Source organism: Phaseolus vulgaris, chromosome 11 (genome assembly GCF_051622355.1).
Source record: "Phaseolus vulgaris cultivar YP4 chromosome 11, ASM5162235v1, whole genome shotgun sequence".
In the NCBI taxonomy this organism is placed as follows: domain Eukaryota; kingdom Viridiplantae; phylum Streptophyta; class Magnoliopsida; order Fabales; family Fabaceae; genus Phaseolus; species Phaseolus vulgaris.
The window spans coordinates 43101017-43173105 of NC_143508.1; the positions used below are offsets into that span (position 1 = coordinate 43101017).

The window sequence follows — 72089 nt, forward strand, 5'->3', positions numbered from 1 at the left end:
TTAAAAATAATAATTTGTTTAAATTAGATATTATTTTAAAAATTAAAAAAATTATTAATATTTAAATTAATTTATATTATTATTAAATAATTTTTAAATTAATATCTATTTAGTTATTAAAGATAAATAATTAGTTAAAATCTTAATAGATATTTAGAAAGTATTTATTAATAATATAAACTAATTTAGATATCAAATAATTTTTTAAGTATTTAGTTAATATAATAATTATTTTTTTATAGTTAAAAATTTAAAAATAAAAATATATATCCAAACAAATATCTATTTAGATAATTTTTTATAAATATTTCTAAAAAATAAATAAATGTGTTCTTTCAATCATAAACTAATAATAAACATATTCTAAAAATTAATATGAGTCTCTCACCAACTAAAGTTCTTTGCTTGAAAGAGAGGGAATGAGTATGAAATGTGATAGATACAAGGCTATGATATTAAATACTAACCTAAATAACCCCTCTCCTCTTTTGACCACGAGAAGTTCAAAAATAGGCCAAGACAAAAGCTAGGCGTGTAGCAAGACAGTGGAAATATAATACAAGTGTAATAAAATTCATTACTGTGAAATAGATTTGGCACAAGTATTTTTTTTAAAATATAAATATGTTTTCTAAATAATTTGTTATTATATGTACTTTATAGGTCTCTCTAAAATTTAAATATATTTTCAAAAAATTTATTAGTAATAATAGTGAATAAAACATCCATCTCTTAACATATAATCAAAATTAATTTTAATTATTAAATTTATTGGTTATATTTATCATTTATATTATCTTTCTTTTTGACGTCATTAATAATAAATTTAAAAATACCTTTTAAAATTTAGAAAACAAAATAATACAAATATTTTAGAGAATTATTTAAAATATTTAGAATTTTACAGACTAAGAAAACACATTCTGCCTAGCTTTTCCAAATTTATTTAGCTCAAATTTTACTATATTTAACAAAAATATAAGAAATATGTATTTTTATTTATCTATTTTTTTATAAAATTTACATTAAAATATATTTTTATTTAGCATATTTTTCATATTATAGTTTTTCATTAATCCAAACACAAGTGAAAAAAATTCACCACTTTCTTCCTTCCTATTGTACTCATCCAAGCAATATATTTGCTTCATTTTTTTTTCCTATTTCCTTCATTCTTATTTTATTCCTTTTTCCTATATTGTTGCTTTCTGCTTTACTTTGTTTAAAGGAAACATAAAGGAAGTTTTTTCTATGACACTACCCTTTCTACATACATTCACTTCACAATTCGTTTTCGTAATAAAATATTATAATAAAATAATAATTTATGAAATTGTTAGTTTGATATAAATAAATAAATAAAAATGTCAATGTATGAATACCCAAACATAAATGATAAGCCTCCAAAAACAAGTAGTACTTATATATCATAGGCCCATGCACGAACCCAAAGTCAATCCGCCATAGTTGATGCCCAAGATATGTTCAACAAACACAGTAACACATACAATTCCCTCAGTAAATGCACATATATTCAATCCAGTTATCACTGGAATCAATCACACTGCAATGACGATTTTCACTCTCGCACTTGGTATTTGCACCCTACTTTTTCTCCTTTCAAAAGCTTTCTCAACTGATACACTTACCCTCTCTCAATCTCTCCATGATGGCACCACCTTATCGTCCAAAGACGAAACTTTCGAACTGGGTTTCTTCTCCCTAAGAAACTCCACAAACCGTTACCTAGGAATCTGGTTCAAAAACATCCCAGTAAAAACCATTGTTTGGGTTGCAAACCGTGACCACCCTCTCAAAGACAACTCCACCAAGTTGACCATAACCAACGACGGAAACCTCCTCCTTCGCACCAACAACAGCACAGTTCACTGGTCAACAAACACAACAACAAAGCCTCTGAGACCACCCATTTTGCAACTCTTAAACACCGGGAACTTAATACTTCGCAACGATGATGACCACAGCAATAATGAAGAGAAGTTCTTGTGGCAAAGCTTTGACTACCCTTGTGACACATTGCTACCAGGAATGAAGCTTGGATGGAACAAAAAAACCGGTCTCAATCGAAGTATTACTGCGTGGAAGAACTGGGATGACCCTTCTGCTGGAAACTTCACATGGGGCATCACATTTGACAGCAACCCTGAAATGGTTCTTTGGAAGGGAACATCTAAGTACCATAGGAGTGGCCCTTGGAATGGTATCCGGTTCAGTGGTGCATTTGCTGGTTCAAATATGTTAACCACTCACCCTCTTTTCGTTTACGAATTGGTCAACAACAACGACGATGAAGTGTACTACTCATACAGATCCGTCAACAAGTCCCTGATCTCAATAGTTGTCATGAACCAAACCCTTTTCCGCCGCCAACGGATCATTTGGATCCCCGACAACGGAACTTGGAGGTTGTTCCAAACCGCTCCAAGAGATATCTGCGACACTTACAATCCATGTGGTTCTTATGCGAATTGCATGGTTGATTCATCACCTGTGTGCCAGTGTTTAGAAGGGTTTCAACCGAAGTCTTCAGAGACTGCGGACTTGTCACAAGGGTGTGTGAGAAGTGAACCGTGGAGGTGCAGGGTAGAGAGGAGAGATGGATTTAGAAAATTTGTTGGGTTGAAGTATCTGTTGGGAAAAACGGGTAATTTTCCCACTAAAACAAAACCCTAACAGAGCTACCCGACAAATAATATTGAATAAATAAAGCGGAATAATAAAAGAGATAAAGAGGAAAAACACACCCGAAAATTGTTAACGGAGTTCGGCCTGTTTAGCCTAATCTCCGAGCACAGCAAAAACAACTCCCTTTTATTATTATGAGAGAAGATATTACAAATTGGGATATATAACAGTGAAGGAGAAGAGTTTAATTTATAACCCTCAAACCTCCTTCCCAAACAATGAACCCACCGATGTGGGACTTGGGATTAAGCCAAAATCAACAAATCTCCACCTTGGCTTAATTTCAAGTCCCACCTAAAACAAATCTTCTCACAACATAACAAAAAACAAACTTTACAGTGCTTCAAATTTGCGCCTCCGGGCGCCAACTTCAAATGTGCAAAATATTAACCAAGTCTAAACAATATTCAAACTTGGCCCTTGTAACCACCTTGCCTTGTAGCAAACATCTTCTTTATTAGAAAATTCTTCTTTCTTTGCAAATACCCATTTGCACCCAATTGCCTTCTTACCTTTTGGTAATTGTGCCAACTTCCACGTCTTGTTCTTCTTCAAAGACTGCATCTCCTCTTCCATCGCACCCGCCCAATTACCACTTTCTGAACTCAGAATGGCTTTTGGGTAAGTGGATGGAATGTCATCAACAACTGGAAGTGCATAGGCAACCATATCCATGAAACGAGCAGGCTTCTGAATATCTCGTCTTTGTCTTCTAACTGCAATTGGCGCTGATTGTTGTTGAGATTCTTGGGTAGGAACCTCTTCCTCATCTGACTCTTCTTCTGCCATAGGAGAGTCACTTGTGGTATTTCGTGTTGGGATCACCACTGTCGGCTCAAACTCCACCTGCTTCCGAACACACTCCACCTGTTGTGGAGTACTATCAGCTCCTTCTGGATTTACCTTCTTTAACATGGCAGATTCATCAAAGGTAACATCCCTGCTGATAATCGTCTTCTTTGCCTCTAGACACCACAAACGGTATCCCTTCACTCCAGGACTAAAGCCCATGAAAAGAGCCTTCTTTGCCCGTGGATCCAACTTTGATTCAATCACATGATAATATGCAATAGAACCAAAAACATGCAAAGAATCATAATCAGTTGCAGGTTTTCCAGACCATACCTCTAACGGGGTTTTGCCATCTATAGCAGATGATGGCAAACGATTGACGAGATGTTGAGCGTATGTCACAGCCTCAGCCCAAAACTCTCTGCCTAACTCAGCATTAGACAACATACAACGAACTTTCTCCACAAGTGTCTTGTTCATACGCTCCGAAACCCCATTCTGCTGTGGTGTTTTTCTAACAGTGAAGTGCCGAACTATGCCACAATCTTGGCATACCTTCAGGAACGGATCACTCTTGTATTCTCCTCCATTATCTGTTCGGAGAACCTTAATCTTCCTTCCTGTCTGGTTTTCAACTTGAGCTTTCCACTTAAGGAAAATTCCAAGCACATCATTTTTGTTCTTCATAGTAAACACCCAAACTCTCCTGGAAAAATCATCAACAAAAGTGACAAAATAATGCCTACCTCCGATTGACGGAGTCTTGGCAGGTCCCCACACATCTGAATGCACATAATCCAGAATACCCTTGGTATTGTGAATTGCAGTGCCAAACTTCACTCTTCGTTGTTTTCCCAGAACACAATGCTCACAAAATTCAAGTTTGCAAGCCTTCGTACCTTTCAACAATCCTTGCTTGGTAAGAATTTGCAAGGATTTCTCTCCAGCATGTCCCAACCTCATATGCCACAACTTCGTTGCCTCAGCATCCTTCTTAGTGCTAGAAGTTGTTGCCGCTACTGTCCCCACCACTGTACTACCTTGGTAGTAATACAAATTGTTCTTCCTCACGCCTTTCAACATCACCAGTGCTCCTGAAGTTGCTTTAAGAATTCCATCTCGCATCGTCACAACTAGGCCTTTAGATTCTAAAGCCCCCAATGAGATGAGATTCTTCTTCAACTTTGGCACGTACCGTACATCCCGCAAAATTCTGGTGGATCCATCGTGATTCCGCAACTTGATTGAACCTATCCCGACTGTCTTACATGGATTATCATTACCCATGTAAACAACCCCGCCATCGAGTTCTTGAAAATCAAAGAACCATTCCCGAATGGGACACATATGATAGGTACAACCTGAATCCAATATCCACTCATCTGGATGCAATGATGCTGAAAGCGAGACAATCAACACATCACTTTTGCTTTCTGCAACATTTGCATCTTGCAGAGCCTTCCCTTCTTGATCCGAATTTGCCATTACAGACTCACAATATAATATTCAATATTACAAATAATTTCAAACAACCCAAGGCGAACCTTCGGCTCTTGATACCACTTGTTGGGAAAAACGGGTAATTTTCCCACTAAAACAAAACCCTAACAGAGCTACCCGACAAATAATATTGAATAAATAAAGCGGAATAATAAAAGAGATAAAGAGGAAAAACACACCCGAAAATTGTTAACGGAGTTCGGCCTGTTTAGCCTAATCTCCGAGCACAGCAAAAACAACTCCCTTTTATTATTATGAGAGAAGATATTACAAATTGGGATATATAACAGTGAAGGAGAAGAGTTTAATTTATAACCCTCAAACCTCCTTCCCAAACAATGAACCCACCGATGTGGGACTTGGGATTAAGCCAAAATCAACAGTATCCTGATACGACACATTCATGGGTTAATAGAAGCATGACACTCGATGAATGCAAGGTAAAGTGTTGGGAAAATTGTTCGTGCACGGCTTATGCAAACTTGGATATAAGAGGAGCAGGAAGTGGGTGTTCTATTTGGTTCGGTGATCTTATTGATTTGAAGGTTGTTTCACAAAGTGGGCAATATCTGTATATTCGAATGGCAGATTCAAGGACAGGTGAAATTAATACTCTGATCTTCATCTAATAACTTCTAATATTGTTAATTCTTTAATCTGCTAAATCGTAATTTTGTAACCTTTTTATCATTCATTTGGTGAATTTGATTCATCCCTCTTATAATTCGACATTCAATGTTTTAATAGAAACAACATACTGATATATATGACAATGCAGTGCAGTAGATTGTTAGGTCAGAAATTTCATTAAATATGTTGAAAGTGAAGTTAATAGATAAATGAAAGAAAGCACCATTGAAATGCCAGAAGAGGAAATAAGAAAATGAAAGGACTGAATTTGACAAACAAGGATAACTGCAGATCCTAAAGATGCCCACAAGAAGAAGGCATTGTTGCTGATAGGTACCACCGTGGCTCCTACTGTTCTTGTCATTCTATTGGCAATCTTATACTATTACAGGAGAAAAAGAAAGTATGAAGGTAAGTTTCTTCAATTGTATTATTTTACTAAACTTAAAATTAATTTCAAAAAATGGTTAGGGTGTGATATGAATTTTACTTTGAATTCGTTTACATGGTATACATACCTTTTTGTTTTTAGTGTGGTCTCAAAAGTGACATTAAATATCTCCTGAAAACTTTGATGATATTACAGAAAGTTCATTTATATTTCAAATAAAAAAAAGAAACACACTGACTCTGGTGTACTGATATGATTAATCTAGAAGAAAACGTGTCAGTAGTAAAGAATGATAAAGTTGTTGGACAAGAAGATAGTATGGAACTACCGTTGTTTGATTTTGCTACATTAGTTAATGCTACCAACAACTTCTCAACTGACAACAAACTTGGGCAAGGTGGGTTTGGGCCTGTATACAAGGTAAATAGCACCATATCATGTGTCTTATTTTTACAAATGAATTATTGGTGAACATGCCTACTGAAATAACTATTCATTTTGTCAAACTTTTTTCAAGGGTGTATTAGCAGATGGACAAGAAATTGCTGTTAAAAGGCTATCAAGGAGTTCAGGACAAGGATTAACAGAATTTAAGAATGAAGTTATATTGTGTGCCAAACTGCAACACCGAAATCTGGTTAAAGTTCTTGGTTGCTGCATTGAAGCAGAGGAGAAAATGCTTCTCTATGAATATATGCCCAACAGAAGTTTAGATTCATTTCTTTTTGGTCAGTATCCAATTCTTGAAAGACTTAAATTTCTTTAAAAAATCTTCACAAATGAAGACTAACACTAACATTGTAACCTTGACAGATTCAACTAAAAGTGAGGTTTTGGACTGGTCTAAGCGCTTTCATATCTTATGTGCAACTGCTCGTGGACTTCTTTATCTTCATCAGGATTCTAGATTAAGAATAATACATAGAGATTTAAAAGCAAGTAATATTTTATTGGACAACAACTTGAATCCTAAAATTTCAGATTTTGGGTTAGCAAGAATGTGTGGAGGTGATCAAATTGAAGGAAATACTAACAGGATTGTAGGAACATAGTAAGTACCATTGCTGATGTTCAGATCTTCTTACATGTAAATTTTAAACTAACTCTTGGTTTTTCTTATAGTGGATACATGGCACCTGAATATGTTATCCATGGATTATTCTCCACAAAATCTGATGTGTTTAGTTTTGGCATATTATTGCTGGAAATCATTAGTGGAAAAAAGAACAGAGAAGTTACCTACCCACACCATAGTCATAATCTTATTGGGCATGTAAGTAAGAAAAAAAAAATAACAGCTTCACTTTCATATATATTAAAGCAATACATAATAACTTATTTTTGATTTTGTAGACATGGAAGTTGTGGAAAGAAGGCACACCAGAAAAATTGATTGATAAGTGTTTGGAGGATGCATGCATCTTATCAGAAGCAGTACGTTCCATTCACATTGGTCTTCTATGCCTTCAACGTCAACCTAATGATCGACCAAACATGTCCTCTGTGGTTGTTATGTTAAGTAGTGATAATGAATTACCAGAACCAAAGGAACCTGGTTTCTTGATAGATAGGATCATGAATGAAGAGCAATCAGAATTTAGAAGCCAAACTTCTTCAACCAATGAAGTAACCATTTCAATCCTGAATGCTAGATAAGGAAAATGTTTATTTCTTGCACTTAGTTAACTATGTATGCTTTATTTCATATTTGTCACTTGTCATGGAGCTATAGTTTTTCAAAGTTTCAATCCCCAAAACTGTGGAATGTGTTACCATTTTTTAAGACAATTTGTTACATTCAAATGATTTAGTTTAGTTAAGGATTTTTTTTCTCTAACGGTTTGGAATTTTAGATTTCACGAGCAGCACAATTAATAAAAGAAATGATTCATATAATATCAAAGAATCAGCTACATGAGAGAATATTTAGGTGGAGGAGAAATCCCGTGGAGCACATAGTCGGGTCCTTTCATATATCAAAGTCAATAGTGTGATAGATTAAACCTGTTCAACAAGTTTGAGTTTATGTAATGTGAATTTGACCGAAAATGATGTTAAAATATTACGATTGCAGATGATTTCCATGATAGGTTTAAATTTTGTTACATAGCCTAGTGTTGAACATTGGTTAAATAGTAGATTTTGTAGATAAATTTTATCACCTATTAATGCATGATTTTATTTACACGGAAATCAACCTATTTATACAACATGAGAAAAATAGAAAACTTATCATTAATAAACTCAATAATAAAATATAGTGGAAATTCTTTGGTTTTGGAATATTGAGACTCAGGAAGTGATCCAAGATTTTCTTGATGATTTTTTTTTGTTTGGTTGTGCTATCTTGGGTTCTCTCCCTCTGTCTTCCCGTGCTCTTTCTCTGTGGTTTTTTGAGTTTTTCTGTTTTTATAATTTTTGCTGAACTTTCCTGGGTCACGCTCAAGCTCTTGATATCTACGTCCGTAAGTCACTTTCCTAAAAACCAAATCAAAAACGAAAACCACCTATATCATTGTTACTGCATCCACCACACGAAAACTAAAACGAAAATGTTTACATGAAAACACAACTCCATCGCGCCTAACAACAATACCTCGTCCTCCACTACCACAACCACTACGAGAAAATCATCAAATAGAAACCAATTTTTAGATACCAAAATAATTAGTTGCAATAGTAACTAAATTAGAGATCATTTTAGAAACTAAAAAAAAATTGGTTTATAAATTAGTTTCTACTATTGTTAAATAGTTTTTAAATTGGTATCTTATTAGCTACCAAGTTTTAAACTACCCATTATTTAGATTCTAAATTTAGTAACAAAAACCTTGGTTGCTAATTAAATGTCAATTTAGAAACCATTTAACAATTATAGAAACTAATTTATAAACCAAAAATTTATTTAATCTTTAAAATAGTCTCTAATTTAATATTATAACAACTAATTATTTTTTATTTATAAAATTAATTTCTTTTTTATGATTTTTTTTTCGTGAACATAATACTAAATCACCACCACCTCCATGACTTCACCATGACAAATGAGCTTCTCCGCATGTTCCTTTTTAAATAAAAGTTACAAAAGACTCTTTGAAATTTTGAAAAAGAGGTTCAAGTCACAAATGATCTGGTGGAGAAAGAATTAACCGCTGTTTTGGTTATCTCTAAATAAAAACCATTTTTGTTTCGGCTTTCTCTAAATTTTTTGGTTCTATTTTTTTTTTCTTTTGCACGGGCTTGGAGTTTGCGTGTCGGTTTAGAAAAAACTCTCTAAACAATACCTAGTCTATCTTGTCGGTTTAGAAGAGTGCAAAAGTCTAATATTATTTATTATATATTATTTAATATTCTTAAAGATTAAAGATAATATTACAATTTTGAAGTAAAGGGAATTTGAATCCAGGTTCACTAGTTTCTGGGTTCAGTGACTACATACCATACTACATACCATAACTAATATTATTATCAATAATAAAATTATTATTGATATTATTATAATTATTATTAGTTTTATTATTATTATTATTACTATTAATATTAATATTAAAAATATTATTTATATTATTAATATTATAATTATTAATATTATTATTATTAGTAGTGTACTGACCAGTGCTCGACTCTTGGTATTATTTTTGTATGCTTGGTTCTTTGTGGTAAAGAGAGGTCAGCTCGGTCGTTGGGTCTGGGTGAGACCTGAGCAGATGACTCTTTATCAGGATAGGTCCAAAGCGCGTGGTAGGGTCGTTAGAGTAATTTTATATATATCCGCTTATAGATATGTTAGGGGCGGTGAATATAATGTTGTTATTAATTTACATGTTTGTTGTGAGTGTGACAATATTGTCTGTTGCATGTTTCTGTTGCATATTTATTACACGTGGCTAGTTGCTATAACCCTATTAAAATAAAGAGATGCATTGGTTAAAGAAAGGGGTCTGCGGATGACACCTGAAGATCATTGGTGCCCGTGACAGGTGGTTTCTCTGTTAGAGATAAAAGATGAACGTACTTAGAATATTTTCAGTTAAGATTTGCTTATCTCCAGGGAGAATGATGACATGTTGCATGTGCGACAATAAAGCGATAGTAAGTCTCCAGGTAAAGGTTGTTATGTTTTTTATACACTTTTTTAACTGGTCACTTTTGGTGAGCCCTAACTGACTTGATCGTCGGAGTGTAATCAACAGGTAGGACATCTTCTGTCTCAATGGAGCCTTATTCTGGTGCGACAAGGAGGCAAAGACTCAGTTCCAGAAGAGGTAGATACAAAAGGGGGTATTCAACCTAAAGTCAACTGGCAACTCAGTCAACCGACAAGAACAAATAATATTATTATTATTGTTTTTATTATTATTATTATTATTATTATTATAATTATTAATAATAACATTATTAGAAATATTAATATTAATGTTAATGTTAATGTTAATTATAATAATAATAATAATTATTATTATAGAATTTACTAACAGAATTTATGGATGAATTTTAATTCGGGTCCAATTAGCGATGAATATTACCAATGTATAATATTAGTGTCAAATTATCAACATATTTTATCAATGAATATTCACATTCAAATTAATTTTTGAATTTTCAGATCCGTTGGTAATTGGATCTGTCGATAATAAAATATTGCCGAAAAACATAAATTTGTCCTTAATTTTACATCGGTAATAAGTAATTTTCTTGTAGTGTAGTTTCTTGTAATTTTGCTTTTCTTGAAGATATGAGGAGAGTTTTTGATGTTGGCTCATGGATTTTGGCTTTGGATATTCTAAGGGTCTTTGCATGGACCAAGATTTGTGTGCTTGCCACAATGAAACTCATTAAAGTGCAATCTTGGATGAGGATTCATGGGCTCCCCCTTAAATATTGGCAGTCGAAAGTCATCTTTTCCATAGCAAGAGAGATTAGTAACCCTCTTGTCCTTGATGATAGCACTATAAAGAAATCTAGAGGGTTTTTGACTAGAGTTATTATTGACATTAATATGATATATGATTTGCCTAACTAGATTTGGTTGAGAGATCAAATTTTTCTTTCATTGTTGATCTTGAGTATGAAAAAATTTGTCACCCTTTTGCACCTCTTGCAATATGATTGGTCATGATTTTTGTAACTGTAGAAGGAAAAAAATGGTATCAAGATTGATGTTATTCTAGGTAAAGAGGGTATTCCTGCAAAACTATTTTATGCCACCAAGATACAAAATGCTCCCAGCTCTAATGATCCTAAAGATTTGGCTATACCTAAAAAGTATAACCCATCTTTCTCTCAAGAAGTTGATACTCATGAAAAGGAAAAGGCTGACATCGATGTTGGTCAAGAAGTTGCTACAGAGGAGCCCTTGGTTTTTTCTATTGCTGCTAAAATGGGTTTTGATTCTGATATGCAGAATGATGAGTTCGCTCATATGCCTCCTTTGGATAGTGTTCATGAATCTAATAATCTTGATCTACACAAAGGAGATCTATATATCCCTAATAACTCTAATATCAACAGGTAATAAGAAAATTTCTCACAACTTTGAATACCCTAAAACAAAAGGAAAATAGTAGTTTTAGAAATAAAAATCTACAAGGATAGTGAAATCAACTTTCTCACTGAGGTTTAGTGTTGAGGAGGTCAATGATTAGCTTCATCGCCTTTGCTTAGGGCAGATCGCTATTTTAGCTTCACGATTTTAAGTTATGGGCACACCACTATTTCAGCTAAAAGTTTAGGGAAACTCAGATTTTGGGCAATGACTTAGGTTTCCAAAAAGAAACATAATGGCTCTGAATAATGGCACTGAAGATAACCTTTACAAATTTATTTTTTTATTAATAATTTATAAAATAATCTGTTTTTAACACATGTATGTAATAGATGTCTTCCTTTACATACGAATTAACTTATTGTTACATACAAATTTCAGCCTTCGAAAATGTTCTCATCCCAGCACACTAACTTTACATACGAATTCTTTCTACGTTTAAGTTAAACAAAATTTATTTAATGTTAGATATAAAATAATCAATACGCATAAGCAATTCACATAGGGATCTAATTCCGTATGTAACATCCGTATGTAACTCACGTATTGCTTATGGATTTAGATCCGTATGTAAATATCAATGGGTAATAAGAAAATTTCTTGTAGTGATAGTCCTTCCCAGAGTCCTGATGATTACCGTAGTCACCACAATGCAAAATGATGAGTTTTTTTATATGCCTCCTTTGGAAAGTGTTCATGAATCTAATCATCTTGATCTACACAAAGGAGATCTACATATCCCTAATAACTCTAATATCTTGGTTGAGAAGTCTCATACTAAGTCTGATGCTCTTCCATGGTGAAATAAGTTATTGATATTATTATTTTTGAGGATTATGGCAGATTCGAGATCTGGAAGTGGATAAAGAGGACTAAATCTTTCATATGATTGCCTCATGTAATTGTATAACAAATTGCAAAGGAGAGGAGACAGGTTGACGTGGATCCTTGTTAGTAAGGCGTCAGGCCCAAATGTTGTTATGTTTAGGAGCCATTTGAGACTCATAGCTCAACGCCATGTTTATATTGTCATTCCATCATGGGATGAGGTTGAAGTTACAAACAAGAATCTCATGTGGTGGGATATTTAGGTATATGAACATCCGTTCAACACCTTCTAAGTTCATTTTTTTTATTAACCTAGTTAATAAATTGATTACCGTTTAATATTTTATTTGTATAATAAAGTTTTTGACATTCCTAACTTGAGGTGGTGAGGAAGAAGATCTTATCTTTCATTTCCACAAGACGAAGAGACTTCAAGACTTTCTTTACACAAGAGTATGTGTTAAAAAGATAGGCCAAGTTAAAGAGCGGGTGAATTGAACTTTCACAAATTTTATAAAAAAATTAGATTAACATGAAATTCTTAAAAGATCAATTGATTAAAATATTAGCAAATGACCAATTAACTGATTAAAATTTTAATTGATTAACAAACTCACACAATCAATCAATTAAATTTATTTTGTCAAAATATCAACAAGTTAAATTCACAAAAACTCAAGAATCAAATGAAGATCACTATGCAAAACCTAAAAGAGAGATAGAAGGAAAATCACACAACAATTTTTATATTGTTTCACCCATCCTTAAGAGCTATCAAGTTTCCTAGTCACACTAGTTGAGATTCCACTAAGTAACAATATTTTACAATACAAGACAACCAAGAACACATCTCTTGAACCCTACAAGAGTGTTCTACAATCAAACAATTCAATACACAATAGAAATTAGAAACCCTATTTAAATTCACACAAAAGTATAAGAAAGATTTAGAATGAGAAAGAATACACCTAAGTTTTACTATAGAAGCATCAGGTTCTGGAAAAACTTAGAATAGGATCTCCACCAACACAAAAGTGATCGAAGAACACACAAATTTTCTCCAAGATTTAAAAGCTCAGTTTGTAATTATTTTCTTGTGCTTAGAAGGATTCAAAATCTATCCTTTTTTTTTTCTAAAATCAAAAGTTCTGAAAACTGATTTTTATACCTAAAAACAGTTTTACTTAAAACTGAAACTGTCAATTTCAACCGATTAAAACTTCATTTTAATTTGTTGATTTCACTTAAAGTGAAAACAATAAACTAATTCAAGTTTTCAATCTATTAAAACTAAATCCTTTGAAATACTTAAAGAATTTCAATCAGTTAAAATATTTACTTCAGCCTTAAAGACTTTAGTTAAGAATATTTTAACAGATTAAAGTACCAATTCAACCTATTAAAATTCTGTTAACATTATCAACAAGTTCTAAACAGTTTAAAACATTTTTAAAGCTTTCTTGGATCAATTAAGTTTGGAAAGAAACAAATACAAACTCATTACATCGAAATTAGATGTACACACACTAAGAAAAACTAGTCTTCATTCTTCATGTGATAATCAACTCCAAACTTCACATGGTTTTTTATGCATCAAATACAACTTAGTGCAATCTTTAATTCCAATATTATGTGTTTGGACAGTTTAAATATGAAAGTCCCTGTTTGAGGTGCCAATTTACTGACAAGGACTAGATGTGATTTTGTGTCAATCGGTTGGATTCCTCTTGACATGTTAGTTGTTAAACGAATCTTGTAATTACAAAAATATGTACTTATACTTTTTTGTAGTCTCATTTTCTTATTTGCATTGTAGGATAAAAGAATAGCAAAAGACCTTTTCTTTATTTTCTTTTCTATCTCTGGGATTAAACCTCTTATTCCTCCTAAGGTTTTCATGCTTCCTCAAAGTTCTCTTGAACTTGTTTGTAAGAAAGGAAAGTTCTTCATCATCTTTATGTTGAAGCTGGAGGAAGCTTCTTCCCTACCAAGGCTTGATGTGTGTTTGATGAAGAAAATAGCTTGAGTGCTTTGAAGATTGTAATAGGTTTTTAGATTCGTTTGTAATTAGGCTTGTAATTGTGTAAGGTTGCCTTTTGCTGTATAACCCATCCTAGATGCCTAACCAAGTCTAGATCAAGCACATGATGTGGTTAAATGGTTTTTGAAAAGCTTTTAAAAATGCTCTTAAAAGATTTAAATCAGTACAAAAATAAATCTGTTTTATGGAGAAAGAATCAGTTTATTTCTTCTCTGTTAAAAGGCTTTTCTAAAATTCTGTTAGGGCACCACAGGCAAAGCTTAGTTCGTTATTTCAGTTACGCTGAGCTGGCCTGTTTGCTATATTTTAATCTGTTTCTCTATGAAAGAACAGGTTTACTCTTTGGTCAGCTGAAAGGTTTTTCACAAGTTAGTTAGGGCACCAAAGGTACAACTCAGACAGTTATTTCAGTTAGCTGAGTTGGCGGTTTTCACAAAATAAATCTGTTAAGTTCAAAAATGAATCTGTTGTTTTCATAACTGCTTTTCAACTGTTTTTTGAAAAGAGGTTAGAAACTGTTTTCTATATAAAGAAAAGTCTCTCTCACATGAAAAGGAGCTGAGCAATTACATTTTTGACAGAGATCAAACAATTTCCATGTGAGAAGAAGGATTGAAAGATTTTTGAAAGGTTTTCCAAAGAGATTTTCAAGTGTGCTTGTTCTAAGAAACCTTTGATCTTGGTGAAGGTGTTGGTGCAGTTCTGCAGCAAATTGAACTACTGGTTTTGAGTTCTTGCATCTTCTTTTCAGGTGTAATCTTTCCTTTATTCTGGTTTGTAAAGGTATAAGTGTTAGTCACTCCTTGATAGGGTTTCTTGGAGTGCAAGGTGTGCTGAAATAGGGTTTTTCAGCATTGATTGTATTGTTCTTGTAGTGTTCAAGAACTGTTGTGTTTGTAAGTAATTGGTACTGTTTTAGTGGATTCCACCTTGGGGTAAGGTGAGACTGGACGTAGCTCTGTATGAATGAACCAGTATAAAAACTTGTGTGCCTTTTCTTCTCATCCCTGCACTCATTTCTGGTTTTGCTTAATTCTGTCAAGAACTAAATCTGTTCTTTTGAAATTGAATCTGTTAATTATGGGTTTAAGTAAGAACTGTTCTTCCTGATTTGTTAAAGCTTTCTAATCACAAACAAGGCAGTTGTATATGATGGTCTAAGTGATCTGTGAACAAACAGTCTATTCATTAAAATCTAAGAAAGAATCATTCTCCTTAGAACCTTGTGTTGAGTAAATTTGTTTGATTTCTAAGCATAGCTGTATCCTTCATCCTCATAATATTCAGCTGATCTGACTCTGTTATAATCTTCTATTAATCACAATTTTATATTGAACAAGTTCAAATTGTGCTAGACTGCTCTGAAGAATCAATCTGTTTCATGTAAAAACAATCTGTTCTTTTTGTCTCTGGTATACTGAAAATTGTGTGTTCTTGCAAGAATTTTATAAGCTCAATTCACCCCTCCCCTCTTGAACTTAGACACTAATAGACCCAACAATTGGTATCAAGAGCTATGGCTTGTATTTTGCTCAAGTGTATGCATGATGTCTGAGTTTAAAATGCCTTTTGCTGAAGGTGCGTCTATTAATAAACCTCCTATGTTTGGTGGTGTTAACTATGCTTTCTGGAAAATCAGGATGAAGATCTTTATGGAGTCTATTGACATGGGAATCTGGGATGCAGTGGTCAGTGGACCTTTTATACCTATGCTGGTTGTCAAAGATGAAACAATAAAGAAGCCTTGGTCTGAATGGAGTGAAACTGAGAAGAAGAAGGCCCAATATGACTCTTTAGCCAAGAATATCATTACCTCTGCACTGAACATGAATGAGTTCTTTAGAGTCTCTCAATGTAACTCAGCCAAAGAGATGTGGGATGTACTAGAGGTGACTCATGAAGGAACTAATGATGTGAAACGGGCAAGGAAGCACTCACTAATTCAGGAGTACGAGCTGTTCAAAATGCAATTAGAAGAAAGTATTGCAGATGTGCAGAAACGATTTACACACATTGTAAATCACCTCACTGGCTTCGGTAAAGTCTTTGACAAGGAAGAGCTTAACATAAAGGTACTAAAATGCCTTGATAGGAGCTGGCAGCCTAAGGTAACAGCAATCTCAGAATCCAGAGATTTATCCAAGATGTCCATTGCTGCACTTTTTGGAAAGCTGATAGAGCATGAAATAGAGCTGAAGAGATTGAAAGAACAAGAAACAGTGGAGAAGAAGGCCAAAGGAATTGCTTTGAAAACTACCATGGAACATGATACAAGTGAGGAAGAAGTTGATCCTGAACATGATGAGACCGTGAGTCTGCTCACCAGAAAATTCAGCAGGTTTCTTAGAAAGAAAAACCGTGACAGAACTCAGCAAAGAAAGAGGTATTCCAAACAACCTATTGATTCAAATTCTTCCAATTACACGTGCTTTGGATGTGGTAAACCAGGTCATATAAAAGCTGATTGTCCAAACAATCAAAATAAAGAAAAATCAGCAAGCAAGAAGAGTGACAAAGGCAAAGGTAGAAGAGCATACATCTCATGGGAAGATAATGATGTATCCTCATCTAGTAGTTCCTCAACTGAAAGTGAAGAAGAAAATATGTGCTTCATGGTGAATGATGAAGGATCCAACTCTGACTCAGTAAGTGATTTTTCCACTGATTCTGAAAACTATGATCAGCTGTTAATAGCTTTTAAGGACACACATGATGAAGCAAACAGGTTGGCTATAATGTGCAACAGATTGAATAGAATAAATAGGGTACTTGAACCTAAGGTAAAAGCTCTTGAAGAAGAATTGCACAAAGCGAAAACTGAATTGGTTAGCCTTGAATTAACATGTCTGCATGCATCAATTAAAACCTGTGATAATTGTAAGAAGCTGGAAAAACAAGTTGAATATTTGTTAAAAACGCTTTCAAATTTCACTAAAGGAAGAGAAAATCTTGAAACCTTATTAGGTTCACAGAATGATGTTTTCAATAAAAATGGTCTAGGATATAATCTTGGAATGAAAAGTAATGTGAAAAAGCTGTCCAGTTTCTTTGTTCCTTCCAAAACGGGTTTTTCCTCTTTTAGTGATTCAAAAACAATGCATACTGCAACATGTTTTTATTGTATGAAATCTGGTCATGTATCTAGAACATGTAAAGCTAGGAGGTACTTTGTTCCTAAAGGATTGGCCAAATGGCTTCCTAAGGAAAGGTCTTAATCATGTTGGACCCTACACTAAAGGGGTACCATATGTGCTAAATCTGTTTTGTTGCAGAAAAACAGCAGGAAAAACCAGTGGTACCTAGACAGTGGCTGCTCAAAGCACATGACTGGTGATGTGACTCAGTTCATAAATCTGAAACTCAAAGCTGAAGGGCATGTCACATATGGAGATAACAATAGAGGAAAAATTCTTGGAAGAGGAGATGTTGGTACTAAAGACTCAACCACTATTGAGAATGTCCTATATGTTGAAGGGCTAAAACATAGTCTTCTAAGCATTAGCCAGCTGTGTGACAAGGGGTACAAGGTCAATTTCGAAGCCAACACTTGTACAATTTCAAATGAAAATTCTGGTAAGGTGCTGTTCACTGGAAAAAGGGTAAACAACATCTATCTCTTAGACATTATAAAGAGTTGTTCTGAAAATGAGTGTTTGTTATCTAAAAATGATGAGTCATGCTTGTGGCATAGGAGGCTAGCTCATGTTCACACAAATCACTTGAATAAGCTAAGGTCTAAGGAACTTGTTTCTGGTTTACCAAACATAAAATTTCAAAATAAAAGATTGTGTGATGCTTGTGAAAAAGGGAAAACAGATTAGAACTACCTTTAAATCAAAAGATATGGTTTCTTCAAATAAAGCTTTGGATGTTTTGCATATGGACTTGTTTGGACCATCTAGGACTGCTAGCTTAGCTGGAAATTACTATGCTTCGGTGATTGTTGATGACTTTTCAAGATATACATGGACTTTGTTTCTTGCTTCTAAAAATGATGCATATAAAGCCTTTAAGAAACTAGCTAAGGTTCTGCATAATGAAAATGAAAATAGGATAAAACAGATTCGTAGTGATCATGGGGGAGAATTTCAAAATGCAAAGCTTGATAAATATTGTGAAAAACATGGGATCATACATAGTTATTCTGCTCCTAGGACACCACAACAAAATGGTGTTGTTGAAAGAAAGAATAGATCACTAGAAGAGTTAGCTAGGACTATGCTAAATGAATCTGGTTTACCTAAATACTTTTGGGCTGATGCTGTATACACTGCTTCTTATGTGCTTAACAGAACATTGATTAGACCAATTCTTAAGAAAACTCCCTATGAATTGTATAAAGGTAGGAAGCCTAGCATTAGTCATCTTAGGATGTTTGGCTGCAAATGCTTTGTTTTAAATAATGGTAAAAATAATCTGGGGAAATTTGATCCTAAATCAGATGAAGGAATTCATATTGGTTATGCTATAAATGGTCATGCTTATAGAGTGTATAACAAAAGATTGCTTGCAGTTGTAGAATCTATACATGTTGTGTTTGATGAAACAGATTTTTCTGTGCCCAAATCTGTTCTGGATGAACCTGGTATGGATGATTTAAGAACCATTTTGCAACAGAATCAATCTAGTGAGCTTGATGCAACTAATTCAAATTCTATCAAAGAATCTATTGTGAATGCAGGACTGCCTAAAGAATGGAAGACTCCAAGGGATCTCACTCTTGATAATGTAATTGGTAAAATTGAGAAAGGAGTTTCAACAAGGAATTCACTCAACAATTTCTGCAGAACAGTGGCTTTTGTGTCACAGATTGAGCCTAAAAGTCTGGAAGAAGCATTGCAAGACAGCAATTGGATAACAGCAATGCAGGAAGAGTTGAACCAGTTTGAATACAATGAAGTATGGACCTTGGTTCCAAGAAAGCATGAGATGAATATCATAGGAACCAAGTGGGTGTACAGTAACAAGATGGATGAACATGGAGCTATCACTAGAAATAAAGCAAGGCTGGTTGCTAAAGGTTATAACCAAGAAGAAGGGATTGATTTTGGTGAAACTTATGCACCAGTAGCACGTCTTGAAGCTATCAGATTACTTCTAGCATTTTCCAGCATACAAGGTTTCAAGCTGTTTCAAATGGATGTTAAGAGTGCATTTCTAAATGGCTACATCAATGAAGAGGTGTTTGTATCTCAGCCTCCAAGGTTTGAAGATCACAAAAATCCAGAACATGTGTACATGCTTAAGAAGGCCTTATATGGATTGAAGCAAGCACCTAGGCAATGGTATGAGAGACTCAGTGAGTTTCTGCTCTCTCAAAGGTATAACCGTGGCAATTCTGATAAAACTCTATTCATAAAGAAGAAAAGAGAAGATATTATCCTTGTACAAGTATATGTGGATGATATCATCTTTGGGGCCACAAATGAAGAAATGTGTGAAGCTTTTGTTGCTGCAATGAAGAGTGAATTTGAGATGTCAATGTTAGGGGAAATGAATTTCTTCCTTGGTTTACAAGTAAAACAACTCAAAGATGGAATTTTCATAAATCAAGCAAAGTATTGCAAGGAGTTGCTTAAGAAGTTTGATATGGATCAATGCAAAGCAATCAGCACTCCTATTTCAACAAGCTGCCAGCTGGATCAAAATTTGGCAGGAAAATCAGTGGATCAAACTAAGTACAGGGGTTTGATTGGTTCTTTACTATACTTAACTGCTAGCAGGCCTGATATTATGTTTGTTGTGTGCTTATGTGCTAGATATCAATCTGATCCAAAGGAATCACACTACAATGCAGCAAAGAGAATTTTGAAATACTTGCAAGGATCTAAAGATGTTGGATTATGGTATCCTAACAATGTATCTTTAAGCTTGACTGGTTTTTCAAATTCTGATTTTGCAGGTTGCAAAGTTGATAGGAAGAGCACAAGTGGGACTTGTCACATGCTTGGATCAAGTCTCATCTCTTGGCATTGCAAGAAGCAAGCTTGTGTTGTTCTCTCCACAGCAGAGGCAGAATACATAGCTGTTGGAAGTTGTTGTGCTCAAACCTTATGGCTAAGGCAACAGCTAAGTGATTTTGGAATTTTGTTAAACAAGATCCCTATAAACTGTGATAATACTAGTGCCATAAATCTGTCTAAGAATCCTGTCATGCACTCAAGGACTAAACATATTGAAATTAGACATCACTTTCTAAGAGAACATATAGCTAATGGAACTTGTGATATACAATTCATTGGTACTGAATTTCAACTAGCTAATCTATTCACTAAACCACTTGCTAAAGACAGGTTTTACTTTCTTCTAAATGAATTGGGTATTATTAGCTTAAATTGTCCTCTGCAGTGAAAATTTCAATCTGTTGTTTTATGACTTAACATGTTTTGTTCCCTGTTTCAGTAATCACAGCTATGACTAGGAAAGAGAAAGATTTACTTTTCTCTCTCTCACTTTATTGTTGACTGCTTTTACGGTTATTGACCAGCAGGTCTATGCCAATTAATGTGTGGGTATCCTAACTAATTGGATTTTGTGTAGATGCAACAGATTTGATGTGCCAAAATCAGGTTCCAAGATATTCTTACGTGAATCCACACCTGAACCTGCTGCACCATAGGAATAAAATCTGTAGCATATCTGAGAGATTTGATTTTCCTTCAAAATTCATAATTTACAAAATCTGATCAAATTGCCCTTCGTTAAAATCTGTGTTTTTCAAAATTTGGTTTAATGATTCTATATAAACCTAGCACAAATTAGCTTTTCTCTCACACCTTCTCACTTGTGCTATAAGCTCTCCAGGTTCACACTTGCTTCACCACAGGTTTCGTTTCTGTTTTGAGTGTTAATCTGAACTGCAATTTTTTTTCAGCTAGAATTGTTTATTAATAAACTGGTGCAGGTAAAAACAGATTGAGCATGGCATCCTCATCACACAGAAAAAAGAAATCCAAGGAGCAATCCAGCAGCAACCAAGGCATTCTGGAGAAATGGTTTGCTGGAGATTCTGAAGCAATGACAAGGTAACATCGTTTGTAGTAGCTTCATAGGTGTTCACAAGAGTAGACTTCTTTTGTCTTTGAAATTATTTCAATGTCATATTCTTACCTTTTATAGCTTTATCACCATCCTACAAAACATGTTCATAAATAATTAAAATACCTACCTGTTCTTCTAAGGCATAGCCTTTTGGTATTTAGATGCTCTCAATGACGTCTCCTAAGCTCTCCATTGTAGGGGAAATGTTCTTAGCACTTTGTCATTTATCTTGTATTGATTGATAGTAGTTTTAAGAGATCTCAAATTGTTAAGGATCACCTGAAATCGTGCAATCATTTCGACGATCACATTTTCTTCCATGGACAACAATTTGTATCGTCTTAACAATGCTATCTTCTTTCACTTGACCTCTTTGGATCCTTCATGTGATAACACAAGGGTCTCTCACATCTGTTTGACACTTGTCATGGAATGAACCTCATAAATATGGTCTTATAAAAGAGCACATATCAATATATCCATAGCTTTGACATTTAGCTAATATCTGCATCTTTGATCTTCAGTCCAAACATCTCATGGAAACAACTTACTAGCATCATCAAAAAGAGTAGGATGCCATTCTTAATGACTTCCAATAGATCTATATAGTTGAACTCCAAAAGGGAAATCATCCTCAACTTCCACAGTTCACATTTTTTTCCCTTGGCAAGGGTGGACGGTTAACAACCTGACCTTTAGAATTCACAGAGTCTACTAAGGATCATTTCCTCTTGTTCTGTAAAGAACTACCCATAGCGGTTAGCTCTAATACCAAATATTGGAACAATTGGCTTTAGAAGGGAAGTTGAATATAGCATGTAGACTCTTTTTAGTAATAAACTAAACTAGAGAGTCTAGAACAAACAAAGCAAATAACATAGCAAGGATTTATACTAGTTCACCACAAAACCTAGGCTACTTCAAGCTCTCCCTAAAGAAGACATCTTAAATGGTTTCACTAATCAAACAGTCTTGGTTACAATGAGTACACCAACCTCTCCAGGTTATCATGAGTACACAAACCTCTCTAGGTTACTTAATAAAATATTTCTTTTAACCATTGATGTTAAGTTCATTTCAAAACAGAATTTTATGTTAGTTAGAACAAATCTTTTATAGAAAAACACTTATATATTTTATCTAGAAATAAAAATATTGTAATGGTTTAATCATAACTTTAAGTAAAACATTAGATAGACCTGTAGTAAAACCATATATTGTCTATCGATTAGAATTATGTAAACTTATATTATTTTAATATTTATTTGTACATAAAAACATTTTGTAAGTATATATATAATGTTTTTATAGTATTTGTTATTACCAAAATCTCATATTACTTATATAAATAAGATTGTCTATTAGAGTCTTAGAACGTATAGAGATGACTAGATTGTTTAATATATCAACATAAGACTACAATTTAGTATTTTCAAAAGTATTTGAAATTTAACCTCCTCTATATCCAAGCCTCTTATCTTAGTTTTATGAAAATTTATCCTAAGACCTGACACCATTTCAAAGCACCTCAGTTTGCTTTTTATAACCAATACATTATAGATCTTCGTGTCACACAAGTAATATGTCATCAATAAACTATAATATATTAACTTTTGTCTCTTTTTCCCTCACCTTCACTCTTTTTACCATGTTTTTCTTTACTTCAGGTCTTACCATCCTTTCTAGCCTTTTCACAATTATCATAAATAGAAAAGGGCCAATAGGTCCCTATCTCAAGACCATCGTTGGTTTGAAATTATGGATGATTCCAAACATCCATGTGTCCATCTAATCCCATGACTGCAAAATCCTAGATTTTTTTTATCATGTTTAAGAGAAAGTCCTATTTAACTGAGTGATGGATTTTTTCATAGTCTACCTTAACTATTATGTTTTTCTTCTTTTTATATTTAACCTTTTTTACCACTTCATTTGCAACCAATATATTGTATAACAATCCTTTTCCCTTTAATAAATGTTGACTCAAAATATTATGGAGGGCACACTTTAATATATTGGACAACACTTAAAGATGTGATATAATATGTACATCCTACAAAAGATATTAGGTTATACTCATTTGGTGCAATGGGATTATCATTTTTGGGTTTTAGGTAAGGGTAGATAAAAAATCCAAATTGCCAAATCTAAATTATAATTATCCAAATCTATATTACTATTAAGTTCATTTAAATGTATTTATCTCAAATCCAAATCCAAATTTTTGGATTTTAAGTCCAATCCATTTAATTGTACATGGATTAGATATAGATTGGATATATTTTTGGATTATCCAAAATAGATTTTGGGTTGGATTTTGAGTTGGTACGGGCTCAGGTTGAGCCAAGTAAACACGATCCCAGGTTGAGCCAAGTCAACACGGTCCCAGGTTAAGCCAAGTTAGTACATGCCCAAGTCGAGCTAAGTCGACCCAAGCCAAGGACTAGCCGAGTCGACTCGGGCCTAGGTTGAGTCGAATCGGTCTAACTCAGATCGAGCCAAGATGACACGAGACCAGTTCCAACTGAGTTGACCCAGACTCAGTTCGAGCTTACTCAACCCGGGCCCAGATCGAGCCCAAGTCGAGCTGAGTCTACTCAAGCCTGGATTGAGACCAGTCGATTCGGGCCCATGTTGAGCCGAGACAACCCGAACCAAGTTTTAGTTGAGTTCGCCCGGACCCAGGTAGAAACGAGTTGGCCCATGCCCAGATCAAGCAGAGTTGACCCAACCCGGGCCCAGGTCGAGTTGAGTTAGCTTGGGACTAGGTCTAGTCAATCCAAGTCGAGACAAAGCAGAGTTAGCTAAGGTCCAGGTAGAACCGAATCAACCCAGTCAAAGGTCGAGCCGAGTCGACGATGGCCCATGTTGAACCGAGTTGGCCCAGGCCTGAGCCCATACTGACCCGAGTCAACCCAGACCCATGTCGAGTCTAGCCGGTCTGGGTCCATGTCAAGCCGAGTCAACCCGGGTCCAGATCGACCCGAGACAGCCCGAACCATGTCAAGCTAAGTGGGCATGGGGCTATGGCAACTCCTGCCAGCCTGGCCCATGTCGAGCCGAGTCGGCCTGGGCCTAGATCGAGCCGAGTTGGTTGGGGCCTAGGTCGAGTCGGTGATAAGTGTCATATTTCAGTAATATTTCATATTAAAATACAGACACTTATGAATATTAATTGATAAAATAACTACAATATAATTTCTAATTTATGAATTTAAAGTTTTTTACATATTTTGTGATTATAATTTGAATAAGAACGATTTATTCTCAAACTTGTGTTAATTTCAAGATTCTATAGAGGGATAGAGATGAAAGGGCAAAAGGAGAATAAACAAAGATAAAAGGAAAAGTTGAAAGGCTCCAACACTCGTCCAAGCCATAAACTCCTAGAAGATCTCGTCCAAACGAGCCCAATCTCGCCCAGGCGAGATCACTCCAAAGACGTCTAGGCCCAGGTCGAGCCAAGTCGAGCCAGATTCAGGTTGAACTGAGTCGACCCGAGTCCAAGACTAGTCGGGTCAGTCCTAGTCCAGGTCTAGTCGAGTCAATCCGGATCTAGGTCTAGCCAAGTTGATCCAAGTCTTGATTGAGTCGGCATGGGCACAGGTCGAACCAAGTCATTCCGTGTCTAGATCGAGATGAATTTAATATAATTGAAAAAGTTGATTTAATCTAAATTTAATAAATTTTAAATGGATTTAAAAAATCCAAATAAATTCAATCTAGTTAAAATGGATAAGAACTATTTTATTGGATTTGGATTTTATCTAGATTATATTTTAAAAATCTAATCCATGCCAACCCCTAAGTTCAGGGTTATGGAGTTCGTGTTAAACTCCCATTTCTTAAGAAAACTAAAATTAAAGATATCAAGGCTTGATGAAAAACTCTTTTTATGAAAAACAACTTCCTTAATCTATACCTCATTGATGTGCCCTAAATTGATTAGAGCACGAGTTATTAGTTAACGGTTTGTCTTAAATATCAAATACCCAAATCCTTCGCAAAATTACCGTGCTTTATGAGAGGTGAAAGAAAGCTAAAATTAATATATTAAGTGATAGAACAAAGACAGATATTCCTCTTCAAAAAAGCTTACGACTATTCTTCTAAATTGTTTATAGGTCGTCGCAATGCATATTAAGTCAAGTCAGTCACATCACACCACACACATTTAACCTCGTTGATATTGAAACACCTTCATGTCGTAGCCACAAAATATGCAATTAACTCTGTAGCAATAATTTACCAAAGCCATGGTCTGTTACACTTTTCTGTTTCTTTTTGCCGAGCTAATCATGCAGTTCCCTTCAATTTCGTCTGCAACTGATACCTTTAACGGGTCGCAGTCCCTTCCTGATGGCACAACCTTGGTGTCTAAAGATGGAACTTTTGAAATGGGTTTCTTCAGTCCAAGCAACAATAACACAACTACAAATCGCTACCTTGGAATATGGTACAAAAGTATCCCAGTTAGAACCGTTGTTTGGGTTGCCAACCGTGAAAACCCAGTTAAGGATAACTCCAGCAAGTTGAGTATAAGCACACAAGGAAAACTTGTGATCCTCAGCAAGAACAACACTCTTGTTTGGTCAGCAGACACGACAGAAGAAACAAAAGCACAGAGTCTATTTGTTCAGCTTTTGGACTCGGGGAACTTGGTACTAAGAGATGAGAAAGATTCAAATCCACTAAACTTCTTGTGGGAAAGCTTTGACTATCCTTGTGATACTTTTCTTCCAGGTATGAAGATTGGATGGAACCTTAAGAAGGGTCTTAGCTGGAGATTAACCGCGTGGAAGAACTGGGATGACCCTTCTCCAGGGAACTTCAGTTGGGGTATGGAGCCTGGTAACACTCGTGAACTGGTCATGTGGAAAGGTTCTAGTGAGTATTATAGAAGTGGCCCTTGGAATGGTGTTAGATTCAGTGGCAAATACACTCCCCGTTACAACTTAGAATTTAACTCCAGTCAAGATGAAGTGTATTATACATACAAGTTTGTCAGCAATTCATTTATTACAAGGGTTGTTTTGAACCAATCCCTTTATTCTCGACAACGCTATAATTGGATTAATGAGAACCAAACTTGGAGTCCTTATTCAGTGGTTCCTAGAGACAAATGTGACAACTACAATGTTTGTGGTCCCTATGGCAATTGTGTTGGGGATGAACCATTGCAATGCGAGTGTTTAATGGGATTCAAACCAAAATCAGTTCAAAATTATGAGGCATTGGATTCGAGTCAAGCATGTGTGATTAGTGAACCGTGGAGCTGTGGAGCAAAAGACAGAGGTTTTCAAAAATTTAGTGGGTTGAAATTGCCAGATACTACAAGGTCTTGGATTGATCCAAATTTGACACTTGAGAATTGCAAGGCTAAATGCTTGCAAAATTGTTCTTGCATTGCATATGCAAGCTTAGATATCAGAGATGGTAGTGGTTGTATCTTTTGGACTGAAGCTTTGGTTGATTTAAGGGTGGCTTCAGTCCCGGGGCTAGATCTATATATTCGCATTACTGCTTCGGAAACAGGTTTTGTTTTAAATTCTTTGTTGAATTTCCTTGATTTTTCTCCGTTCAAATTGGTTTTGGTTGTGATCATTGTTTCATTTCTTTGACTAACTATCCGTGAAGAAGAAAAGAGAGGCTATAAGAAATTGGTAGCAGTGCTGATTCCAGTTATTCTCCTAACTTTTGTGATTTTTTTCATATTCACATATAGTTATTGGCGGAAAAGAAAGCTTAGAGGTAAACTGTCATTACTTGACCTCCATTTATTACTGCAAGTACTTTTAACTAGTCAATCTGTTGCTTACACTGTATGACATTTCTGATTACATATCAGTATGATGATAGAGGAGCATGTGATAGATTTTTACTTTTAGATGATCAGAACATTCATATATATGATGAACTTGCATTGCGATAATTTCCTTGATAAGAAAGAACTTTTTGTTCTCATGTTTTATGATGTTAAACTAACTAGTTTACATGGGAGGAAACAGAGAAAACCTCAGAAGAAAATAAAAATGAAGACTGTGAAGCAGACTTAGAGCTTCCTTTCTTTGATTTTGCTACAATAGTTCGTGCCACCAGCGATTTCTCAAGTGAAAATATGCTTGGCCAAGGTGGTTTTGGACCTGTGTATAGGGTAAATAACCAAATATGCAACCTTTCTTTAACATGAACATACACAGGAGAAAAGTAGTCACCCATTTACTTTGTTCTTTGTTTCAATTATTGAATAACTTTGTTTTAACATTTTAGGGAACACTCGCAAATGGACAAGAGATCGCTGCCAAGAGGCTTTGTAGTAATACTGGACAAGGAATGAAAGAATTCAAAAATGAAGTTATATTGTGTGCCAAACTTCAGCATCGGAATCTTGTAAAGCTTCTTGGTTGTTCCATCCAAGGAGAGGAAAAAGTTTTGGTCTATGAATACATGCCTAATAAAAGCTTAGACTACTTTCTCTTTGGTATGTGCATCAGCAAGTTTTATTTAGATTAAAGAACTTCATTTGGTTGTTGTTTGGACTAACTCAACCAGAAAGCTTGGCAGATTCTTCCAAAAGAGGACTCCTAAACTGGTCAAAGAGGTTGAACATTATACATGGCATTGCTCGGGGACTACTATATCTTCATCAAGATTCTAGATTAAGAATCATTCATAGAGATATGAAAGCAAGTAATATCCTGTTGGACAATGAGTTGAATCCAAAAATTTCAGATTTTGGTATAGCACGAATGTTTGGTGGAAATCAAACAGAAGGAAGTACAAAACAAGTTGTTGGAACATAGTAAGTAAAGTTATAAGTTGTATTTAAATTGTCTTGAAATTGTATACATAAAACTAACTAGTTTATGCAATTTCATGAAGTGGATACATGGCACCAGAATATGCCATTAATGGACTGTTCTCTACCAAATCTGATGTATACAGCTTTGGAGTATTACTACTAGAGATAGTAAGTGGGAAGAAAAATGGAGGAATTCTGTTTCCAGATCATGGACTTAATTTATTAGGACATGTAAGACAAAGAGCATAAGTTTGCTTTATTTTCCCATTACAAATTTGAAGGACCTTAACTGTATTTTCAATGTTGTAGGCTTGGAGATTGTGGAAAGAGGAGACTCCTATGCAATTAGTTGATACTTCTTTGGGTGACACCTTTACCATATCAGAAGCATTACGGTGCATTCATGTTGGTCTTCTATGTGTGCAATTACATCCAGATAATAGGCCAAACATGGCATCAGTGATTTTTTTGTTGAGCAGTGAAAATATTTTGCCACAACCAAAAAGGAACCAGGTTTTCTTATTGGAAGGATGAAAACTGGTGGCGAATGTTCACCTAGCAATGCAATTAAGATTTCCACTACTGAATTAACTATAACCCAGCTGCAGGCTAGGTAGAGAAATTCTTTAGTATGGTTTGGTGTCATGTAAGAGCAGTTTTTTATTTACTCAATTGTCTCCATAAGTTAAAGTTTATTTTTTTATAGCAGTGTAGCGCATTATGTTTCCTACAAAACTTCATATATATACTTTGTTGATATAATGGTTAAAGTAATGTACTACATACTTCCTTGACAAATTAAGGCTTCTTCCCTTACCATCATATTTTTATTGAAGATTAGTCTAAATTTGAGTTGAAAGTCGGAATTAAGTACTTTTATTTATTTATATATATATATATATATATTATGTTTGAGATCGTATATCGAATTTTATATAAGAATATTTCATAGTTCATAAGTGTAAATCTCATCTTATAAGTCGGTTTTATAAAATTGAGTTAGGCTTAAAGTTCACTTCTTAATATGTTATCAAAATCATTTAAAGTCTATCCTAGCGAGTATTTGTTGGGTTTATCATGTCACAGACCGCTATAAGACTATCCATAATATATAGTCTCACGCACGAGTTGGAGGGTATCGACTTGAGAAGGTGTGTTGGAGGTCTCACATCGACCATATATTGTTTCGGTAAGTTCAATAATCTCATCTTTGTTTAGTAACCGAGGTTAAGGGTAATTTAAATATATTTTTCTCTCTTTAACTCTATGATATGTATTTTAATATCATCTCAACTATATGTAAATTTAAAATATTTTATTTTTTAAAATTTTATAATTTATCGTCCTGACCCAATTAAAATAAATTATTAAATGTTCAATAGACTAAACAAATCAAAATAAATGATAAAGAATTTTGACTATAAGCTAAAGTCTTTGGAATATTTATTTAGAAATAGTTAAGACTTTTCATATATAAATATTATGAAAACGAAATATTCAAAATTTTGAAAAAGATCAGTATAGGATAAATCAACGCTATAGTAATTTGGGTCGGTTACCCCAAATTTGGGGTTGTCTAAGAAATTTTGAAGTCAACCAAACTGGCATAAAAGTAAATTGCATAAAAATTTAAATTTTATTCTTATTTAATTAGTTTTTAAAAATTAAATTACTCTGAAATAAAATTATTTAAAACTAAAGAACCGTAACATTTAAGATTGAAAAATATGTTTTGAAATATTTTTTTATTGTTAAAATTCAGCAAGATATCAAGTTACGTAATGATACCTAATATAAAATTTTTTAAAAAAAAAGTTTTAAAATACATCTATTAATAATAATTCAAACAATTGACATTAGTGAATTTTTTTATCTCAAGGAATTTTTTTATGATAAACTCTGGTTTAAATTAAGGAATATGGAGATCAATAGCATAACAATCGCAACAATAGAGGTGGATTAATATTTTGGAATTCTCAAGGGAAGACTATAGAGAGGCATGAGGTTGAAAATGAACCCGAGTGTAGGTTTAAAAAAGCATTAGTTTGCATTGAATGTAATTCGAATGATGTAAAATAGCAGCTTATTTTACATTTATATTTGTCCCAACAGCGTTAAAATAATTGTTTTAAATAGCAAAAACGTAGGGTGATAGTAGATTGAATTGTCTAAAATTCAATTTAAATCCAATAAAATAGATTAGGTCTAAAATTCATATTTATTTTAATTAGATCTAATTGATTTATATTTTTTCAATTCAATTTAAATTAAATAAATTGGATCAATCCAATTTATTGGCATGGTTCCGATTTGATATGGATTTAATGTTTTGGTCTAATATGAGTCCAATTTGACTTGGTCTAGTTTGTCTTGACCTCGTAAAAGCCTGACCCGACAAGAATCCGACTTAACCTACGCTTTGTTCGACTTGGTCTCAGCTAGACTTAAGTAGTCCTTGTCCTAACCAGACTCGTACTAACCTGGATCCAACCCAACTTGATTGAATGTAGGGTATGGCTGACTCGGTTCAACTTAAGCTCATACTGACTTAAGTAGACCAAACATGGGATAGATCCAACTCTGCTTAACACTACCCCAACCTGATGTAGGCTAATATTTAAGCCCAACGAGTCTAACTCAACCTAGATATACACAAACTCAACACGACTTGGCCCAGTTTGACCTAGTGTTGTTGAACTCAGTTCGACCCTAACCTAGCCCAACTTGCTTGAATGTGGGCTTTCCTCGACTAGGATCAACGTAGGTTTTGGCTGAATGATAACTTTTTACGGCATGTGCACTGCGTTGTGAGAAGTAATAATGTGTCCCTAAGGACGGATATCGAACCCGCAAGAAACAATTGAATAATCAAGTAAAATATATGTTAATATAAAACAAAATAATAAAAGTGTTGAAAGTTGTTGTGATGACGATGATTAATTAGAAAACAAGTCAAAGAATTTGTTGTTTCAAGTTAGAAAAATAGGGATTTGGTTTCATCTTTCTCCTCTTTTGTATTTTTTATTAGCGTGGTAACATTATGTTCTTTGATTGATATTGATGCCCATATAAAATTCATTTATATCGATTCCTCGCATATAAAATTATCAAAGATGTTTCCTAAATATCGATTCCTCGCATATTTATAAAAATAACTTAGTATTCAAATCAGAAGTTGATAGCAATTAGCATTTCAAGTCTATTCCTAGCACTCAAACATGTTAAGTATTATTGATTAATATTAGGTTAGAACCCTAAAAATACTTTCCAGTCAAATTTAAGATTCTAGATCAATAATTAGAAGAAAAACAATAATACCGATAATCAATCAAGAACAAAATATTATATTCAAATATCACCTCAATACATAAGAATTTGAACAAATTACTCTCAATGCCAAAGGGTAGAAGTAGCCACTCATGATGACTATTACACGCGAGGATGGCATGAAAAAAAGATTCAAAATGTTTCTCCATGACAGGTGTCGCCTCTAATGTTTCTCACACCTTCTATTATCTCAATTGGGTTACAAGTCACTGAATGGTGTTTTCCTCTCAATCTTGCACACTAGGGTTGTGTCCCAAGCTTCCTATTTAACCTAATTTGCTTAGGCTTAAGTGACTTCTCGTTTGGGCGCTAATGGGCTCGTTTGGACGAGTAAAACGTAAAAAGGTCCAACGTTCCTGGCACTATCTCACTAAACAACATATAGCTCGCTTGAGCGAGCTCCCCTAGTGGTGAGATGACTCTTTTGCATGTTTGGGAAGCTTTGGTGAGTGTTGATGCATTCCAACTTTCTCTTTTTAGCTTTATATATTTTCCTTCTGCCCAATTATCTCCATTCTTAGATTATGAAATTAACACAAATTTGGAATAAATCGTTCTTATTTAAATTAAAATCACAAGTTATGTAAAAACGTATAAATTCATAAATTATGGTTTATTTTATACTTATTTTAGCAATTAATACTCACAAGTGCGTATATTTTTATATAAAATATTACTAAAATTTGGCACTTATCACCGACTTAACTTGACTTGACAGTGAATCGACATGACCAAGATTTGATATTGTTGAAGATGGTTGCTGCCCCTTCAAGATTGTGTTTGATGAAGACCTATATGTTGTGTTTGATGAAGATTTTTATGTACATTTCATGTATTTTTGCTTTGCTTTAAGTATGTCTTAGTTAGTACTTAGAGGTTGTCTAAAAGTGGGCTTTTTGCTGAGTAACTCACCTCATAACCACTGGCCATGTGATAAGAACAAGCATAAGTTTTCTTAAACTGTTTTTCACATGTTTTACACAAAAAACACGTTTACTGCATAAAAATAAATCTGTTCTTTTCAAAATAAACAGATTCATTTTTTACACTGATCCCTTGGCTAAGTCTTGTAAAAATTAGATTTTGTGCATCAGGTATTTTGACTAAGTCTTCTTCTTTTCAAAACGACTGAGTTTCAAATAGTTAAACTTTCTCTGTTTTCGTTTTGAAAAATAAATCTGTTCATCTGTAAGTGAATAGATTCTTTTTGCCTCTGGTGCCATGTCATGCTTAAACGTTTTTCAGTTTTATCTCAGCACCAGAATGGTTGACTAAGTCTCCTCACTTAACAAATTCTCTAACTGCTTTTGAAAATAAATCTGTTCATTTTATTTTCAATCTGTTCATTTTATAACAGCTTTAACTGTTTTTCAAAATTCTGTTATAAGCTGGCTTTCTATAAAATGCAAACTTGTTTTTGAGTTTAATAACCATTCAAACAGTTCATACATTTGCAAAAAAAAAACAAGTTTTGATAGCAGAGAGTTAAGTGTTTTCAAAGGATTAGCATTTGTTCTTCAAAGATTTCAAAAATCACAAAGTGCTTGTTCTTGGTTTGGTTCCAAAAGCTTGGTGTGAGGTGCAGCTACTGTTCTAGCAATCTTGCCTACTGGTTTAAGGCAGATCTGTGTGTCCTCAATCAGGTGTAGTCGTTTCACATCTCTTTCTTGTAATAGTTTGGTTGAACACTCTTCTTGATAGGTGTTCTTGAAGAGTGTGTGTGTGTGTATGCTGAAATAGGTTTTTTCAGCAAGAGTACCTAAGTTCTTGTAGGTTTCAAGAACAGTGGGAATTGTACTTGGTTGTACTGTGTGTTAGTGATTTCCACCTGTTTTTTTTTTTTATCAGCAAAGAATGAAATTAAATTAAGAGAGATACAAAAGGGGTATCCCAACCCTTTACAACACCAAACCTTGTTTTAGGATCTCCAAAAGAAACACCCCAAAACAGGAAGAGAGTAACCACTACTGCATAAATAAAACTACTGCATAAATAAAACCTACACCAGCTCCCATACTGGTTCTATTATTCTGCTGCACTGCTGCAAAGACCCTAACCAGCATTTCAACCACCAGAAACCCAACGTAATCCTTCCACCTGCTTGACAACCACTTGCAGCACAACCTCCACATCCAGAGCTTAATAACTGGTGCTACCTGTTGTTGGTGAAGACTGGATGTAGCTCAGGTTGAGTGAACCAGTATAATTGCTTGTGTTCATTCTCTCTCACTCTCTGCAATTTCGTTTCTGCATAATTGATAAAACAGCAAAGAAATAAATCTGTTCAATTGAAAATAAATCTGTTCTTTCTGGGCACTGTGCATACTGTTCTTGATTTCTGAAAAAGTTGTTTTAATCTGATAAGAACATATAAAATCTGCTAAAAGCCATTGGAACAGATTGACTGTGATAGGCTGCTCAAGAAACTGTCAATGCTATTAATTGAACTTTAAACAATTGCTTAAAGTTGAAGCTTGCTGTTCTGTAATTCATTTCTGGAAAATTGCTTGACATCAAGAAGAACACTCATAGTCTGTTAAAAGCCATTGGAACAGGTTGTTTGCACAGGTCACTCAATTAACTAGCATGCTATCAATTGAATCTTAATCACTTGCTTGAAATTAAAGCTTGCTGTTTTGTGTTTCACTGTTTTCCAAATCTGATATCTGTGTGTGTGCATCTGGAAACTCTCACTGCATAATCTTGTGATTAACCTTGCTGTATTAAAAGCGTTTCAAACAGAAAAACAGTGCTGAAATAAATCTGTTCATTTTCACATAAATCGATTTATTTTCTGTAAAACTGGGTTAAACATTGTTTCTGCGAGAAAGTTTTAAAATGTCAATTCACCCCCCCTCTTGAACTTTGGCACTATTAAACCCAACAATTGGTATCAAGAGCTAGGACTTGTATTTTAATCAAGTTTGTTTGTAATAATGTCTGAGTTCAATGTGCTTTTTGCTGAAGGTTCTGCTGTTAATAGACCACCTATGTTTAATGGAATGAATTATGCATTTTGGAAAGTTAGAATGAGAATTTTCATGGAATCCATTGATGCATTAATTTGGGAAGCTGTGGTCAATGGACCTTATGTGCCAATGCAGGTTGTCAAGGATGAACAAGTGGAAAAGCCAAGATCAGAATGGAATGAGACCGAAAGGAGGAAGGCTCAACATGATCTTGTGGCCAAGAACATCATAACCTCTGCATTGACAATGGATGAGTTCTTCAGGATATCCCAATGTAAGTCAGCTAAGGAGATGTGGGAAGTCTTAGAAGTGACTCATGAGGGTACTGAAGATGTGAAAAGGTCAAGGAAACATGCACTCATCCAAGAATATGAGTTGTTCAGAATGCAACCCGAGGAGAGCATTGCTGATGTGCAGAAAAGATTCACCCATATTGTGAATCACCTCACTGGCTTGGGAAAAGAATTTGACAGAGAGGAACTCAACATAAAGATATTGAAGTGCCTCGACAGAAGCTGGCAACCAAAGGTGACAGCTATCTCTGAAAGCCGTGATCTGTCAAAGTTGGGAACTGCTGCACTGTTTGGAAAGCTGATGGAGCATGAGCTAGAGCTTAAAAAGACTTAAAGAGCAGGAAACAACAGAGAGAAAACCCAAAGGTCTTGCATTGAAAGCAACTGAATTGGATGAGATCAAGGAAGAAAAAGAAGATGCTGAAGATGATGATACAATCAGCCTTCTTACAAAAAGATTCAGCAAATTCCTGAGGAAGAAAAGCAAAAATAGGAACCAGCAGAAAAGAAGGTATCCTAAACCCAATGATTTAAATTCCTCTAAATATACTTGCTTTGGATGTGGCAAAACAGGGCATATCAAAACAGATTGTCCAGACAATCAAACTAAGGACAAATCTGCCAGCAAGAAATTTGAAAGGAACAAAGGAAGAAGAGCCTACATCTCATGGGAGGAAAATGAAGTATTCTCAACCAGCAGCTCTTCAACAGAAGATGAGGAGAATAATTTGTGCTTCATGATGAAGGATGAGGAGTCAAGCTCTGAATCAGTAAGTAATTTTTCTGCTGATTCTGATAACTATGATGATTTGCTTGCTGCATTCAAGGAAACACATGATGAAGCCAATAGGCTAGCTGTAATATGCAATAAGGTGCAAAAGGTAAATAATGTGCTTGCACCTAAAGTAAAAACACTTGAGGAAGAATTGCATAAGGCCAAAACAGATTTGGTCAGCCTTGAACTGACTTGCTTGCATGCCTCTATTAAAAACTGTGAAAATTGCAAAAGATTGGAAAAACAAGTGGAATATTTGCTGAAAACCCTTTCCAATTTCACCAAGGGAAGAGAAAACCTTGAGTCTCTCCTTGGATCACAGAATGCTGTTTTCAATAAGAATGGACTTGGTTATATCCCTGGAAATACAACCAATGTCAAAAAGCTTTCAAGTTTTTTTGTTCCAGCAAAATCAGTTTTTTCAGCTTTTAACAGTGGCAAAAAGGCATCTCATGTAACCTGTTTTTACTGCATGAAATCTGGTCATACATCTAGGTCTTGCATTGCTAGAAAGCATCTTGTTCCTAAGAACTTAACAAAATGGCTACCAAAGAGAAGGTTTTAATCTGTGCTGGACCCTATACTGAAAAGGGTACCATTTGTATATTTTTTATTCTGTTTTGCAGATTGGAAGCAAGAAAAACCAGTGGTACTTGGACAGTGGCTGTTCCAAGCATATGACTGGAGATCTTACTAAGTTCACCAGCTTAAAGCTCAAAGCAGAAGGACATGTGACCTATGGTGATAATAACCGAGGGAGGATTTTGGGTAGAGGAACTTGCTAGAACTATGTTAAATGAATCTAAGCTTCCTAAGTATTTTTGGGCTGATGCTGTTTATACTGCAGGTTATGTCTTAAATAGGACCTTAATAAGACCAATTCTTAAGAAAACCCCATATGAATTGTATAAGGGCAGAAAACCTAGTGTAAGTCACCTTAGAGTATTTGGGTGTAAATGTTTTGTATTGAATAATGGTAAAGAAAATCTTGGTAAGTTTGATGCTAAATCTGATGAAGGTGTGCACATTGGTTATGCTTTGAATGGTCATGCATATAGAGTCTTCAATAAAAGGTTGCTCATAGTAGAAGAATCAATGCATGTTGTTTTTGATGAAACTGATCATAGCCTATCTAAAACTGCTGATGACCTTGACAGTAATGAATTTAAATCTGTTTTAAATCAAAATGAATCGATTCATTTTGATACTGCTGATACACATGCTATACAAGAATCTACTGCAGCTGCAGGTTTGCCAAAAGAGTGGAAAACCCCAAGAGACTTAACCCTTGATAATGTCATTGGGAACATTGAGAAAGGAGTGTCAACTAGAAAATCCTTGAACAATTTCTGTGAAGCAATGGCATTTGTATCTCAAGTTGAACCCAAGAATTTGAATGAAGCTTTCGTGAAATTCATGAAGAGTGAGTTTGAAATGTCAATGATGGGTGAGTTGAACTATTTTCTAGGCTTGCAGGTCAAACAATTCAAGGATGGCATTTTCTTGAGTCAAGCAAAGTATTGCAAGGATTTGCTGAAGAAATTTGAAATGGACAAGTGTAAACCAATCAGCACACCTTTCTCAACAAGCTGTCATTTGGATCATGATGAAGCTGAAATTTCTGTTGATGAAACCAAATACAGAGGACTCATAGGATCACTACTGTATCTCACTGCCAGCAGGCCAGATATAATGTTTGCAGTGTGCATGTGTGCAAGGTTTCAATCTGCTCCTAAAGAATCACACTACAATGCTGTCAAAAGGATTTTGAAGTATCTGCAAGGAACTAAAGAAGTTGGCTTGTGGTATCCAGGTAATATTTCATTAAGCTTAACTGGATATTCTGATTCAGATTTTGCAGGTTGCAAAATTGATAGGAAGAGCACAAGTGGAACCTGTCATTTGCTTGGATCAAGCTTGATCTCATGGCAATGCAAAAAGCAGGCTTGTGTAGCTCTTTCCACTGCTGAAGCAGAATACATTGCAGCAGGGAGTTGCTGTGCTCAAACTATATGGCTAAGACAACAATTGAATGATTGTGGTATCTTACTTAACCATATACCTCTGCTGTGTGATAATACAAGTGCAATCAACTTAACCAAAAATCCTGTCAAGCATTCAAGAACCAAACACATTGAAATTAGGCATCATTTTCTAAGGGAACACATATCTAATGGAACATGTGATATTAAGTTCATTGGTACTGATTTACAACTTGCTGATTTGTTCACAAAACCATTAGCCAAAGATAGGTTTAATTTTCTGCTTAATGAATTGGGTATTATAAATGTAAATTGTACCTAGCAGTGAAAAATTAAATCTGTTTATTCGCAATTGAATGTGTTTATTTTCTGCACTGATATGCATTGATGACTAGGAAAGAGAAATTTTGATCTTTGACTGCTTGACTGACTTAGTGGGCATTAACCTCTGTACCTTTGACGGTTTTGGTCATGGTTATGTAACCGATTTGATGGTTTGGGTGCTCAATAAGAATTTGAGTGTATGCATCGTGACCCTAAATATTTGGTGCATATTTTCAAAGATTCTCTGCACAAATTCAGAGCATAATATCTTCATGCATATCCACTCATAACTGCCATATCAATCCATTTATTTTGCTATAAATCTGTGTGAATACTTGCTACCCACATTGGCCATTCTCTTTCTATTCTCACCATTTGAAACCAAGAAAAGAATTCAGGTTCAAACATGGTTTCGTCATCAAGACAAAAACAGAAAAGCAAGGGAAAGCAAACCACCTCTCAAGGAGTATTAGAAGGATGGTTTGCTGGAAATGAAGAAGGCATCAATGCCTACATTCATGAAATAAGCAGGAAGCAGATCAACATACCCAAGGTGCTGGATTTCAACTGGCTGAAATCTGAAAAATTGGTAGAAACAAGGGCTGTGTTGAAGCACCAGAAACTGAAAAAGATGCTGGAATTAACGGGTAATGTTTATCCTGACTTGGTTAAGGTGTTTTATACTAACCTCACATTGGATGGGAAGAATGTTGTCTCTCATGTGAAAGGAATTAAGATGAAGATCACAAGTGAGGTGTGGAATTCTGTGGCTGGAATAAAATATGCTGGATTGAAAGTAGGAAAGGGAAATACCAATGGAATTTCAGAATTCAACAAGCTGCAATATTACAAGAGTTGCATGAGGAATCCTACAGAGAGTATAAACAGGTTCCATGCAGGGCATTTGAACCTCACTCCACGTCTAGTTGCATACATCATAGCATGGCAACTGATTCCAAGAGGGACAAACCATGCTGTCTTACATGAAGAGGATCTCATTCTCCTATATTGCATCATGAACCAGATTAAGGTAAACTGGGTGTTCATTGTCAATGAACACATGGTCAAGTCAAAAAGGTTGGCTGATTACAGATTTCCCTATGCTATTCTTGTTTCCAAATTAATTGATTACTTTGGTGTTGATGTTACAAATGAGAGAAATGATCCTATCAAAGCTGTAAGTGAGATTGATACTTCAACTCTCACCAAAATGGGTTTTCACAAAATTGAAAACAAGTGGGTGGTTCTCAAGGAGAAGGACACTCAAGCAGAACATGAGGATGAGGATGAAGCTATTCCTATGGATGATGACTCACCTGCTGCCCAATCTGAACATGAGGAAGTTGCTGCAAATGCCATAGTTGCCTATCAAAGTCCAGAATACCGTGGAGAACCAATGTCTATGTTTGAGAGGCAAGTGTTGTATCGTCTTGATGTCATGTCTGCAGAACAAAGGGCACACTTTGAGACTACTCATGCAAGGTTCCAACACCTTGATAATCAGATTGAAGGAGTTCAGGCACAACTTGCAGAGCTTTACTACAAGGATCAGTAGTTTTCTGCTTTTAATGCTTTCGTTATCAGTTTTCAAGTTTCTGTAATGTTGAACAATTTGGTTTTCTGTTTCTGAACTATTTTGATTATGGTTTCTGCTTTATATCCCTTTATTCCCTATGCTTATATGCTGTTTGATGAATCCAAAGGGGGAGAAAAATAGCTCACCATGCTAGGTGAAGCTAGCTTAAACAGGGAGTTAATTTGGCACCTTAAAACCATGTCTTATGCTATGCAATACTGCTGTTTTTTTCTGGTTTAAAATCTGGTGCAGTGCAGGTGCAATTCTGGTTTAAAATCTGGTGTAGTGCAGGTGCTTAAAGCAAACAAAGCTATGAGGTTAGCTATGGGGATTTGTCTCCATCAAACAGGGGGAGATTGTTGAAGATGGTTGCTGCCCCTTCAAGATTGTGTTTGATGAAGACCTATATGTTGTGTTTGATGAAGATTTTTATGTACATTTCATGTATTTTTGCTTTGCTTTAAGTATGTCTTAGTTAGTGCTTAGAGGTTGTCTAAGAGTGGGCTTTTTGCTGAGTAACTCACCTCATAACCACTGGCCATGTGATAAGAATAAGCATAAGTTTTCTTAAACTGTTTTTCACATGTTTTACACAAAAAACACGTTTACTGCATAAAAATAAATCTGTTCTTTTCAAAATAAACAGATTCATTTTTTACACTGATGCCTTGGCTAAGTCTTGTAAAAATTAGATTTTGTGCATCAGGTATTTTGACTAAGTCTTCTTCTTTTCAAAACGACTGAGTTTCAAATAGTTAAACTTTCTCTGTTATCGTTTTGAAAAATAAATCTGTTCATCTGTAAATGAATAGATTCTTTTTGCCTCTGGTGCCATGTCATGCTTAAACGTTTTTCAGTTTTATCTCAGCACCAGAATGGTTGACTAAGTCTCCTCACTTAACAAATTCTCTAACTGCTTTTGAAAATAAATCTGTTCATTTTATTTTGAATCTGTTCATTTTATAACAGCTTTAACTGTTTTTCAAAATTCTGTTATAAGCTGGCTTTCTATAAAATGCAAACTTGTTTCTGAGTTTAATAACCATTCAAACAGTTCATACATTTGCAAAAAAAACAAGTTTTGACAGCAGAGAGTTAAGTGTTTTCAAAGGATTAGCATTTGTTCTTCAAAGATTTCAAAAATCACAAAGTGCTTGTTCTTGGTTTGGTTCCAAAAGTTTGGTGTGAGGTGCAGCTACTGTTCTAGCAATCTTGCCTACTGGTTTAAGGCAGATCTGTGTGTCCTCAATCAGGTGTAGTCGTTTCACATCTCTTTCTTGTAATAGTTTGGTTGAACACTCTTCTTGATAGGTGTTCTTGAAGAGTGGGTGTGTGTGTATGCTGAAATAGGTTTTTTCAGCAAGAGTACCTAAGTTCTTGTAGGTTTCAAGAACAGTGGGAATTGTACTTGGTTGTACTGTGTGTTAGTGATTTCCACCTGTTGTTGGTGAAGACTGGATGTAGCTCAGGTTGAGTGAACCAGTATAATTGCTTGTGTTCATTCTCTCTCACTCTCTGCAATTTCGTTTCTGCATAATTGATAAAACAGCAAAGAAATAAATCTGTTCAATTGAAAATAAATCTGTTCTTTCTGGGCACTGTGCATACTGTTCTTGATTTCTGAAAAAGTTGTTTTAATCTGATAAGAACATATAAAATCTGCTAAAAGCCATTGGAACAGATTGACTGTGATAGGCTGCTCAAGAAACTGTCAATGCTATTAATTGAACCTTAAACAATTGCTTAAAGTTGAAGCTTGCTGTTCTGTAATTCATTTCTAGAAAATTGCTTGACATCAAGAAGAACACTCATAGTCTGTTAAAAGCCATTGGAACAGGTTGTTTGCACAGGTCACTCAATTAACTAGCATGCTATCAATTGAATCTTAATCACTTGCTTGAAATTAAAGCTTGCTGTTTTGTGTTTCACTGTTTTCCAAATCTGATATCTGTGTGTGTGCATCTGGAAACTCTCACTGCATAATCTTGTGATTAACCTTGCTGTATTAAAAGCGTTTCAAACAGAAAAACAGTGCTGAAATAAATCTGTTCATTTTCACATAAATCGATTTATTTTCTGTAAAACTGGATTAAACATTGTTTCTGCGAGAAAGTTTTAAAAGGTCAATTCACCCCCCCTCTTGAACTTTGGCACTATTAAACCCAACAGATATCTCGGTCCTAAACCCTAAACTCAATTTAATATGACTCAGTCCATCTCAGTCCTACCTGATCATGGTTAGACTTGGACTTGGGAAACTCGACTTGATCTAGGCTTGGACCAACTCGACTTGACTTTAGCCTAAACTAACTCAACTCAAACTATGTCTGAGGTTGACTCAAATTAATTTGCCCTGCCCGACTTGGTCTTGATCAAACTTGGAATGAATTGGCCTAGTCTAACTCAATTAAACGTTGGCCTATCTAAACTTAGCTTGACTTAGGCCTGGATCGATACATCTCAATCTAGGTTAGATCTAACTCTGCTCAAACTAAGCCCGACCTAACTCGGCACAACTGGAACTTCGTTTGACTCGAATCTACTTGGGTTGGGTCCAACTCGCCTCGAGCTAGTTTCCATATTCTTTTTTTCTTCATGCATATTTGAATTCACTTTTCAATTTTTAAAAAAGATAATGGGTTGGGATTCAATTCATATGAACATTTGCATTCTATATTTGAAATTAAATCAAACACTACTCAAACAACTTCTACTTTGTTTTTAGTTCTTCACAATTAAAATCAAAATAAGTAAAATGGATTTACGACTCCTAGAACACTAAGAACATAAGACTCAAACAAAAGAGGTAAGGAAAAAAATTGACATAAAATAATTCAAAAGCAGAATTTAAAGTGTGAATCAAAAGGCGGAATTGTAAATGACAAGAATTTAAAGGAGAAATTTAAAGTTTAAAGATAAAAGAAGAATTTAAATTGTTGGAAACTTTGTTGGACCTAACGTGATATGGGTCTAACTATACTTGCCCCAACCTAGTCTAGTCCGTCTTAGTTGAAGTTTAGTCTGACCCAATTTGGATCCCATTGGACTCAGCTTGACCTAGGCCTAGCTCAACTTGACTGAACGTGGGTCCAGGGCATCTCGGCTTGAGGTTGACCTACACAAACTTTGCTTGACTTGGCGCAACATGACTCAACTCAACTTTAACTCATGTTGACTCAGCTCGACCTGCCTCATGCCGACTCGACTCGAACTAGGCTTCATTTAACTAATCTTGAATTGGGTTAGAACTTGGGTTAGGATTGATTCAACTTGAGCTAGGTCTTGGTTAGTTGGACTCGACCTTGGCCCAGGTGGACTTGACTTAAACATGACATAGGTCGACTCGATTCGATTCGTCCTAACATGAGGCTCACCCAACTCGATCCCATGTACACTTAACCTGACTTACCTTGACATAACCTAGCTTGATTTTGGTGTTGCCTATTCCAACTTGTTTTTTAATGATTCGACCCAACCTTACATGACTTTAGTCCAACCTAGCCTGACCTTGCATGAGTCCAATTCGATGCTAACTTACATGATTTTGACTCGACCCAATATTTCATAACTTAAAATGACTTAAACACACTTTAATTTTAAATTTTTTTAAATTCAAAAAATTATTCAATTTATATCTATTTCAAATCCAATTAAATGGATTGAATTTAATATAAAAAAATATACTTTAAAGTTTGAGATAAATTTATTTAAATCTATTTAAATTAATACAAATTTAGATAATTATATATTAAATTTGACAATTTAATTTTTTTTCTCGATCTTAGATCGATAATTTAACTATTAATGAAAAAACTATACGTGATCTTCAAAGTGTAAGTTTTTTTTTTTTTTCATGCAAATTTAATGCTTTCATATTTTTTTTAGTGGAAATAACCTTGAAAATGTATTCATAGTTATACTTTTTTATTTCTTTAAAAATGACCTCAGAGCACTAGTTATTAGTGAATAATTACCTAAACTTAAAGTCAAATCTCCTACTGAAACAATCTAAAATCAATATATTGATCGATGAAATAGGTATCTTATTACTTTTCCGAAATATTTTAAAATCGTACATTAAATTTTTACATTCATTCTTCTAAAATCCAATTATTCGTTTTCACTAAACAATTTGTTGAGGAAAATGTTTGATTAGTAAATGAAGATCTTTATCTCAACTACCATTAAAAAAAGAGAAAATAATATAAATTTAGATATCTTAAAAAAAGGTAAATGTGTAGGGTGGTGATACGTGATACCACAAGCAAAACACATACACTCCACGTATCAATAAATTATTATTTTATATTTATTTTATTTTTAATTTAAATATTATAATATTATTATAACTTGGTGTCAAAGGTATCTTATTTACTATTTGAGTTCAAGAAAAGCTTTTCCAAATGTGTATCATTATCATTTTGTTTATAGAGACGGTCAAACCAAGGAAGACATAATGTCAAACCTTTCACACCACGCAGGTTTCAGCACCCAGATTACAAATCTTACCAACCAGCTATCACACTGTGCTAAATCACAAACTTGATCTTTTTCTTCTTTTCCTTTTCTCTTTTCAGAAGTTCACTTCAAACACTGTTTACTATTCTGTTTCAATGGTTGACATAAAGTATCTAGGCCACAAACAATGTGTAACAAAGCAATGACCTCTTTCACTTTTCTCTTTCTTTTCTCTTATCTACTCAATTTGTTGCCTATAATTTCCTCTGCAACTGACACCATTAATGTGTCACAGCCCCTTCTTGATGGCAGCACCTTGGTGTCTAAAGATGGAACTTTTGAAATGGGTTTCTTTAGTCCAAAAAATAGTACTCAGACTACCACAAATCGGTACCTTGGAATATGGTACAGAAGTATCCCAGTTAGAACCGTCGTTTGGGTTGCCAACCGTGAAAACCCAGTTAAGGATAGTTCCAGCAAGTTCAGCATAAACACAGATGGAAAATTGGTTATCCTCAGCAGTAACAATACTCTTGTTTGGTCAGCAAACTCAACTGAAGAAACGAAAGCACAGAGTCCAATTGTTCAGCTGTTAGACTCAGGGAACTTGGTACTAAGAGATGAGAAGGATTCGAACCCACAGATATACTTGTGGCAAAGCTTTGACTACCCTTGTGATACTTTTCTGCCAGGAATGAAGATCGGATGGAACCTCAAGACGGGTCTTAACCGGCGTTTAACAGCATGGAAGAACTGGGATGACCCTTCTCCAGGCGACTTCATTTGGGGTATGGTGCTAGGTAACACTACTGAATTGGTTATGTGGAAAGGTACTAGTGAGTATTATAGGAGTGGCCCTTGGAATGGTGTTAGATTCAATGGCAAAACCACACCCCTTTTTAACTTAGAGTTATATTCCTCTGTTGATGAAGTGTATTACACATACAACATCGGGAATAAGTCCTTGATTACAAGAGTTGTTTTGAACCAATCTGTTTATTCTCGCCAACGCTATAATTTGAATGTAGAGAACCAAACCTGGAAGCTCTATTCATCAGTTCCAAGAGACATTTGTGACACCTACAATCTTTGTGGTCCCTATGGGAACTGTCTTGCGAATGAATCACCACCGTGCCAGTGTTTAACCGGGTTCAAGCCAAAATCAGTTCAAAATTATGAGGCATTGGATTGGATCCAAGGATGTGTTCTTAGTGAAGCGTGGAGTTGTGGAGTAAAAAGTAAAGATGGCTTTAAAAAATTCAGTGGGTTGAAAATGCCAGATACTACAAGTTCTTGGGTTGATCAAAATTTGACACTTGAGGATTGCAAGGAAAAATGCTTGCTAAATTGTTCTTGCACTGCATATGCAAATTTAGACGTCAGGGGAGATGGTAAAGGCTGTATCATTTGGCATGGAGCTTTGCTTGATTTAAGGGTGGCTTCAGTTCCCGGGCAAGACCTATTTATTCGAATGGTTGCTTCAGAAAATGGTGTGGATTTTTATCCTTTCTTAAATTTAGTTTGCTTCATCTTTGTGTATTGTTTGAGTATGTGATACTTGTTTCATTTTTCTGACAAAGGATGGGATAAGAAAATTGTAGCAGTGGTGATTCCTGTGACTCTCCTTGCTTTTGTTATTGTTTTCATTTTCTCCTATGTTTACTGGCGGAAAAGAAAGCTTAGAGGTAAACTTTCTTAACCTGACCTCCATTACACTTTGTTACTACAAGTACTTTAACTAGCTATGCTTTCTTTCACTGAAATGACACATCTGGTGTTAAATTGTGTCATTCATATATTTACATGATGAACTTTTGGATAATTAGAACATTCAAATATATGGTGAACTTGCATGATGTTAAGCTGATTAATTTACTTGGGAAGAAACAGAGAAAACCTCAGAAGAAAACAAAGATGAAGGATGTGAAGAAGACTTTGAGCTTTCTTCCTTTGATTTTTCTACTATAGTTCGTGCAACAAATAACTTCTCAAGTGACAAGAGGCTTGGCCAAGGTGGTTTTGGACCTGTGTATTGGGTAAGTAATCAAATATTCAACTTGTTAATAACATGTCATAGATAAAGAGTTCATACATATCCCTTCACTTCATATTATTTCAACTATTCAGCTAATTTTATTTAAGATTCTAGGGTACACTAGAAGATGGACAAGAGATTGCTGCCAAGAAGCTCTGTAATAGTACTGGACAAGGAGTGAAAGAATTCAAGAACGAAGTTATACTGTGTGCCAAACTTCAGCACCGAAATCTTGTTAAGGTTCTCGGTTGCTCCACTCAAGGAGGGGAAAAAGTGCTGGTCTATGAATACATGCCTAATAAAAGCCTGGATTCCTTTCTTTTTGGTATGTCACTCAGAAAACAAAAATTTCATTTATACTCAAGTACTTCATTTGTTTCTTGTTTGGACTAACTCAACTATGAATCTCAGCAGATTCTTCCAAAAGTGGACTCTTAGACTGGTCTAAGCGATTTAACATAATATTTGGAATTGCCCGAGGACTTCTTTATCTTCATCAAGATTCTAGGTTGAGAATAATTCATAGAGACATGAAAGCAAGCAATATTCTACTAGATAGCGAGTTAAATCCAAAAATTTCAGATTTTGGTGTCGCCCGAATGTTTAGTGCAGATCAAACAGAAGAGAATACGAAAATGGTGGTTGGAACTTAGTAAGTACCTATGAATTGAAGTTGTAAGATGTGCATGAATTTTCTTGATTTTTGTATAGACAAAACTAATCCATTCTTCAATTTCATGAAGTGGATACATGGCACCAGAATACGCAATTGATGGGTTGTTCTCTGTCAAATCTGATGTATACAGCTTTGGGGTACTATTACTTGAGATAATAAGTGGGAAGAAAAACAGAGGAATTTTCTTTCCAGATCACGGGCTTAATCTATTAGGACATGTAAGACAAGAAGAAGCATAACTTTGCTTTATTTACCTTTTATGAACTTTAGAATTTTTACTTCATTTTTTATGTTGCAGGCTTGGAGATTGTGGAAAGAAAGCTCTCCAATGAAATTAGTTGATGCTGCTTTGGGAGACACCTTTACTGTCTCTGAAGTACTACGTTGCATACATGTTGGTCTTTTATGTGTGCAACTATATCCAGAGGATAGGCCAAACATGGCATCAGTGATTTTTATGTTGAGCAGTGAAAATACTTTGCCAACACCTAAGGAACCTGGTTTCCTTATTGATAGGACGAAGATTGCTGGCGAATGTTCAACTAGCAATGAGATGAAGACTTCCACTAATGAATTAACTGTAACCCTACTAGAGGCTAGGTAGAGATGTTTTAGTATATATTTGTGTCAGGTAACTATGTAAGTGCAGTATTCTATTTACTCGATGGTCTTCACAAGTTAATGTTGGTCTATATCAGTATAGCTCATTATATCTCCCAGGAAAACCTTTATACATATACATATAGAGACAGAGATATACATATATATATATACATATATATATATACTTTTCTTGAATTGGTTGAAGTAATGTGATAATTCTTACAGTTTAATGTTTCACTTGACTTATATATTTTAATTCAAGACTTGTATTGGCCGTAGGTTACTTTTGTCTAAATTTATCAGTTGAATGTAGGATGATGAATCTAAATTAAGTAGTTCATTGTGCATGTATAGTAAGGAATTTAGCTCAGTCAAATTCATTACAGAGTGTCTACCGTACAAATAAAGAACGACAATAGAGAAACTTGTAAATATAGACGGTAGAAGGTAAATAAGAGGAAGAACAAGAAAGAATCATACACATAAATTAATGTTATTCAACTGAAGTATTAACGAACTTCATATTATACATTCACAAGATAATTCACTAAACTCAAATATTACAACTTTACAATTTTTCTCACACAACAAAGTCTCATTCAAGTATACAACTCAAACATTAGCTTCTCATGGTACAAAATTCCTATGTATATACAACAATACTGTTATAACCTACTTACGTGAAACATTGCTAAACGAACGAGTAAGACAGGTAACCAATATTTTTCATTACAAAAATGGATTTCACCAAACAGTCCAAGTCTTAGTATTAACTAAGAGACTAGATGATCTACTAAGACCATCCACCAAATATGATAGAAACTGCAAATTAAATACTGGACAGTCTAGCATGATTATATGGTTTAAGAACCTTTAGACAAGATTTTACTAAGTCAATATTAAAAATTCTCCACCTTGGTTCAACACGAGTCTTCTGAGTGAGAGTCCCTACTTGCCACTAAGCCCATTTCACCAATCAGCTGCATCAAATCCAAGTAATGAAACAACTTACTATATGGTATAACTTTCGCAATCATATGAGAGGGATTATGATCTGTTGAGACCTTCATCACCTTTACAAATCCTTGTGCAATCTCTTCTCTTACTAAATGTAGCCTATCATGAATGTGCTGAGTTCTTTCATGGTAGACTTGGTTCTTGGATAGTTGTATCTTATTGTTACTACCACAGTAGATGGTGATAATTTAGTGTTGGACCTTTAGCTCTTTAGCTAGACCCTTCAACCATAAGATTTGTTTCACAACTTCTGTCATGACAATGTACTCTACTTCAGTAGTTAACAAAGTCACTACCTTCTGTATACTAGCCTTCCAACCGATACAAATACCATAATTAGTAAACACATAGCTCATGAAAGACTTTCTAGTGTCCAAACACCCAATAAAGTCTGAGTCAAAAAATCATTGTATAAGAGTATCTCTATAAGACCATCTAACTCCAGAAGAAACTTGAACTCTTCCAAACGATCCATTCAAGTAACAAAGAATCCACTTAAGATCTTTCCAATGAGCTCATCCAGGATTTGACTTGGACCTACTAATAATGCTCAACACATAGGATATATCAAGGCATGTGCATACCATCTATACATAATAAAACCAACTATATTAATATACGGAATATAGTTCATATAAAATTGTTCCACCACCATCTTAGGATATAGTTTGTCATACCAAACTTCTGAAGGATTATTTTAAGACAGGTAAATATAGACGTGCATCTTGGTGATCTCAATCCCCAAATATAGGTGCAGTTGGATCCAGAAAAGGGGGGGGGGGGGGGGGGGTTGAATGGAGCCTTGGACTCTTTTCGCAACGGATGAAATAAGTAGTGTCTAGTAAATTGTCTAGTGAATCTTCTAATAAATCATCTTGAAGAAATGTTCTTATAGGACCATTTAACAGATCGTCTATCACTAAGAATTAAAACCTCAGCAACAACAAGGAAACGAGAGATCAACACAGAAATTTATCTTTGTTCACCCAAACTTGAGCTACATCTAGTCCCCTTAAGCAAGTGCTCAAGGTGCTAAAATGTCTAGTTTTTTTTTTCTAAGTGTTGTTTTGGAAATTATTTTTTAACACATGTTGATAATTCAATTATGTCTTTAATTAGACACTTCTTTAGTTTTCTAAACAATCTCTTAGGTGCATGATTCAAGAGGTAAAAGATTAAAAACCTTATGAGTAGATGCATGAAGACGAGTAAGGTATTGAATAAATTAGTGGACGCATGTTTCATTAATTCAATTTGATTGTCTTTGGCTGACACATGTTTGATCGATTCAACCCTGTTTAGATGATTGACTATCATATATTATCAACTGGTGAAGAATTCATTGTTGGAAAAGCTTGAGTCAAATTGCTTCCTTTTACTATTTTATAATCTGTACTTTATTTTTTTGCACAACAATCTCAACCACCTATTTACTCTATTATTATTGTCAACTTTTAGTGTTTGCTGGTAGATTTTGAACATTAATTTACTAATTTCACTATTGGATTCGTTGAAAGACAACTTGGGTCATCTGACCTTATCTATATTGTCATCTCTTTGGTAGACGGTCTAGTACTGCATTAGACGGTCTCCACTGAAATCATTTTAATTTGAATGTTAAACGACAACTAACAACCTTTCTTGGGAGAGTACCTCTCAAGTTTCTCTCTAAGAAACTTCAAGAAGAAGTTGTAAGTTCTTTTAAGTCTTTTGCTGAAGGGTGCGCGCATCATAAATTGTCTTTAATTGAATGCATTTTCATTATATATGTGATTTAAGAAGATAATCAAAACTTTTTATTCATTCAACAGGTTATTAAAACCATCCAACATGAATAAAACTATAGACATTCGAAGGGTCTACTCTACAGTTGTACAAATCATTGTTAGAACCAAGTAACACATTTAATCTAAATTTTGTTATACATTTAACAAGTCTTATCAGACCATCTAATAAATATATGTTACAGATGCTTAGATTGTTTATCATGAACTTATGTTGTAGAAGCTCAGATTGTCTATCAGACCGTCTAATGAATACCGCAACTATAGAAACATTGTTTAGATATTTCAATATATCAGTAAGTCATCTAGTCAGTTTTTGTTATCATCAAAACACAAGAACATAAGCACCACATATGATTTCCTGGTCATTGCATCGTCTAATGGTTTATAAACCATCTAGTGTCTCAACATACTGTCTAGTTGCTCGTGAGAGCATTTAGAGGCTTATCAGACTATCCAATGGCTTGGTCATGAGACCATCTAGGGCTTAGTCATGAGACTGTTTAGGGCTTGGTCATGAGATTGTCTAGGATATGATCATGAGACTGTCTAATGGCTTGATCATAAGACCGTCTATGGCTCAACATAAAAATCTTCCTAGAAACTCCAAGGTCCTTCTTCTCAAACTCATTATTCAACTCATTTTTAACCATCTACACCTCAAGTTTACTATTAATTGCTATTAGAATATCATCTACATAGAACAACAATACAAAGAATTGACCTTTTGCTAGAAACTTGAAGTAGATATAAGTATCATACTTGTTATGTTCAAATCCAATTCTTATAATGAACTCATAAAAAAGCTTGTTTCATTTCCTTTGGGATTGTTTTAGTCCATACAAGGATCTATTTGACTTACAAACATAACCCTTCTTGTCTCTACCTCAAATTATTCTTGTTGCTTCATGTATCTAAGTCTCCATATAGAAACATAGTCTTAATTTCCATTTGTTTCCACTCAAGGTTAAGCTCAACAACCATGGTTAATTTATCATGTGAATGGATATGTGCTTTACTATAAGAGAAAACACATAATTATAATCAACTCCTTCTCTTTGATTAAAGCTTGTAGCCACCAATATTGTCTTGAATTTTTGTTGACTAGTTTTTGGATTACCATCTTTACGTTTGAAAATTCATTTAAACACTATAAGAAAATCATCATTAAATAGAAATTGATTTTAGAGACTAAAAAAGTTATTGGTATCCAAAGTAATTTCTATTACTAATAATATTTATAAATTAGTTTCTAAATTGGTATTTAATTAGCTACTAACGTTTAAACTACCAAATACTTTAGATTCTAAAATTGGTAATTAAAATCTTAGTAACTTATTAGATATCAATTAACTAATTAGATACCAATTTAGAAACTAGTTTATAAATTTAGATACCAATAATTTTTAGTCTATAATAATATCTAATTTAGTCAATATAGTAACTAATTATTTTTTGTCTCTAAAATTGGTTTCTATTTAATATTTTTTTAATAATGAAAACTGATGAACCTAGAACTCACAAATATACAAACAAGAGTCTAGATATTGTTCAGATAAAGTGACTTCATCTCCTTAATCATGGAGTCTAACGTGTAAATTATTTGATATTTGTCTGCCAAGCTTGTGTTCTCTCCCTAAAGGCAAATTTGAGTTACTATAGTCATACACAAAACTTCTTTCATTTCCCCAATTTTGTTCAATTCTCTTTCATTTTCTATATCAATTATTTCCTTTTTAACTTTTTTTTATCTTTTTCACGCCATCTATTTTTTTTTTTCCTTTTACACGCCCTTTTTTGGGTTTTACATGTAACATTTTCCAATTTTTATTGAGTTGTGTGCGTAAAAGGTTAAGTATGGAAGCATAATTAACATATGAAACATATTCTAAACCTTGTCCACCTCTTTGTGAGGCAATCCACCGTGCTCACACACATATTTCTCATATAAAAGTTGACAAAAAGATAACCAAATAGCATGATATTTGCAAACTTGACTTTTCTCCACATAAGTTGGTCACTTGGTGCCACCTTTTTTTCTCTCGAGTGCTTATAGTTGTGAACATGGAAGATACTAAACTTTGACAGCAATGTTAGTTTGATTTTATCTCCAACATTGGTCCCATATACGAGACTAAGTCTGGGTTTCATTACTACATAATAAATAATGCCACAATTTTCTACATGGAAAATCACGTACGCGACCATTAATGAACCGTATTTGAAAATTTAGAAAGAAGACAAATATGATATGATCTACCTTTTTTTTAAGAGAAAGAGTTAATTAAGAAGAGAAAATTGTGACACTTTATAGCTAGAAATTAAGTCGTTTGCTGCACCATGCCAAGCGACGTCATCAACAGATTGAGTTACAGAGGCTAAATTATGGCATGAGTAGTTTCACGAAGGTTAAAGACAAATTGAAACGATTGAAGGGAGATTTAAAAGTATGGAACAGGGACATCTTCGGTAATTTGGAGACGACTAAAAAGAGGATCCTACAGGAGATAGAGGACTATGATTGTCAAGATTGCAATGACAATCTGTTGGGTTGTGATAGAATGAAGAGGATCGAGTTAGTAGGCCAGCTGAAGGAGGTTGATAATAAGCTTGAGTCTCTTATGCGCCAGAAGACCAGAGTCAGCTAGTTTAAGAATGGGGACTCCTGCACGAAGTTCTTTTACTCTTCGCTGAGATGGAGAAGAAGCAGGAGTGAGGTGAACGGAGTGGAGATAGGAGGATTGTGGTGTGAGGAGCCTAGTACAGTTCGTGCTGAAGCAAGAAGGTGGTTTGAAAACAGATTTAGAGCAACAAAAGATTTACGGGTAAGACTCGATGCAGTTGAGTTTAAGTCACTATCTATGACAGATAACTTGAGGCTGATAGAGGGATTCTCTGAGACAGAAGTAAGGGATGCCGTGTGGCAATGCGAAGGATCAAAAAGTCCTAGACCTGATGGGTTTAACTTCAATTTTTTAAAGAAGGGTTGGGAGGTTGTAAAGGAAGATCTTATGGAAGTGATGAACTTGTTTCATGAAACAGGTTTTATTCCCAAGGGGTGCAATGCGTCTTTCATTGCACTAGTTCCTAAAGTTAGGAACCCTGTCTCTCTTGATCATTTTAGACCTATTTCACTTGTTGGTGCTATGTATAAAATTATATCCAAAGTGTTAGCTGAAAGGATCAAGAAAGTGCTGCCCACGGTTATTGATGATTGTCAGTCGGCTTTTCTGAAGAATAAGGGGATATTAGACAGTGTTCTAATGGCTAATGAGGTGATTGAGGACATCAGACGACGACGACGACAAAGTGGGTTATGTCTAAAGGTGGACTTCGAAAAAGCCTATGATTCGGTTAGATGGGAATTCCTCTACGACATGATGCGTAAGATGGGGTTTCATATGAAGTGGATCAGTTGGACCCAGGGTTGTCTGGAAAGTGCTTCTATCTCTGTGTTGGTGAACGGGAGCCCGACAGATGAATTTAAACCGGAGAGAGGTTTGAGGCAGGGAGACCCACTTGCTCCGTTTCTCTTCTTGATTGTAGCGGAAGGCTTGACTGGGTTGGTAAGGCAAGCTGTAAAGGCTAACTTACTATCCGGTTTGAGGATTGGGAGGAAAGAGGTTGAGTTAAGTATTCTACAGTTCGCTGATGACACCTTATTCTTCTGTAAGGACTCTTTCAGCAATGTGGTGACTTTAAAGGTTGTCCTTAAGGGTTTCGAGATTGCTTCTGGCCTCAAGATTCCACAAATCAAAGATTGCAGGCATCAATGTACACAGGAATAATATCCTTTGCTATATGAAGACCCTGAATTGTGCGGAGATGGCAGTTCCTTTTAAGTACCTAGGGCTTGAGGTGGGAGGCAATCCGAGGAGGAAGAAGTTTTGGGAGCCAGTCATTGATAAGTTGGAAACTAGGCTAAGCACATGGAGAGGGAGGTTCTTATCAATGGCAGGAAGAATCTGTGTTATTAAATTTGTGCTCACAGCGGTACCCCTGTACTATCTATCTATTTTCAGAGCACCGGAATCGGTATGTAAGAACATTAATAGTATTCAAATAAGGTTTCTGTGGGGTTGGGGGAAGGAGAAGAAGTCCATCTCATGGGTCAGTTGGAAAAATGTGTGCAAATCAAAACAGGAAGGAGGGCTGGGGATTATAGATGTACGTGATTTCAATCATGCTTTGCTGGCTAAGTGGAAATGGCGATGGCTCTCGGATGAAAAAGGACGATGGAAGGACATTTTGGAGTCGAAATATGGAGAAGGAAGTGAGGGGTCGCAATCATCACTTAGGTTGCAATCCTAGTGGTGGAGGGATCTCCGTAAAGTATGCATGCAGGGTGGAGGACAGGGTTGGTTCCAAGCAGAAATGAGTTGGAGGATAGGGCGTGGTGATAGAATAAAATTTTGGGAAGACGTATGGGTTGGGAATACCAACCTCAAATCTGAATTTCCCAGGTTGTACTCCCTATCGTGCAATCAGACTCAAACAGTGGAAGAGGTAGGCGAGTAGGAAGGGGATGTATGGAGATGGAACTTAAGGTGGAGGCGGGCTAGATTTGAGTGGGAAGCGGAGTTGGAAAAGGACCTAAATACACACATATCTAGGACTATTATTAAAAGGCAGGAGCAAGACATTCAGGTGTGGGGGATTAATAATAAGGGGTGTTTCTCAGTGAAATCAGCTTATGAGAGCATAAGAGGCGATGGCACTCGTATTGGTGTCTTCGATCTCCTTTGGAAGGCCAAGGCCTTTCCCTCTGTTCTGATTGCATGGAGGTCCATACTGGATAGACTACCAACTAGAGAATGTTTGAGTAGGAGGGGGGAGACGATGGAATCCACATCCTGTGTGTTTTGCCATTCTAAAGTGGAATCCAGCCAACATTTATTGTTGGAGTGTGAGGTGGTCATGCGCGTTTGGGACCTGTGTCATAGATGGATCGGCATACTCTCTGTTCAACATAATGCATTGCACAATCACTTTGAAAGATTCTCTTTAACTCAGGTCAGTAACAAACAAGAGATGGTTTGGAAAGGCATATGGGCTTCCATAGTGAGGAGTGTATGGGAACATAGGAACTTGGTTGTGTTCAAGCAAGGAGTTGTAGATGCTGAAGAGATGTTCCAACAAGCCCAGCTGAAATCTTGGTTATGGATGAAGTATAGGGTACCCAGGTTCAATTACTCTTTCGTGGACTGGGTCCTAAATCCATTGCTCTGTATTAAGAGCTATAAGTAAAGGATCATCATGGAGTACTCCGGTTCAGGAAAGGTAGAAGGGTCTAATGAAGACTGGGATGCTAGTAGGATGTTCAACAGCCTGGGCGTATCTGTTGTTTGCAGGTACAATGTTGGTTGGAGGTGTTGCTTATGGGCGTTTTGGTGAAACGGCTTTGTCCTGTTTTGACGAGGGTGCTGCAGTGGCTGGGTTCGGTATAAGGTAGTGTTGTGGAGTTTTCTGGTGCAGGTTTCGATTGGTATGGTGCAAATATGGAATGGAATGGTGCAGATATGGAATGGAATGGTGCAAGGATAGTAGGAGCGTCATGCCCACCCAATGCTATATACCATAACAGGGAATGAAAATAGGTTCTCTCTCTGTTGATGGGAACATAGGAAATTTGTGGATGTTTTGTTGAACACGGAGGTATGTAGTTGTGTGCAGACGTTGGCCTCTGCTACCTTGCTGTATTGACTATGCCCATACCTCTTGGTGGGTTATGTACTAGGAATGAATGGAAGAGAGGGACCTTGTATACCCCTGCTGCCGAAGCCCAATGGACTTTATGCAGGTCATAGTTGTTTGGGAGGAAGAAGTCACTTATAACTATTTTTCTCATTTACAGTTTTCTCTGTGTTCCTAGCTATAAGTGCTTTTGTATACGGGTTGGGACACCCCTTAAGTGTCCCGTTTATAATTTAATTAATTCTTTGCTGATAAAAAAAAATGGCATACTTATTTTCATTTATGCATCCTCAGACAAAAATAGACACCATATTTTTTTTTATATATAGTCAACTTGGTACACCCTTAATTAGTATAATAATGCCTAGTCTTTTTAATTGAATTTATGATACATTTAAAAAAATTAATTTTAGATACTATTATATTGACTGAATTAAATAATATTTTATAAATTAAAAAACTATTAATATTTAAAATAATTTTTATTATAAAAAATAAAATAAAATATTTAAATTAGTATCTAACATTAATTATTAATAGTTTAATTACTCTTTAGATTCTAAATTAATATCTATTAATTTTTTAAAGTCTAATTTAAAATTTAAAATATTAATAAATAAAATCTTAATTTAAATACAAATTTTGAACTTATTTTATATATTTATATTAATAATAAAAATTATTTTAAATATTAATAATTTTTTAATATCTAACTTAATTAATATAATTATTTTTCATTTTTATTTTCAAATTTAATTAATTATTTAATAATTTTATAATAATGATAGGAAATACTAACCCCAACAACCACTGGATCCAACTGATTTGGTTCTTCCATGCTATACAACCAATAGATCCACTTTCCATACAAGTCAGAACAATTCTTGAAACTTTTAGATCGTTAGACTGAACCTATGAATCATGTATAAGATACTGTTGGGAATTGATCTTCACAATTAAAATTGAAACTGAATTTTTTTATTAAAAAAACTATATTGATATAACAATGCTACTTCTATTTATAACTCTTTAAATCAGAATGAATAAAATCTTTCTAATAAAAAAAATATCTAGCTTAGGATTTTATTGTTAAGAGTTAACAAATTAATTCTTTATTTAACTTATTTTAGCACTTTTTTTTAAACCAAATTCTGCAACACTTCTAACTCCTAATCACTTCCTTAGTTCTTTAAATTTGTCTAGTCTAAGTGGTTTGGTGGACATATCGGTCACTTGCTTCTTGGTGTTGCAATGCTTCACTTCTAACTTTCCTTTTCCAACTTGTTCCCTTAAGAAATGGAACTTGGTCTCTATGTGTTTACTCCTCCCATATGAGATGGGATTCTTTGCAAGGTTGATGGGTGATTGGTTGTCCACGCAAAGTTGCACACATGTTCTGGCTTTAATTCATCAAGCACAAATTCAAGCCAACACACATTAACAAGTTGCCTCTACCGCAACTATATACTCTGCCTCACAAGATGAGAGTGCAACTACAATTTACTTCTTAGAACACAAAGAAATTGGTGCTTTCAAATATTTGAAAAAATATCCATAGGTGTTTTTGCTTCCCACCTTATCACCACACCAATCTGAATCACTCGAAGCCTCCAAACAATCTTTTGATTCATTCAAGCTTACTGGAAATCGTAAGTCATTCCCTGCTATCTCCTTAAGATACCTCAATATGCGTTTTGCTGCTACCATATGAGAGGTTTTTGGATTACACATAAATCTACTTATTAGTCCAAATGCATAGCTTATGTCAGGTCTTGCAGATGAACCTCAAGCTTCCAACTATTTGTTTGAATAAAGTACTGTCTGTTGCATTCTCTTCCAAGGCTTCTGTCAGCTTCAAATTTCTAGCAGTAGATACCCTAGCTCCATTGCATTGATCCATACTAAATCTGTTGAGCACTTCATTAATGTATTTCCTTTTATGTAGAATAATACCTTGATATGTGTACACGAATTCCATTCCCCAAAAATAGCTAAGCATTTCCAAATCTGCCATTTCAAAAACATCATTCAATCTGTTTTTGAATTGCTCAATCTTTATCATTGAGCTTCTTGTGATTAAAAGATCATCCACATATAGGCATACATAGATTAAGCTTTGTCATTGTGATTCTCTTACATACACTCCATATTCTACAAAACATTTTTGTTAAGCCTAGCTCGAGTAGAAACGAATCTATAAGTTTATTCCACACTCTATGAACTTGTTTTAGTCCATAGAGGGCTTTCTTGAGCTTGAACACTTTGTGCCTAACATCCTTTGCTTCGAAACTTGGTTGATGAGTCACACATACCTCTTCTTCTAGAATACCATTCAAGAATGCAAATTTAACATCCATTTGACAAATTTACCAGTTTCTAGAACTAACCACAACAATCACCAATCTAATGGTTTCTAATTTGGCATGGATAGACTTTAGTGTAGTCTATTCCATGTTTCTGCAGAAAACCCTTAGCTACTAATTTGGCTTTATACTTGGCTATGCTGCCATCAAACTTGAGTTTTATCTTGAAAACCAATTTGATATCAATTGGTTTTTTTCCCTTCGACAAAGCCACTAATTCCCGGGTTTTATTTATTTCTAGTGATTCCAGCTCTTTAATCATGGCACTCTTCCATTCTTGTCAGCAATTGCCTCCTTCCAAGTGATTGGCTCAATGTCGGCCACAAATGATGTCCATTGTCTTCTAAAACACAATGAATATGTTTTACAAAGTTTCTCCAATTCCAGTATGCATTCTCATCAACAACATCCCTGCTTTTGAGAACTTGTTGATTTACTGGATTGAAAAGCTTATATGCACCTATTGGATGATATCCAATTAGAATAAGAACTTCACTCTTATCCTCCAATTTCTTCCTCTTCTCATTTGGAATGTACTTGTAGTACAAAGAACCAAATATTTTCAAGTGACTAACAGTTGGTTGAAGTCCAAACCAAACAGTTTATGGTATGGTTGCCTCCAATCTTCTTGTAGAACGCCTATTGAGAATATAGGTTGCAGTGGTGACAACCTCTCCCCAAAAGCTATGAGGCAGCCCCTTTGAGCATGCACATTGCCATATCAAGAAAAGTTCTATTTCTTCTCTTTGCAATTCCATTATGTTGTGGTGTGTAAGGAGCTGTAACCTCATGTTTAATTCCTTTGGCAACACAAAATTTTTCTAGCTTTTTGGAATTGAATTCTCCACCTCCATCAGTTCTGAAAATTGTCAATGCATATCCTGATTTCCTTTCAACCTTAGCACAAAATTTCAAAAATCTTCCAAACACCTCATATTTATCCTTTAATAGGTAAATCTATATTTTTGTTATGAATTCATCCACAAAAGTAAGAAAATACATATTGCCTCTAAGTGAATTGTTGTCTAGAGGGCCACATACATACGAATATACTACCTCCAATGGCTTCTTTGCTCTTTGCATTCCATAGATCTTGAAATTTTTTTCTTGTTTGCTTTCCAAATAGTCAACCTTCACATGTGTTATGAGATAGGTTAATTGGTGGCAGCCCCGTGACCATTTGTTTACTACATAGCCGGTTCAAACTCTTCAAATTCAAATCGTTGAATTTGTAGTGCTACAACAAACTTGTTTCCTTCTTACCACCAATTGAAGACAAGCATTGTGTAGTTGATGTGTGTTAAGATTAGTCTTCAAAGTTCTATTTTTAGACCAAGGTGCCTTAAGAACTAATCTTGATTTCTTATCATAGATCTTGATGGAATTCTGCTCCATTGACATTTTGAATCCCTTTTCCAATAGTTGGCCTAAGCTGAGAATATTATTCTTCATTGATGGCACGTATATGACATCATTCATATAGCCAACTCTTCGATCTTTACAAGTGAATCTAACCTTGCCAATTCATTGTGCAAAAATCATACTATTATCTACAAATCTCACACTGTTTTTGACATTAGGATCAAAATCAATGATCCAATTTCTATTGTCAGTCATATTATTAGAACAACCCGTGTCTATGTACCAATTTGAAGCATCTTTATCCTGCTTTGTTGTGGCCATCAATAACACTTGGTTTGAATCAGAATCTTCATCTTCTTGGGCTAGAAGTGCTTCATCTTTCTTGGATAATTTTCCAGTGCAATTATTGTTATTAACTCCCCAACATTCAGCTGCAAAATGACCATACTTAGGACAATTATAACACTGTAGTTTTCTTTTATCATGAAATTTCTTGGATCCATGATCTTGAATCCCTCTACCAGCAACCAACTTCTACCTCTGCACACTGTTTTGACTCTGGTTTTGATTGCTTGAGGCAGACCAATCACTTGATTGTCCTACTCTTGCTCTGCCTCTTCCTGCCTTTTTCCAACCATTTCTTCCTCTACCTCTGCCAGCAGTTTGAGCCTGGAAAACTTGCTCTACTATCTTTTCTTTTCCTTTTCTTAAAATTAACCGCTATTCATGTGTCTCAAGGGAATTTCAGAATTCTTCTACTATCACTGCTTCCAAATTCTTGGATTCTTTAATTACCACTACAATGTGATAAAAAACAAGAGTCAAAGTTCTCAAAATCTTCTCAACCACCTTTGAATCTAGCAATTGCTCATCACAATCCTCATAGAATTTGCAATTGCTTGAATTTTATTGAAATAATCACTCACTGATTCTTGATAAACCTTAGATCCAAATGTTTGTGAAAAGGAAGAGGCCCGAGCAAATAGAGAATTTGAAAGCAAAAATATCATAATTTTTCAATTTATATATAAGGAGGTTAATGGTAACTTGGTAAAAAAAATTAAAAGATACAATTTAGAATTTAAAAAAAAAAATCTGTTATAAATTACTTAAAACATATCGTCTCACTCTACAACATTTTTCTGCTATAGACAACAATTAAAACTTGTAGTCTAAACTTAAATAACCATGAACTTTAAGTAACTGTTTGATAATGATTTTCCAGTCATGAAATATGCAGTTGTAGGCATTGCTCAATAACAACCAATTTTTTTTGCTAAGATCATATTCTTTTTCAAAATCCTTTTTTTAGATTGTTATAATAACTCACTTTTCGACTAACATTAGGAAATACTTTTGTTCATAGACAATATGTTTTAGTCGTTGTGTTTATGTTTAGACCTTAATTATTTAATCATAGAAAATTTTAAACAACATTTGTATAAATGTGATTTATTCTTTTGAAATTACATATTAGACAACACTTATAATAATTTTGAAAAGAGACTTATATAATTCACATTTAAAATATTTTTAAAAATACAATTAATATATTTCTAAAAATATAATTAATATATTTCTAAAAATATGATTAATGCATAAATCATCAATTTATTTCGAACAATGTTATTATAATAAATTGTATAACCTATTAAAAGACTATTTATTCAATTCTAATAAAATAAATAAATCTTTAAAGACAATTTAATCAAACTTAAAACATTTAAAAATATAATTAAATGTGAAACTAATTAACACAGGTATATATACCTGAAAAGATAGGTATGCAAATAATAACATTAAAACCTTTAGAGTTTAATGTTAGATACACTTTCATAATTAAAAGTAGTGACAACTTATAATTAACAAAACTATTTAACTTTGTTTCTGTATTTTGTAAATATGAATCATCATTCTCTTTTTTATTGAGTTCCACCCCTGAAAAAAATAAGGTAAAAATAAAAAATTTACTATCCCATAAATTCTGAAATGAAAAAAAGTAGTTACAAGAGTAATATCCTACCTTCCAATATTCAAACTAAACAAATCAAAGCCAATCAATCATAGATTGCTTATAAATAAGGATCTATGGAATTGAACACTAAGTTGTTTCTATCCATCATTTGTGTTTAATTTCTTAGTTCTCATAATGGCTGGTTGATCTTCTTTACTCATAACTTCATTTCCATATCATTGTCATTGTCTTTATTAAGTTCAAAATTATGTTGTTCTTGACTGTCTCAATTTATTTTTTAACAATAATATTAAATTTGTTATTAATAATTTAATTTATTTGCGAATTAAAAAACCAGTCATTTGGATAGGGTAATGGCCCGTAACCTCATTAAAAGTCTTTCATATAGTAGTTCATTTGTTGCTTTAATTTCATACAATCATAGAAAATATTTCAAAATCGATTGGATCAATTAAGTTGCTGCATTAAGCCATGGACTATATATGACTTTTATAAGACTTATTGTAGAAAAATGTTTTAACGACGGTAAAAAAATTATATTAAAGGTAATTTTACTAAAACAGAACCCTAACAGAGTTACCCGACAAATAATATTGAATAAACATAGCGGAATAATAGAAGAGATAAAGAGGAAAAAACAAACCAGAAAATTGTTAACGGAATTCGGCCAATTTAGCCTAATCTCCGAGCACAGCAAAAAACAGCTCACTTTTATTATTATGGGAGAAGATATTACAAATTGGGATATATAACAGTGAAGGAGGAGAGTTTAATTTATAACCCTCAAACTTCCTTCTCAAACAATGAACCCACCGATGTGGGGCTTGGGATTAAGCCAAAATCAACAAATCTCCACCTTGGCTTAATTTCAAGTCCCACCTAAAACAAATCTTCTCAAAACATAACAAAAATAAACTTTGTAGTGCTTCAAATTTGCGCCTCCGGGTGCCAACTTCAAATGTGCAAGATATTAACCAAGTCTAAACAGTGTTCAAACTTGGTCCTTGTAACCACCTTGGTGAGCATATCTGCAGGATTCTCCGTTGTGTGAATCTTCTGGAGAACAATCTCCTCTTCTTCGAGAATCTCACGCACAAAGTGATAACGAACATCAATGTGCTTCGTTCGTGCATGAAAGACTTGATTCTTTGCTAAATGAATAGCACTCTGACTATCAGAATATAACTCAAGTTGTTTCTGACCAACTTCAAAGTCTTTAAGCAACCCATGAAGCCAAATTGCTTCCTTCACAGCCTCTGTAATCGCCATATACTCTGCCTCTGTCGTAGACAAAGCCACCGTCACTAGTACAAAAAGGTAGATTAACGACAGTTAAAATCAACATTTAAAGACGGTTCCAGAACCGTCGTTATTACAGGATAGGTATGGATTTTTCACGACGGTTCTGGGAACTATCGTTAAAACGCCGACTTATTACAGGATTTTTTTTTTGCAAAAATTTAAGGGACTTTTAAAGACGAGGAACCGTCGTTGTAAATATGCCTTTTAAAGACGGTTCCAAGTGGAACCGTCGTTATATGTATTGCTTAAAAAACTGCAAGGTAGACTTCCAACTAACTGGCGCTTTTGCTAAAGTGAACAAATAGCCAGTTGTAGACCGTCGCTTATCCAAATCACCTGTATAATCAGAATCACAATATCCAACTATGCATTGACCAAGTGATTCATCTTGCTCAAATGTCAATCCAACATCTAAGGTATTTTGGAGGTACCGTAGAATCCATCTCACAGCTTGCCAATCTCCCTTGCTCGGATTATGCATGTACCTGCTAACAACACTCACAGCCTGTGAAATATCTGGTCTTGTACACACCATTGCATACATCAAGCTTCCAACTGCATTTGCATATGAGACTTTCGCCATGTATTCTCGTTCTTCATCAGTCGTCGGAGATAAACGACTACTCAATTTCAAATGAGGAGCAAGTGGGGTACTTACAGGTTTTGTATCTTCGTGTATACCAAAACGTTGTAGTACCTTCTGCAAATACTGCTTCTGTGACAGCCAAAGTTTTCCCCTCTCCATGTCCCTATTTATCTCCATGCCGAGAATCTTCTTGGCTTCTCCCAAATCCTTCATCTCGAACTCTTTACTCAACTGAGCCTTTAACCTGTCAATCTCAACTTGGCTCTTTGTTGCAATCAACATATCTTCAACATATAAGAGTAAGTAAATGTAGGAACCATCTTCAAATCTGCCCAAATACACACAGTGATCATATTTGCTTCTCTTGTACTTTTGATCCTTCATGAACTTATCAAATCGTTTGTACCACTGTCTCGGAGATTGTTTCAGTCCGTACAACGATTTGCTAAGTTTACAAACCCAATCTTCTTTACCATCAACCTTGTATCCTTCTGGTTGAGTCATATAGATTTCCTCCTTCAAATCACCATGTAGGAATGCGGTCTTTACATCAAGTTGAGCAAGCTCCAAATTCAACTGTGCTACCAAGGCCAACAAAATTCGAATGGATGAATGTTTAACAACTGGAGAAAATACCTCATTATAATTAATTCCCTCCCTCTGAGCAAAGCCTTTAGCAACCAACCTTGCCTTGTAGCGAACATCTTCTTTATTAGGAAATCCTTCTTTCTTTGCAAATACCCATTTGCACCCAATTGCCTTCTTACCTTTTGGTAATTGTGCCAGCTTCCACGTCTTGTTCTTCTTCAAAGACTGCATCTCCTCTTCCATCGCACTTGCCCAATTACCACTCTCTGAACTCAGAATGGCTTCTGGGTAAGTGGATGGAATGTCATCAACAACTGGAAGTGCATACACAACCATATCCATGAAACGAGCAGGCTTCTTAATATCTCGTCTCTGTCTTTTAACTACAATTGGCGTTGATTGCTGTTGAGATTCTTGAGTAGGAACCTCTTCCTCATCTTACTCTTCTTCTACCATAGGAGAGTCACTTGTGGTATTTCGTGTTGGGATCACCACTGTCGGCTCAAACTCCACCTGCTTCCGGGCATACTCCACCTGTTGTGGAGTACTATCAGCTCCTTTTGGATTTACCTTCTTTAACATGGCAGATTCATCAAAGGTAACATCCCTGTTGATAATCGTCTTCTTTGCCTCTAGACACCACAAACGGTATCCCTTCACTCCAGGACTAAAGCCCATGAAAAGGGCCTTCTTTGCCCGTGGATCCAACTTTGATTCAATCACATGATAATATGCAATAGAACCAAAAACATGCAAAGAATCATAATCAGTTGCAGATTTTCCAGACCATACCTCTAACGGGGTTTTGCCATCTATAGCAGATGATGGCAAACGATTGACGAGATGTTGAGCGTATGTCACAGCCTCAGCCCAAAACTCTCTACCTAACTCAGCATTAGACAACATACAACGAACTTTCTCCACAAGTGTCTTGTTCATACGCTCCAACACCCCATTTTGTTGTGGTGTTTTTCTAACAGTGAAGTGTCGAACTATGCCACAATCTTGGCATACCTTCAGGAACGGATCACTTTTGTATTCTCCTCCATTGTCTGTTCAGAGAACCTTTATCTTCCTTCCTGTATGGTTTTCAACTTGAGCTTTCCACTTAAGGAAAATTTTGAAGCACATCATTTTTGTTCTTCATAGTAAACACCCAAACTCTCCTGGAAAAATCATCCACAAAAGTGACAAAATAATGCCTACCTCCGATTGACGAAGTCTTGGCAGGTCCCCACACATGTGAATGCACATAATCCAGAATACCCTTGGTATTGTGAATTGCAGTGCCAAACTTCACTCTTCGTTGTTTTCCCATAACACAATGCTCACAAAATTCAAGTTTGCAAGCCTTCGTACCTTTCAACAATCCCTGCTTGGTAAGAATTTGCAAGGATTTCTCTCCAGCATGTCCCAACTTCATATGCCACAACTTCGTTGCCTCAGCATCCTTCTTAGAGTTAGAAGTTGTTGTCGCTACTCTCCCCACCACTGTACTTCCTTGGTAGTAATACAAATTGTTCTTCCTCACGCCTTTCAACATCACCAGTGCTCCTGAAGTTGCTTTAAGAATTCTATCTCGCATCGTCACAACTAGGCCTTTAGATTCTAAAGCCCCCAATGAGATGAGATTCTTCTTCAACTTTGGCACGTACCGTACATCCCGCAAAATTCTGGTGGATCCATCATGATTCTGCAGCTTGATTGAACCTATCCCAGCTGTCTTACATGGATTTTCATTACCCATGTAAACAACCCCACCATCAAGTTCTTGAAATTCAAAGAACCAATCCCGAATGGGACACATATGATAGGTACAATCTGAATCCAATATCCACTCATCTGGATACGATGATGCTGAAAGCGAGACAATTAAAGAGATATCTGATTCCACATCACTTTTGCATTCTACAACATTTGCATCTTGTGGAGCCTTCCCTTTCTTCTGCAGTTTTGGACAGTCTTTCTTCCAGTGTCCTTTCTCATGACAGAAAACACACTCATCTTTGGCAACGGCTTGACCTTTAGACTTAGACCTCCCTCTTCTCCCCTTTGTTTGGCTTTGCTGACGACCTCTTGCTACCGATGCTTCTTCTGATGTCGTTGATTTGCTTTTCATCTTATCCTGCTTTCTCAATTCTGACTATATAAAGCAGAACAAACAACATCTAACGAAACATTCTCCTTCCCGTGAAGGAGCGTAGTCTCCAAATGTTCAAATTCATCAGGAAGAGATGATAACAACATCAAAGCCAAATCCTCATCCTCAAACTTCACATATAAATTCAACAAGTCTGCTACTAATTGATTAAATATAGTGATGTGTGCATTCATAGTAGTACCTTGTTGGTAGTCAAATCGGAACAACCTTTTCTTCATCAGGAGCTTGTTCTGACCACTCTTCTTCAAAAACTTGTCCTCCAATGCCTTCCACAGTTTGTGTGCAGAAGTCTCATTTTTTACAGCATACTTCTGCTCTCTAGACAGGCAGGATCGAATAGTTCTGCATGCCAACCGGTTGATGATGCTCCAGTCTTTCTCCTCTACCTCTTCTGGTTTCTCTCCTTCAATAGCAATATCAAGACCATATTGAAAAAGAGAGTCCAAGACCTCTCCTTTCCACATGCCAAAATGTCCAGTGCCATCAAATATTTCCACCGCCAATTTCAAAGTGGACACCGGGAACCTCGACCATGATGACGAGGAGCCCGACACTTTGGATACGTCCTTCGCTTCTTCTTCTTGATTTGCCATTACAAACTCAAAATATAGTATTCAATATTACAAATAATTTCAAACAACCCAAGGGCGAACCTTCGACTCTTGATACCACTTGTTGGGAAAAACGGGTAATTTTCCCACTAAAACAGAACCCTAACAGAGCTACCCGACAAATAATATTGAATAAACAAAGCGGAATAATAGAAGAGATAAAGAGGAAAAAACACACCATAAAATTGTTAACGGAGTTCGGCTAATTTAGCCTAATCTCCGAGCACAACAAAAACAGCTCACTTTTATTATTATGGGAGAAGATATTACAAATTGGGATATATAACAGTAAAGGAGGAGAGTTTAATTTATAACCCTCAAACTTCCTTTCCCAACAAAAACAATATACCAAATTAATATTATTATATTTTTATAAATAAGTTATTTTAATTATTTATAATGAGGGTTCTAAAACTATCGTTATTCTATCGAATACATGAAAAAATTAAATTTATTAAAAAATTTCAATATTTTTTTAGTTTGTTGATTATATTTATATATTTAATGTAGACACATGCAAGCAATATTTTTACATAAAACCAATGTTTAGATACATGTACCTGGCATAGAAACATATTTTATTATAAAAGTGGAAACAGAAACATATTTTATTATAAAAGTGGAAACATTAATTTTGTAGTCACAACATTAGAGAGAAGGGATTGACTTGATAAAAATAATAACGATATACTACACTAACTTCTTATGAAAATCTATTAGATTTATTTTATTTTTTTCGGAGTTCAAAAGTAAGTCATAGAAATTAATTGTCAAGACTATATTTTAGAGAAAAAAAAATATATGTATATATATATATATATATATATATATATATATATTTGTTTTATAGTTATAATATATTTGTTTTATCTTACATTATGAGTATAGGATTGAGTGATAATTTAACTCATTTGTATTGTTTTGATTTATATGAAATTGTTTTGATTTATATATGAAAGTATGTTTCAGTCTTATTCGATTTAATTTATGCTTAGTGTGCTTGATAAGGAAGCAATCATTATTATTACTTTTAGAACTTGATTGATTGTTGGAAATACTTTCATTTTCCGAAATAAACCAAATCAATCAAATACCTCAACTATTGGGAACAAAGTTGATGTAGTTGGGTGTTATTATTTCAACATTAATGCAAAAATAAGATAATTGTAACTCAGGGGATTGATTAGGGTGATTTGCTAAGGATTGATTATGGTGATTTGCTTTCAAGGAAACCAAGATTAAATGATTATCTTGGTTTAACTTTAAGAAATAAAGGAATTGAAATATATAGTTCATACACAATTAGTGAATGTAAATTAATTGCAACATTTATTCAATTTGAACTCTTTATCGTATTTGAAAAAACCAATTTTTATTGTCACCTTTACTCATTTTTCAAATATTAGGCAAATTCATGTTAAGTTATTTCAAGTGCGAACTTTACACAACATACTTTATGAAATAAGTAGCATCTACTACATTACTTTCTAATCCTTGAGGATATGACAACTCGATATCAGTTGTACTAAAATCAACTTGGTCCACTTGCTGAGAAACATCGTAACAAGTTTTTGGCATCATTTTTGGGAATTAGTTAAGAAATTAGTAGTTGAAAATTTTTCTTGTAAAGGAGTAAATATAGTAGCATAGCATAGTTAAGTTTTATAAAATTTCTTTCTATTTTTCTGATACATTAATCTTTGGTTTAGTTTTGGTTATTTATGCTATTTAGAGGAAGGGCTTCTATAGAAAAATTTTATTTGAGTAGGAGGTTGAAAGAGTAGCAAGAAAGAACAAAACAAAACTAACAAAAGCACTAAAGAACAAAAAACATGACAAGATCAAGAAAGTTCTTTTGTTTCCCAACCTCAAGAATCTCACATTATCCAAAAGGCAAGTCAAATGGTTGAACAAATTGGAGGAAGAAATAATGCGGATGGCTGAATCATAAATCCTCCAAGAAGGAAACTTAAAGACTATGTTTTTCACCAAGGACCACAAAATTTTTCTAGATTTTTCATGCCATCAGCAGCAAGAGGGATTGAAATTAAACCAACATTCTTGAATTTGGTTTCAGGTCATTTATTCTCAAGAAAAGATCACGAAGATACATATGCTCACTTAGATACATTCTATTAGTTATGTGCAACCTTAGGGTTTGAAGCAGGACAAGAAGAGGTTGCTTACATGAAATTGTCCCCATTTTCTCTCATTGGTGAAGCTAAAGAATGGATACAATCACAGCCAACCCAAAGCTTAACTAGCTTGGCTTATCTGGAAAGCAAATTTCTTACTATATTTTTCCACCGACAAGATATGTGAGTGCCAATTTTGACACTTCAACTTTCAGGCAAGGACAAGATGAGCCTTTTTATGTGGCATGGGTTTTCCAAGGAAGTTCCCAATTCATGGGTTTGAAGATGTAGACCAGATGAACATCTTCTACAATGGATTGAGACCAAACACTTCAATATTTTTAGACGTAGTAGTTTGAGGTACAATGATGGCATTAGATGTAGAGCAAGCAACTATAATCATCAATGTCTTATCATCAACCGATAGGAAAACGTAGCATAATAGGAAGTCAATCCAGAGGAAAGGAGTTTTGGAATTCTTCACTACAAATGCAATTTTAGCCAAGAATAAAATTTTAACCTAGCAAATTTAGGCTTTCACCAACCAAATGGCTTAGTTACCACAATAAGTTCATCTTGTGAAGTCTAATTTAATGAAATAGTTGTCTATGAAATATGATGTGAGTTGATTTTAGGATTGTACATTTTATGAGTTACTCTTTTGTTTATGAATTTTGGATTAATAATTATAGTGATAAGCTCAAAGAAGATTGTCACTAGACACGAACTTAACGAATTCGTTAAGTAAGTGTGAAGGTTCTCTTCTAGAGAGCAAAAGAGAAAACACAATATAAGGTGAATATGATGATGATGGCGGAATTAAAAAACATAGAAGATATAATGAAGAAAGATGAAACCGAAATAAAGGAAGAGATAAAGAACATCAATGAACATAAAACAATGGAAGAAGAGTGGCACAAAGAATAAAAGAAAAAGGTGAAGAGATGAAGAAAGCATTTGAAGATGAGAGGTTGTCATGCCACTTTGAGGATGGGATACTCCAAAATGAGTGGTGTAGAGCTGTCACTTGAAGTGTAGAACACTCAAGATAAGACCTAAGGATAATAGGAGACTTAGCTCACTAAACACTCTGATAAATTTTCTTTACTTTCAAAATTCAATGTGTGAAATACATGAGGCAAACACTCTATTTATAGAAGAGAGTGTCTTGGGAGAGCGAGATAAATGGGTAGGGATGTCATTTGTGAGAAACTTTCTAAAAGGTAGGTCAAAGTGGAGTTTCTCCCTAGCTAGCCTACATCTTCTAGAAACTAGGTTAAAAACTCTAATCCTTGGTGCATTGTCATGAAAAAGTGTGCTCTGGCACAAGCCCAAAATACATTAAGTGCACTCTACTCTAGCTTATTCTTCTATTTGGAACCCCAAAGTAAGCCCAATTTATTTACATAATTTAAAAAAAAAATAGAAAAAAAGAACATCTGATGCTCTAGCCTATGTCCAGTTCTTCTTCTGTTGAGGTCCTTCTGAAGTTTGGTGGGGTGGGTCTTGTCTTGGATGCCGAGATGACTTACTTAATTGTGAAGTGTCTGTTGTATCCTTGATTATCTCCTTGTCTAATTGGGTTGTATCAAAATGTGATTTATGTGGAGGAGATCGTTTGAATGATCATTGTCAATATTCAGATTTTAACACAAAAGAGAAGATTGATTACATGAATAATCAACAAAAGCAAGGTAAATTCTCTAACTCTAATAATAACTCTTATGCTAATAGTTTTTCATAGGGTTGGAAAAACAAATAAAAGTAAGGCTATGGCTCGAAACAAGAAGCATGATCATCTAGGAGTTCTAAATTCGAGGTCGAATTCTTTCCAACTTGGGAGGCATGATACAAACCATCTCGACAAACAGATGACTAAGGACACAACAGACACTTCACAATTAAGTCAGTCATCTCAACAACCAAGATAAGGCCCCACCAAACTTCAGAAGGACCTCAGCAGAAGAAGAACTGGATATAGACCAAAGCATAAGATGTTCTTTCTTCTGGTCTTTTTAAAATACAAGTTTATATAATTAAATTGGGGTCATTTTCGAGGTCCAAATAGAAGAATAAGTTAGAGTAGGGTGTGCTTAGTAATTTGAGTAAGTGAGCTTAGTAAATTGGGCTTGTGTCAAGCCCACCTTTCGTGACATGTGCACCTAGGTTTGGGGTTTATTTGACCTACCTTCTAGAAGGTTTCTCACAAATGACACCCCTACCCCCTTCACTCTTGCTCCCCAAGTCACTCTCTCCTATATAAAGGGTGTCTTACATCATGTATTTTTACACATTGAATTTTGAATAGAAAAGAAACTTTGTCAGAGTATTGAGTGAGTCTTGAGTGCTCTCTTTTTGTGGGTCTTATCTTGGGTGTTTGTGCACTTCAAGTGACGGCTCTTCACCACTCATCTTGGAGTCTCTCACCACTCCAAGTGGTGTGACTACTACCATCATCATCCATAAGCTTCCTCTATCTCTTCATCTCTTCCTTCCTTGCACCATTTCCATTCCTCTTATATTCTTGTGTTCTTCTTTTCCTTTTTGGTTTTTCCATCTTGTTGCTTTCCATTATATGCTTTAATTTTGCATCTTTCATCATCATCACCATATAATTGTGTTTTCTCTTTGCCCTCTAGAAGTGAACCTTCACACTTACTTAACCACTTGGTTAAATTCATGTCCAGTGGGAATCTTCTTTGGGTTTCTCACCATATTCTTCTTAAAAATAAAAAACCATAAACAAAGTACAATCAATAAAATGTGCAATCTTAAAATCAACTCACATTCGAACCCTACAAGGAAATCACTACCAGGAGTGGTAAGAACATAGGGAGGCAAGTGAGGAACAATCAACAGAAAAAAGTGTTTCTACTTGATCGGAAAAAGAAAGTTAAAAAGATTATGCATTGGGAGGTGAAGTGAATGAGAAAAATGAGGGAATAAATGAAGAACAAGAAAGAGAGAGAGAAACATTATAAAAAAATTAAAAAGACAACAAAAATAATGAAAAGAGGAACGAGGTTACTGAGGCTAGGTCCCCACCTGTTCAACATATTCCATATCCACATGCTCCTTCAAAAAGGGAGAAGGAAAGATAGTTCTTAAAGTTCACTTTTATCTTGAAAAGGGTGCAGATTAACATTCCTTTTGTGGAAGGTTTAAATCAGATCCCAACATATGCCAAATTCATTAAAGAGCTTCTGAACAAGAAAAA

At 34.9% G+C, this 72089-nt stretch overlaps 2 protein-coding genes and 1 pseudogene across 7 annotated transcripts; all 3 read left to right on the top strand.

The window, feature by feature from the left end:
- The first annotated feature begins 1446 nt into the window (after positions 1–1446).
- Positions 1447–7852, top strand: LOC137829518 (G-type lectin S-receptor-like serine/threonine-protein kinase At4g27290). The gene is made up of 9 exons (XM_090297447.1): positions 1447–2645; position 2888; positions 5382–5598; positions 5920–6039; positions 6285–6439; positions 6537–6747; positions 6833–7070; positions 7142–7292; positions 7373–7852. Exons 1-9 carry the CDS (start codon positions 1471–1473, stop codon positions 7673–7675), a joined length of 2571 nt encoding a protein of 856 aa, XP_090153573.1. The 5' UTR covers positions 1447–1470; the 3' UTR covers positions 7676–7852.
- Positions 7853–25626: 17774 nt separating this feature from the next.
- On the top strand, positions 25627–29074 carry LOC137827818 (G-type lectin S-receptor-like serine/threonine-protein kinase At4g27290; annotated as a pseudogene). Its single transcript, XR_016517570.1, has 7 exons — positions 25627–27009; positions 27112–27225; positions 27483–27628; positions 27745–27955; positions 28039–28276; positions 28357–28507; positions 28586–29074. The product of XR_016517570.1 is annotated as a G-type lectin S-receptor-like serine/threonine-protein kinase At4g27290 (transcript).
- A 14963-nt stretch (positions 29075–44037) lies between these two features.
- Positions 44038–47527, top strand: LOC137829818 (G-type lectin S-receptor-like serine/threonine-protein kinase At4g27290). Of its 5 annotated transcripts, none has more exons than XR_016517607.1 (7): positions 44038–45470; positions 45561–45665; positions 45865–46016; positions 46123–46340; positions 46430–46667; positions 46759–46909; positions 46990–47527. XR_016517607.1 is itself a non-coding variant. In XM_068636757.2 (7 exons), exons 1-7 carry the CDS (start codon positions 44168–44170, stop codon positions 47293–47295), a joined length of 2469 nt encoding a protein of 822 aa, XP_068492858.1. In that variant the 5' UTR covers positions 44040–44167; the 3' UTR covers positions 47296–47527. The 5 variants fall into 5 exon arrangements, 4 of the variants coding, with proteins under 4 accessions (XP_068492858.1, XP_068492868.1, XP_090153692.1 ...); XM_068636757.2 differs by having other exon boundaries at positions 44040–45470; positions 46130–46340; positions 46427–46667; XM_068636767.2 differs by having other exon boundaries at positions 44041–45470; positions 46130–46340.
- Positions 47528–72089: the final 24562 nt, after the last annotated feature.

What these genes read in the sequence shown, in the direction of transcription:
- LOC137829518 (XM_090297447.1), top strand. Translation starts at nt 1,471, where the DNA reads ATGCCCAAGATATGTTCAACAAACACAGTAACACATACAATTCCCTCA. An exon ending in AATGGCAGATTCAAGGACAG is followed by an intron (nt 5,599 to 5,919) that starts GTGAAATTAATA and finishes GGATAACTGCAG; the next exon opens with ATCCTAAAGATGCCCACAAG. An exon ending in GTCATAATCTTATTGGGCAT is followed by an intron (nt 7,293 to 7,372) that starts GTAAGTAAGAAA and finishes TTGATTTTGTAG; the next exon opens with ACATGGAAGTTGTGGAAAGA.
- LOC137829818 (XM_068636757.2), top strand. Translation starts at nt 44,168, where the DNA reads ATGTGTAACAAAGCAATGACCTCTTTCACTTTTCTCTTTCTTTTCTCT. An exon ending in AATGGTTGCTTCAGAAAATG is followed by an intron (nt 45,471 to 45,560) that starts GTGTGGATTTTT and finishes TTTCTGACAAAG; the next exon opens with GATGGGATAAGAAAATTGTA. An exon ending in GGCTTAATCTATTAGGACAT is followed by an intron (nt 46,910 to 46,989) that starts GTAAGACAAGAA and finishes TTTATGTTGCAG; the next exon opens with GCTTGGAGATTGTGGAAAGA.